Below are 72,089 nucleotides of genomic sequence, written 5' to 3'. Positions count from 1 at the left end.
CTGCCATTTCCCCCCATCAGGGGCCGCCGCCGCGCATGCGCACCATGCATGGGGCGCTGCCGCGCATGCGCATCGCACATGGGACGCCACCGCGCATGCGCGCTGTGCATTGGGGCGCCGCCGTGCACGCCCTCCGCGCATGGGGGGCCCCACGCATGGGCGACACGCCGCGCATGCGCGACGCATCCGTGTGACGGGGGGTCGCCGTCACACAAAGGTTGAGAACCGCTGGTCTAATAAACTATGATTTCTTTGTACATTGAAAGCTAGCTTTCTAACATAATATTAATCAATTACCTTAAACAATTCACCATACTGCTCCTTTATACAGACAGTCCTCCATTTACCACCACAACTAAGTTCAAAATTTCTATTGCCAAGAAAGAATTGTATTAAGTGAGTTTTGCCTCATTTTATGACCTTTCTTGCTAAGTGAAGAAGTGTGGTTCCTTTTAAGTGAATCAATGCAGTTGTTAAATAAATAACATGGTTGTTAAGTGAATCAGCTTCCCCATTGACTTTGTTTGTCAGAAGGTGACAAAAGGTGATCATATGACCCCAGGACACAAAAACTGTCATAAATATGGATCAGTTACCATGCATCTGAATTTTGATCATGTGACCATGCGGATGCTGCTACAGTCGTAATTTTTTTTAGTGCTGTTGTAATTTTGAATGGTCACTGAACAAATTGTTGTAAGTCAAGGACTTGCTGGTGTAGCTGAGGGAAATAACTTGTTCAGTTTTGAAAGGAAAAGAAATACTACATACAGTTCTTTTAATTTCTGCCTAAATATTTTAATTTCTACCTTTTTGACTATTACCATGAATGGAGAAATTATGTTTTAAGACAGTGGTTCTCAACCTTTTTAATGCCGCGACCCCCAACTGGTTGTAAGTTGAGGACTACTCAACCGGTTGTAAGTCAAGGACTACTCAACTGGTGCAGCACCATTTGCAGAATGGGACTTTTGGTGGGCTCAGCAGGGCAGAGACAGCCTGGACAATTCCTATTGGCTTTTGAAAGCCAATAGAATTAGAGTCTATTCAAGAGAGTCTATTCTATTGGCTTTCAAAAGCCAATAGAATAAAAGGGAGTAGCACAGCTAAGGAAAGGGGGGAAAAATGGCGGACTGCGTTGTTTGGCGACCCTCGTGAAATGGTCGTTCGACCCCAAATGGGGTCCTGACCCACAGGTTGAGAACCACTGTTTTAAGAGATGTTTGTGACACAAATAGAACACAGATCTAAGAAAGTGAGAAGAAACAAAAAATAGTGCTGAGACACTATCTTAGTTCTAATATACTGTATAACATTTTGAGAGATAAATATACAGTGCCAGAGAAGGGATCCAAGCCATTCAACTAGCCTTCAACTGACAATCAAATTTTACTGACCAACATTATCTCAATCTTGATAGGATACAATCTATGTTTCTGTCTGTGCATCCAGTTCCTGATACAATCCTATCATTTGTACAACAGTTCAACATTTCTGACCCAGTCTGGAGTAACAATAAAGGTCATGGAAAATTCAGAAGATTGGAGGAACATACTGAGGAGTTTAATCCATGATTGTTGGCTCCCAACTTTACAAGAAAGAGGAATCCTGAACTTAGGGTAAGAAAGATTTTTATAGAAGTTGAAAACTGCAAGATGAGAGATCATAAGGATCTGATTTGTTGGCAACTTTGGGGGAAGCTAAGCAGGTCTTTGTCAGTGTACATAGAGTTGATTTGTTAGTCAAAACTATATTTTTAGGAGGAATAGCAATGCCTTGTTAAGTCACTGGTACTTAATTATTCAAGTACACCCATGGAGCATGGATATAGCATTAATAGTGCATAGTTCTCAAGACCATGACTCCCTTGAGTTGAAAATGCTTGGAAATTTTAGAAACGTATCTAGTATTTGAAAATTTCAAGTTAAAATGGGGGGGGGGATGAGAAGAGAGGGAGAGAGAGAGCTACAGAACCCAGGATATGAGTAGGCAATTTTTTTTATAGCCAGTTACTTACTAGGGAATGAAGTAAAGAAAAAAAGTGACCATTAAACTATATTCATTTTCTCTAAGGATTAATTTAGTTTTATCTATTTAACTTGTACTCCTTAGATTGCAGAATGAATCAATATTTGTATTCTCTCTCTCTCGCTATCTTTGGTGGCAGTGATAATTTCCATTTTGAAATTCTAGCAAAAGATCAAAGAGCGAGAACAGCCAGGCCCTTCTCCATTCCCATGTTCATAAGCCAACTAGCATTGGCTACATTTTTTAAGGACTTCCAGTAATCAACATGGTGGTGAGCCTCTTTCACTTTGGAGTCTGTTGGATGATAAAAGGCTGCAGCAGAAAATAAAAAAGCCATCACTGCTGAGCATGAGGAAATGGGGACTGGGATGTTTTATTTTCCAGAGAAATTATTGGTTGGAAAGTCATGATGGATGGATTGTGGAGAATGAGAAAATAGAGAGAGTTACCTGTAAAAGACCAAAGTTGGTAACACATCTGAGTTGCAAGATGTGAAGAGAGCTTTCTGGAACTCTTGAAGCACATATCAACCTTGCTACAATATAAGCCCAGGAGGCACAGTTTTAGAGATGGGACTTGAATAACATTCCATGGTTCATATTCCAACTTATAGCAGAGAGAGAGAGAGAGAGAGAGAGAGAGAGAGAGAGAGAGAGAGAGAGAGAGAGAGAGAGAGAGAGAGAGAGAACAATTTATTTATTTCCCTACAACAACAGCAACCCTATGAGGAGGGATTTTTTTGAGAGGCAGTGATTATCCAATGACACTGGATAAGGTGAGACTTGAAATCACAGTCTCCCTGTGTCTAGCCTGGTGCCTTAGACCAGGCATGTCAAACTTGCGATGTCACGTAAAATCGCGTGATATATCACAACTTTTTCCCCATTGCCGGCAATGGGGTGAGTGCGGTTTTTGCGTGACACATCCGGCCCGTGGGCCAGCAATTTGACATGCCTGCCTTAGACCAAACTAGCTGTTCTGTTCATTTATCTTAAAATGTTGTTAAAATTGTACAGAACTAATGACTGGAGCTCAATCTTGTATTTTCAAAGTTTTCCCCTGATACAACATTAAAACTACAATTTGGAAGAACTTTCAGAGCTGTCTGGAGGAATAACCAAGGTTTCATATGGCCCTCGCGGCATCAGGCATTATATCTTAAGTTTAGGCATACATTAAAAACACTTTTGCTTGCCTTGACATTTGAGAGCCAATAGAAAGGCTGCCAAATTACAGCCATTATTACTTTCCATGTTTTATTGCTGCATTTATGATGTTTTATGAGTTTTTATTATTTTATTCAAATGTATTTTTAATTCTCTGTGCCACCTGCAGTTGCACTGCATGACAGGTGGTATATACATTTTTAAACTAAATGATGAATAAATAATAGGAAGTAGGAAAGAGAGCAACAGAAATAGGGGTTGAAGAAAGAAAGAGGTGAGTACTCTCAGTGAGGAAAACAGATGGCTGACAAGGGAGAAAAACAGAAAAGGGGTTCAGATTTTCTTGGATTTGTTCATTATTTATGCTTAGTGTTTAGCTAGCATGTTGCTCTTAGCTGTGGGACAAGGATTAATGCTTCCTTTGAAGTATTACCTCAGCTAACATTTCTAGGAGCAGAACCAATATAGGCTGGTTTCATCTTATTGTATTAATCTTTGCTTTACTATAATTGAATGGGAAAGAAGTAGCCACAGCAACACTTTAAACAAGCAGCTGTTTAACCATGTTCTGAACTGACGTATGTTGAATCTTACCAAAACTTAGACCATGATTGATGAAATAAGGGGGAAAAAACACTGATTTGGCAATTATAGAAATGTTGGCTTCCAAAGTTTTCTCAGGTTCAGGGAGAGAGCGAGCCTAGAGCATTCTGCAGTGAATACACATCATGATAAATTATGGTACAATGTTATATGCAGGATCATGGGGTCAGAACGACCTCCATAGCATTCCACAAGGAGGTCCTAAAGTATAATATTTAAAGAAGCAGAAAGAAAAAATAATGTTTTATGTATATGGGGAGCAATCATATTATTTCTATTTCTTATTGTGACTATATCCACATTCCAGAGTTAGGATCATGGTATCAAAGTAATATAACTTGTATCATGATGTAATATGATTTAGCTACATAATCCACATTATTTGTATTATCATTTTATGATGTATGCAATGGCCCTCCTTGTCTCCACATATGAGACTGAGTAAGTATAACCTTTAGATATAGGTTTTGCCTAGATTGTTCATTTTCTTTCTTTATTTAAAAGATTGCTATAGCTGTCCATCTTATAGCTGGCCAAAACACCCACACAGACACTCCTGGAGCCCCCATCCACAACATATCCCCACAGGTACAATAACTTTCTGTACTCTAGCTTATAAGCTCGTGGGAAAAGCCAGGTCTTCAAGTCTTTTTTGAAAGCTCAGAAGCTACAGGAGTGCTGCATCTTAGGGGCAGGGGTAAGGTTTTCTCAACTACTGAGAATTATGTTGCCTTGATCTCACCAACATTTAACAAAAAAGACACAGAGCCTATCCATCCTATCAGACTTAGTGGAACAAACAGATACCCTCAGTGAGAGGCAGTCCTATACTTGACTCTGTATCATTCAGAGCTTTAACATTGATAACCAACACCTTGAATTGCACCTGAGAATATACTGCAAATCAGAGCAACAATGGTGTGACATGGACAAACTGTGCAATCTGCTATATTGCACCAGGACCAATGGTAATTTTCAAATGATCTTCAAATGCAGCTTTGTGTAGGATGTATGGCATAGTCCATGTGACTAAGGCATAAATGACCAAGACGCAAGGCCCCCCCAGTCCATGAATGGGTGTGATTGGTATATAAAACATGTCTATGCAAAGGCTCACCTAGCCACAGCTGCCACTTGAGCAGGAGCCCTGAGTCCAAGAGGAGTCCCAAATCCACAAGGTCTCTCTGGGGAACTGCAACCTCAGCAAAAGTCAAGGGTAATACCTCATCACAACCAAGGAGACAAAAAACACAGAGCCATTATGTCTTGCTACAGTTGAATTGAACTCAATTCTTCCCTGTCCAAATACCCCCAGTTTCTCAATACTGGAACTGTGTCACCTCACCCATATTGTTGGAAAATCTCTCCCAGAAGTCTCATGCAAATTTTAAGAGAAGGCATGAAAGACCTGAGCCCTGATTCAAGGGCCTACTTTTTCCCCCCAACCAACAGCCAGTAGGAGAAAGGAGGAGAACCAGTGCAAAACTGTACTACTCATATCCAATCCTTGGATCTGATCCAAAAATACATCATAATTGATGGTATTAAATGCTTCCAAGAGATCAATGATAAGTGCATTCTCCCCATCCCAGGCTGTAGATTATGCACAAACACAACCAATACAGTCTCAGTACTGTAACACTTCCTGAACCTTGACTGAAAAGGATCTAAATAATCTGTTTCATCCAGGGCTCTAAAGCTGAGTACCAGCCACTGATACCTTACATAAAAGAGGGAGGTTGGACACCATGTGAAAATTGTCTAACATATTTTGATCCAAGGATAGACTTTTAAGAAAAGGGCATACAGTACCTCCTTCAATAAGCACCCCCTCCCTCAATAAGACATTAATCATATGCAACCTCCTGGAACTCCTTAACCAATTGATAGGGTCACAGGTCCTTAAAAGTAACCCTCTCAAACTCCTTCTATATAATAAAGCCCAGATGTGCCTCAATCGCTTCAAAAGGACTTGTCTAGCCAGTGTCCAACTACAAGCAATGTTGAGTGACTTTATCCAAGAGATACTGAAAATTGTCCTTACAGTGGTCAGCAAAAAACACTTCCAACATTTGCATATCCCCAATATACCAACAAATTCTAATAATGGTGAGCCCCAACCCAGCACCATTTTGAAAAAACATGAAGCTGGGATTTTTAATTGACAATCAGATATCCTTCAGTAAAAGACATGGTGGAATCTGTCTCTCCCTCTTTCATGCCTAGGGCAAATTGACTTTCCCTTGGGTTGTAAAACATTATTGAAATGGTAGAGCTATTTTAGAAGAAGGATTAGTACTTTTTTGAGCTCATGTGTGAACTTCCAAGAGTATTGGGTCAATGCTTTGTGATAATGAAATCTGCCTTAAAAATATACAAAAAAGTTTATCTGAAAGTAGTTAATATGACTTTACTATACATTCAATGGTTACTTCTTTTACTATTGTCAATATCTGATACAAGGTGAACATTTTTGATGGGGGAAGAGAATTGGAACAATACTAATATGTGTTACCTAAAGTATGTCAAAATAAATTTGCTATAATGATATCTGAGAATTGAAACCTATTGTCTAAAATATATTAAACATTTGTTTTTATATTACCCTTTTCTATTGAAACTGTTGCATTGAAAATGACATGTTTAAAGATCAATACTTCATGAAGGAAAATTGCATAAATACTTTTTGAAGGTCTGTTGTTGTTAACCAAAGCGTCACTATTGACCTATATATGCATTGTTAAGAGATCCCTTTATTTCTCTCTAGTAATCTGCTCAGGTTATTATTATTATTTTAAAGTTATACATTCTTTTTTTTTCCATTCCATTCCTGTGATATTGATTATAGTAAAAGATGCACTTCTTTTTTTTCTTTATTTCCTTCTTTCCCAGTGATCTCTTTATCCTTAGAAAACTATTATAAGCCACGTTCACTGCTGGGAGAACACTGTCAGCAGCCAGCTAGCACAAATAGCAATTCCTGCATGGATTCATTCACATGTCCAAATTCTTGCATTATTTTCTGTAACTCTCATTTAAAGGCATAAGCTTATTTATTTATTTATTTATAATAAGTAAGTATATAAATAAATAAATTTATGTGGCCACCCAATTCATTCACAGTAATTCCAAATAGGCTATAGCCTGTCAAACTTGCCACGTCATGTGACGTGTCGTGATGTATCACAACTTTTTTCATATTGCTGGAGCTGGGGTGGGCACGGCCTTTGCATGATGCAACTGGCCTGTGGGCCAGCAGTTTGACACCCCTGGGTTATAGAAATAAAACCCAAAATTAAAAAAAGCTCATTTATTATTGTACTGCATATATCTCCTTGTTGGTAGGAAGTAGGCAACAGGAAGTTGGCTGGCTAGAGAATTTTTGGATTAGAGATGCTAGCTTGCATCAAATAAATTGACCATATTTTAGAGTAAAACTAGCCTCTGATTGTGTTTGTGCATACTGCCCAAAATATGTGAAACCTGAATGCTTCTCTCCTTATTAACACCAGGGAATGCTGCATCATGCATTTGATTAAATCTGCTAATCTGGTCTACCACTTTTCTACCCTGCTAAAAAGCATTTTGTGAAACCCATGATGAATGGCAGATCTCTTCCTTAATCATTGTCTATAAAAGTCTGAGACTTGAAAGATTGAAAGAGTCAAATGTAAAGGGCATATATGAATTGAATGAATAAAGAAAAGTAAATAAATTGTGCATGTCTGAAACTAAAGACTGATCCATAACTTCCTGCTTGCCCCACAAGCAGAAGGACATGCCACCTATTGTTTCAAGAAGCAGACATGTGTCTTCACTCTGCCCCTTGCCCAGTGTTTCTCAACCTTGGCAACTTTAAGGCATGTGGAGTTGAAATCCGCATGTTTTAAACTTGTCAAGGTTGAGAAACACTGCCTTAGCCAGTGAGCCAAGCAAGTTGTCTGGCTCCATATCCAAACTTTCCTGAATCTCTGCCAGCATAAGCAGGGAAATCAGGTCATCCTGCTGCCCTTCATGACATCTCACACAAAGCCTCCATCTCAAGTAGGTGAAGATTGTTCTGCATGTACCATATGGCTTCCCTGCTCCTATCCCTACTCACAAGGCACCTGGTATCAGCAGATGCTTGGTAACTCAGCTGCTGGGCTGCTTTTCATGAAAGGCTGCTTTTTTAAAAAAAGTGAATTTCTTTGTGTATTTTTTAAACAAGAAGAGAAAAGTTGAGAAATTCTTTGTTTCTTTTTTCTTTGAATTGGGTGAAATTGATAGGAAGTCTGCCAAATTTCTCCTTCTAGACCAGCAACAGGAAGAACTCTCAAATTATCTCCTTAAAAGACATGGCCATAAGGAAAGAGAATATGGGAACTGTTCAGCTCAGAACAAAACATACGTTACAGAGACAACAGGAGGGTTATGCTCTTAAAATATGTAGAGTTACTCTAATGGAAAAAGATGCTTGGTGGAATGATGAAGTGAAGGAGAAAAAAGCAGTATGTCAGAATTATTTCTGCAAAGCAAGAGAGAGAGAGAGAGAGAGAGAGAGAGAGAGAGAGAGAGAGAGAGAGAGAGAGAGAGAGATAAGTGCATTAGTTCACATAAAGCTGCTCCTTGGCTATACCTGATGCTAAATTTGGAAATCCAACTTCTTCATGGAGGAAGATGTAAGCTATATTCCAGAGAAGAACCAATGTACTATTTTTCAGAAAGGTGATGCCAGGAAGAAGCAGAGAGCCAACACAGATTTTCCTTCTTCAGATTTCTGAACTTGATCATCTTTCATCTTTCTTGGGTTCATCATTTGTAGCAAAAATGAGAGATGTCAGACAAACCTAGCTTTCATGTGCTACAATCCATTTGATTGTTATTATAATAATTATTAAAATGTATCACTCAATTCCCACACCTCTGGGCAGCTCACAAGTATAACCATTAAAAAATACAGAGAAATAAAAGAATAAAAGTTGGCAAAGATGAGAAGAACTGGACAGGAACAAAAAACAAACAAACACAGACACTCCAAGAAACAAATAAACCCACACACTCCCATCAAAAACATGGGTTAAGAACCAGGTCTTCAAGCCTCTTTGAAACTGCAGCAGAGCGGAAGCCAGCCAGATCTTGGTAAGGACCTCATTTCAAAAGGCAGGTGCTGCTACAGGGTCCTGATAGATGACATTATTTCATTTTTTTTTACAAATTTTATTTATAATACAATTAAAAACAAGCAAACATTGGATTTGATGTGACATTCCAGTTTATACATTCTTATCAGATTATTCCACTTTTTACAATCAATTCTTCATCTTTACATATACATCTAAGTTTTATATACAATACTTGTTCTAAAATAACATATATTTCTATCTTAACATTCGTCTTTAATCCCGACTGTCCTCTTCAAATTCCTCCAGCAGTAAAATTTATCCCAGGTTTCATAATAAACTGATTCACATTTATCTTTTAATATCATTGTGAGCCTGTCCATTTCCGCACATGCTAATATTTTATGTATTAACTCTTCCTCTGTGGGAATTTCCTTGCTCTTCCATTTTTGCGCTAAAGCAAGCCTAGCTGCAGTCAGGATGTGTAGCAGCAGGTAGATTGTTCCCTTGTCGTATTTTTCTGTTGTTATTCCCAACAAGAAGAGTTCAGGTTTTAACTCTAAATCCAGTGTTAATATATCCCTCAACCAGTTTCAGATGACATTATTTCATTGAAGCAACCTGACATGTGCCAATTCTGTCAGACTGAATTGAAAGAAAGGCTGTCCGTCAAGTCACCAGGTCCTATGCCCTTAAAGTTAGTGATCAGTACCTTGAATTGCATACAGAAGCAAATTAGCAACAGTGAATTGCACACCATGAATTCTCACACCACTGCACTTTGGACCAGTTGAAGCTTCCAAGTGGACTTCAAAGGTAGCCCCAGGTAGAGAATCTCACAGTAGTCAAACTGTGGGGTGATCAGGTGTTAGTGACTGTCTAGGGGAGGATATAACTGGCATACCAGCTGAAGCTTTGAAAAGACCTTCCTGGCCACAACTGCCACCTGCACATCCAGCAGGAGTCCAGAAACACCTCAGATTGTGCCTCATTCTTCAATAGGGAAGAGTTCACCTGGGATGTAGTCAAAGGACTGAGCATTAAATCAGTACTGCTGATGGGAAATTTTACTATTCTAGTATTCCCAATCAGTCTGTGTCCTAGAACATGATGAAATGAAACTCAGGTTGATAGTCATTCTCAGAAGACATCATAGTTGATGAAGACAATAGCTGTTCAGTAACAATATCAATGCTTTGATAGGCTATAGTAAAAACTATAAGGCAAAAAAAGTGAGGCTTTAAGGCAGAAATCACCTCAGTTGTTTTGCAGAATGTCCTCACAGGAAGGCATAGCTGCACTCCCTCTCTTTCCTCCTTTGAAATTAATGAAATTTCACTAGTACTCCAATGTAGCTTTCCGTTAATTTTAATTGATCTGGCATAGGAGAACTGTCTGATAAATTATACATGATATATAGTACATTTGGACCCAGGAGCAACTATCAGTTTGAATAAACTTCTTCATAATATTTGCCAACTATCTGCATGGTTATCTAGCCAGTTCATTCTATCATTATATTATACTTACCATGAACTGAAAGAAATGTGCAAAAACATGCTGTCACATTATGCTAATGAAGTGTGAGTTGGAAGCTGTAATATGGCTATATCATGCTGCAACCTGCCTTGATGCAGGATCATAACATAACTGTTTATGAAAGAAAGAGTAAAAACCTTGTCTCCCAATGTCAAATTACATTGCAGATAAATACCAAGTTAACTATTTAGAGAGAAGGAAGTAGGTCAATTCCTCTGCAAAGCTAAATATGCACTTATTAAAAAATATAATTCATTAGAGTCCCAAACTAGTTTAAGATATTAATAGTTGCTACCTCCACTGCCGTGTGCAAAAACAAAAAATGTTCAATCAATCAGTGAATTTCAACTTCTCGCGGAAAAATAAATCTTGCAAAGTTGGAATTGATTGATTGAACTTTTTAGTCCCACCCAGTCTGCCGTTACCACCACAGCCATGCCCATCCAATGGGCCATGCCCAGCCAATGGGCCACACCCACCCAGCACCCAACGATGCATAAGTGGGTTTTGGGTTACAGTTTGGGCACTCGGTCTCTAAAAGGTTTGTCATCACTGGCATATGTCATCTGCCAAATACAGATAGAATGTCTAAATGTGGTATCCTGAATATTCCCACCTAGAATTTGGAACTTATAATTTGGTCTATGATTCAGAAAAAAAATGGTTCCCAAGTAAAATAAAAGAGGAGCTTAATTTAATTTATGAGCCCTGGTGGAGCCCTGGTGAATGCAGTACTGCAGGCTAACTCTGCCGACTGCCAGCAGTTCAGTTCTCACCGGCTCAAGGTTGACTCAGCCTTCCATCCTTCCAAGGTTGGTAAAATGAGGAGCCAGATTATTGGGGGCAACATGCTGACTCTGTAAACCACTTAGAGAGGGCCAAAAAGAATTATGAAGCAGTATATAAGTTTAAGTGCTATTGCTATTGCTAAAACCTCCCTGGCAATTTATTTATTCCAAGAAGTATCCAATAAATAAGTGATCAATATGATAGGCTGCCACTTGCCACACTGAACCTCTGATATTCCTTAGTCTAGGGAATTGGAGAGTTCTTAGGCTTTCCAAAAAAAATGCCTTCTTTTATCCTAATCCACAGAAAATCAGAAAGGAAGATGCTTTGTATCTTCTTGCCAAAGCCCAGGAATATTGAATTTAATAAACCTTGTATGATTGTATCAGCCCTATGATTCTATAAATTCTAACATCTCGGGACTAGTTATATAGCTGTGTAACTTGTATGTGGAGAGGTGTTTAATGGGAAATTCATTAAAGTCAATGAAACCAAATTTCTAGATATAGAAAGGAGTTTATTGGGGAAAGGCCAATATAGAAAACCAAGCAAAGGCAACAATTACACAGAATTTCATATAAAATGCATCCAGCCTTGCTAAACTAGGTAATTCTTGGTGATGATTAAATGCCAAGTTGTTGCTGATTTCTAGTGACTATATGAATAATTTTTCTCCTTAATGATCTGTCCTAATCTGGTCTTTCAGATCTTCCAAAGATACACTCATTGCTACTGTAATTAAATTTATCAAGGCAACTGCTGGTCATCCTCTTCTCTGGATTCCAATTTACCTTTGAAATCTGTAGGAGAGAATAGGTGCAAAATCAAAGCTCCTTTTTAGATTCAGATTTGGACATCACACAGTATCTGCTGTAAACCATGCTTATGTTCTGCTCTGCTATTTTCATCACCTTCTTCTTCTATCTAGATATTATTTGGACATATTTTCTTGGAAGGTGAGGCTCATGTTTATTCTGGTCCTCTTTCTCAAGAAAATCTGGTCTATTTTTCTCTTTATTTTCTTCAAATCTAACAAGATTCTTGTTAGTCTGTGTCCAATCTATTGCAGTTCTTCAGTACTTTCAATCCTCCTGTCTTACACCTTTTAATTCTTGCAAATACTTTTTCCCAATAGAAATGATAGAGATGATAGAGGTAGAGATATAGAGACAGAGACTGAGATAATATAGGGATAGAGATGATAGAGATTAAGAGAAAGAGAGAGAGAGAGAGAGAGAGAGAGAGAGAGATGATACCAGTGGTGGGATTCAAATATGTGAACAACCAGTTCTCCAGCATGATTGGATGGAGAATCCACGGATGGGTTGTCTTAATCTATCTGCTCCAATTAGACTAAGTCTGAAATTTAGTACCGCCCCCTCTGTGCCAACTGCACCCCAGTTTTAGACTTAGTCTCTTTGCTCTAAGACGCGTTTTTTCTTCGCTCCTGGAGCAGAAGACTGTGTATTCCTATTTTATTTCATCCCAACCTGTAGCCTAGCAGGCTGACAGGCTGACAAAACCTCCCTTTGGGGGGGGGAAACTTTCCCTTTCTCCCTTTGAGAGCCTTTCAGCTTCACAATCAGCTTGAAAATTGGATTCCCAGAAGCAAGAGAAATCTCCTACCAGGGGCCGTTCCTCTGCATCAGAGGCTCCATTCTTCTAACCAGAGCCTGGAGGCCTTAGAGGCAGGGGTAAGCTTGCTAATTGACTGGGGGGCTCCGCAAGGGACGACGAGGCTCATCAGGCCTGGAGGGAGCCTTTTCTAGGTCCCTCGGCCTCAGCAGACCGCCCCAGCAGCAGGAGAAAGTTTTTGGCACCGATCCAATTTTCAGAGCCTGGAAGCCTTACTAGGCCTCGGCCTGCCTCAGCCTCTCTCAGCTCACCTAATTGTAATCCATTCGCTGCGTTAGGAGCCCAAGCGATTCCTCGGAACGAGGGCTCATTGCAGCTTAGGCCACAGGCCTCAAGGCCTTCTTCTTCTAATGGCCTTTTTTTTGGGAATCCATTCTCTGTGTTAGGAGCCCAAGCGATTCCTCGGAACGAGGGCTCATCGCAGCTTAGGCCTCAGGCCTCAAGGCCTTCTTCTAACTGCCATTTTTTTGGCGCGAACTCTGCGGCCACCATTTTGAATTGACTCACGGCGGCCATTTTGTGTGTGACTGAGGCCCAGACTGCCTGGAGTTTCTCCTGAAGGCAGTGTTCATCACCGGTGACAGAGGCTTCGAGACTACAGCGTTGAACCGGGGAGGGCCTGTTCGCTCCCAAGGGACGCGGTGCCCATTAATTCCCCGCCCACCCCCCTCAAGGGCTGAATCATCTCTGCAGGCTCCCTTGGTGAGTTACAGCACCGGGGGGGGGCGTTTTGCCAAGGTTGAGCCCAGAGCAACTCATCATGGCAGAGAAAATCAGCGAGCCGGCCAAGAGGAAACGCCAAACAGAGGCAAGTGGAAAGAACACCACCAAGCGAGCCCGGCCAAGCAGGGAGCCACAGAGGGAGGAGTCCCAAAGACTGAGAGCGGCCTCCCCAGATCTGACAGGCACGATGGGAAGGTCCATTTTTGAACCCCTTTCCTCACATTGTGCCTCAGCCCCAGGGGCCTGGTCTTCCCCCAGGGGAATTCCCCAATTAGATTTAACCACAAGAGTGGACCCAGGGAGGGGCACAACCAACCAGGACACCCCAGGACCCCAGGCCACGTTCACCCCCACTGCAGCAGGGCTTCGCCCTCCTGAGAACCAGGCCTTGAACCCGGACCTCCTTCAGTCCACGATAGCCCAGGCTGTGGCTCAGTTTATGGCCTCCAACACCCCACAGCCACCCCCCCAGGCCACGTATCATCCACAATCTCCAGATTTGATGGAGGATCCGTCATCGGATTTGGAATCTACAGGGGCTGAACAATCTGGCCTGATTTTGTTTGAGGACGAGGGCATCACTCCTTCTGACCCCACCCCTCCTGTCGGTCTCTTTGACCATTCATTCTTTAATTCCCTGCTACTCAGGGCCTGCACTACTGCAAACCTCCCCCAAGAACAGGAGACCCCACCTACAACGTCCAAGGGTCCCCACGCCATATACACGGAGCCCTCAGTCTCGAAGAACAATATTCCCTGCCCTCCCCTTTTTCTGAATATAGTTTAAGAACAATGGGAGAACTTAGGATCCTTCTTAAGCCCCGGTGCAGTAGAGGGAACATTATTCAATGTTGCCCATTCTCTGGCCTCCCTATTGGAGATTCCTGAGATTGATGAGCCTTGAACTCATTGTTTCCCAATGCTAACATCCCTGGGGACATAAATGAGGCACTTAGGGCGGAGGATAAAAAGATTGGCTCCGCATTGCGTAGTTCCCATCTGGCATCAGCCTGGGCAACAAAGGCGGCAACGTCCATGGCCTTCTTCGCCAGGGCTTCAGCCCTTGGGTTACGTGAGCTCCAGGACAGGATCCCTCCGGACCAGCTCAGAGCTCACCAAAATCTGGGTAAGTTAGTGGCTACATCCCAGTACCTAGCCGACGCTTCTCTGCACATGGCTAGATACACTGCCAGACCATCGCTGCAGACATCTCAGCACGAAGGCTCCTTTGGCCCAGGAATTGGCGAGCAGACACCAAGACCAAGTGGCGTCTGGCCTCTAAACCTTACACAGGTGGACATCTCTTTGGTAAGGCACTAGAACCATACTTAACTGAAGGTAAGGACAAACGTAAAACTCTGGTTAACTCATGTCACAGAGCAGTTACAGGAGGCTGCCTTTCGACCAGCTCCATCCTGGGACTGGGCCCAGGCATCCCTCTATTCCTTTCAGAGACAAGAACGACAGCAGGATCGTTCAGCATGCAGAAGCAGACCACAGATCCAGGCCAAGCGGCCCCTTCAAGGCTGAGGGGCCGTTCCTCTAAACGAGGCAAGTGATCTCACAGTCTCACTTCCCATAGGAAGCCAGCTGGCCCCTTATTCCAGCACTTGGGCAGTCACCACTACAGATGCCGGCTGGCCCCTTATTCCAGCACTTGGACAGCCATCACTACAGATGCATGGGTGTTAGACACTGTCAACGCAAGGTTTGAGACTAGAATTTTGTTCTCAACCACCTGACAAATTCCGCTCTTGCCCTATCCCAACGAGCAGGTCCAGGGCTGACTTTATGTCAGAGGCCATAGCTCATTTATTACAAATACGAGCAATTGAACCAGTACACAAGACCAAGAAGGACGAAGGTTTTACTCAAACCTCTTCGTCATCCCTAAGACTTGGGGGGCTGGAGGGCAATCTTAGACTTGAAAGATCTAAACCTTACTTGAGGTATAAGAAGTTTAAGATGCAACCACTTCAATCAATCCTGGCCAGCATCAGGCAAGGTGACTTTCTTACCTCAATAGACCTAACTGAGACATGTTTCCTAACCACCGCAAATTCCTCAGATTCAGCTATGCCCACTACCAGTACAGAACCCTACCATTTGGCCTCTCATCGACACCGAGGGTATTTACAAGGTACTGGCAGTGCTCGCAGCCCACCTTAGACAAATTCCAATCAGAATTCAATGCTATTTAGATGACATACTAATTCAGTCATCATCATTCCGAAACGCTCAGTCAGACCTCGCCCTAGTCATCAAGGTCTTTCGGGAGCACGGGTTTTCTGTTAATTTCCAGAAAAGTCATACAACAACCCGGCTCCTCCATTTGGGCACTGTTATAGACATGGACAATTGTACGGTCTACCTATTTCAGGACCGAAGGAACTCTATTCAGACTCTTGTATGTCGAATCCAAAGGGCCAGAGTAGTCACATTGGCCTCCCTATCACAGCTACTGGGGAAGACGGTGTCCTGAGTGCAAATTGTGCCATGGGCACGCCTCCATGCCAGAGAATTACATGGCTTCTCCTTCCATTTCAGAGACTTGAACTCCCTTCAATGGTGGGACTCCCCGGCGCTGTCACGGGGAGCAGTATTAGAACCAGACAGGATTACCATTACCACAGATGCAAGCCTGTTTCGGTGGGGGGCACACCTCCACACGCACTGGGCTCAAGGTCGGTGGTCCAAACAGGACCTAAAGAACAATATAAACTGGCTGGAACTCAGAGCCATACATATGGCCCTAAAGGGATTCACCGATATAGTACAGGGCCAACATGTCCTGATTTTAACCGACAACATTACAGCCAAGGCCCACGTCAACAGACAAGGGGGGACAAGGTCCAGGCCTCTCATGCAGGAGGCCAAATTGCTGGGGTCCTGGGCGGAACTGAATCTTGCCTCCATCAGGGCGGAGCACATATCCGGAGTGACCAACCAGCAGGCGGACTCACTGACTGAGCAACCATGGACCATTCCGAATGGCAGCTGGATCCGAAGGTGTTCAGAGAGATCGTGGACAGGTTTGGTTCCCCAACCTTAGACCTTTTGCCTCCCCCACCAACTCACAACTTCCCAGATTCCTTTCCGGGTTCCCACCTCCATCAGCGGAGGGAACAGATGCGCTCCGCAGTCCCTGGCCCAGCGAACTGCTCTATGCCTTCCCTCCTCTGCCGTTTCTTCCTGCCACGATCAGGAAGATCCTTCGCGAACGAGCAGAGGTCCTCCTGGTTGCGCCGCATTGGCCAAGACGCTCTTGGTCGCCGACCTGATGGAGCTCTCCGCATTATCTCCATGGAGGATCCCAGCAAATCGCATCTCCCACATTCAGGGGGAACTACGCCATCCAGACCCTCAATGACTCCAGTTAACCATCTGGCACTTGAGAGGCAGGCCTTAGGCTGAGACTCATAGCTATGATTCAGCAATCCAGGTGACCCTCGACGAATAGAATATACGATGCCACATGGAGAGACTCCTGTAATTGGTGTTCAGTTCGAAAAATTGACCTTTTGGCAGTTTCAATGCCAGTTATCTTGGAGTTCCTGAGGGATGGTCTAGACAAAGGGCTTTCCACAAGCACCATCCGCAGGCAGGTAGCAGCACTTGCCACAGTTATTTCCTGTGGCAATGAATCCTTAACACATTACCCTATGATACGCTCCTTCCTAAAAGGAGCTAACAACGTCAGACCATCAACTGTACATAGATACCCCTCGTGGGATCTTCATCAGGTTTATAGGCTCTTGTTTCGCACCCTTTGAACTATTGACACTGGTTTGTTTAAACAGTTATCGATGAAGGTGGAATTTCTTGTTGCTGTAACTTCAGCGAGAAGGATATCTGAACTGGCTACTCTTCAGTGAGGAAGGACCTGTGTACGTTCCATAAGGACAGGGTAACCCTTAGGCTAGGCCCCTCCTTCGTGCCTAAGGTCAAGTCCTTGTATCCTAGATCTCAGGAAATAGTTTTGCCGGACTTCTGTCCTAACCCATCTAATGACATAGAGGTTCAGTGGAACAAATTGGATGTGCGCAGGGCTTATATTGTTATATACAGAGAACCTCATCTTTCCACAGAACAGAGGCTCTGTTTGTGTCCTATCACCCTTCATCACTAGGTCAGAAGGTTTCTTCAACCACAATACGCAGGTGGATTAGAGTTTGTATTTCTGTGGCATACCAGTCTCAGTCACTGCGAGATCCCAGGCATATCACGGCCCACTCCACCGGGGTGCAGCTACTACAGTTGCCTGGTCTACTCAGGCCTCCGTAGAGGGAATTTGTAGAGCAGCAACATGGGCATCGCCCTCTTCCTTTGTCTGTCACTACAAGAGGGATGTATATGCATCTTCTACAGCTTCATTTGGCCGCAAGGTTCTAGAACACGCATTAACGTTGGATGGGACCCAGGCCCAATCTAATTCCCCACCCTAGGGACACAGGGCTTTGGTATGTCCCATCCGTGGGTTCTCCATCCAATCATGCTGGAGAAAGGGGCGTTGTCTTACCTGAACGCCTTTTCTCAGCATGATGATGGAGAATCCACTCCCTCCCATTAGGTCAGTTGGCCTGGTTCCCATATTGTTCAGACGCGTCGGACTAAAGTCTGAGTATCGCCTTAGCCTAAAACTGGGGTGCAGTTGGCACAGAGGGGGCGGTACTAAATTTCAGACTTAGTCTAATTGGAGCAGATAGATTAAGACAACCCATCCGTGGATTCTCCATCATCATGCTGAGAAAAGGTGTTCAGGTAAGACAACGCCCCTTTCTCTGTGTGAATGCTGCTTCCGGAAGTCCGTTCTGGGCATGGGCAACAAAAAATTAGCTGCCAAACTGGTGCAAACTGGCTGAATCCCCACTGGATGATACTGAGACTAGAGATAGATGATGATAGATTATTGATAGATGATAGAGATACAGATAGATGCACACAATATTCACAATGACACACATACTTCACAATTCAACCTGTGAAATCATTCTCCCAAAAGGCTAATGTTGGTAATGAGATGCCATGTCAGTTTAGAAAAAACAAGTAATCAGAGTGGTAGACTTTTCTATTATTAGTCTTTATTTCTAACAGTTTTTGAAAGTTGTTATTTTTAGAGTGAAGGGAATGTTTTCCGCACTTCTCCATGGTCTCTTTGCTAAGCATTTTGGATGGCACTGTGATATTCTTTCCTCAGTCCAGCTACCTCTGCTTTAAAATGCAAACGGATATTTCAAAAATAAATTGGATAAAAATCCCCCTTAAAGTAGCCAGGGCATTTAAAGTCCTCTAAAGGGTCTATAATTCCTGCTATTTTCATCCTATTCCTCTAAAAAATTAAACAGCTGCAGTCACTTTGCAGTTTTTTTCTTCTAGCCTATGCTATTTAATTTTTTTATCAAATCTAATATTTTTTGAATCCTGCCAACTTCAAAGTGCATTTAGCTGATTCAAAAATTCCCAGTGGCTGGGTTATTTAGTACTTGCTGTTTCTACTGGTATACCTTTGGTTAAACCTTATTGTATTGTAGATCAACTATTCATTTTTTTAACAAAAAAGGAGCAGGTTTATTCTATATTAGTCAGATAGCATGTTCCGCAAGATGCAAAATTTGCAATTAGTATTGCCATCCAAACATATTTAGAAAACCTCTTGTTTGGGAGTGCCACAATTTAGGTGGGAATGTTTTGAAACTGGAATTAGACTTTCACACCAGAGCAAAGCACTTCTCTTTATCCAGAGATACATTACTTTTCTTGTATTAATTTTCTAGCCAGCAGAAACCTGTCTGTCTGGTGGAAATTGCATTTTCATGCCCAGGTATGTCAAGAGGTCCACTAAAATATCCTTTGTGACCTTGATGCAGATTTAATCTGTCACGGTGCACACATTTTAGCTACAGTCCTGTCTTTTTGCCGTCTGGTCTTATAAAAAGTCAAGCAGATATCTTTTCATTTACTTGCAACATATGGTGTGACCTTGGCAATGGTTTAATCTATCTTGGCAGATGCAAGTTAGAGAAACAAGGAATAGAGACAGATCTGTTAGTTTCTGCTATTGATCAATGTCTTGAGTGAAAGCTCATTATGAACAGAAGGAATGTTTCAGACCTCGATCCTCCTAGAGAGGTGCTGAAAGGAAGACCAGGAAACAGAGGTGCTTTTTTTGACTTGAGGAGACAACAGAAAAAAAAAGTCTGAATGGTTCTTCAGTCTAATGTCCCAAAAACAAATATTAGGCATGAACAGCAAGAACTACTCAACTTACGCCCTCTTTTTCACCAACATCAATGCCATCCAAATGAAATATGAAAATACAGGTATTCCTCAACTTATGACCACAATGGAGCCCAAAATTTCTGTTGTTAAGTGAGACATTTGTTAAGTGAGTTTTGCCCCATTTTATGACCTTTCTTGGCATAGCTGTTAAGTGAATAACTGCAGTTGATAAGTTAGCAATCTGGTTGTTAAATGAATCTGGCTTTCCCATTGACTTTGCTGGCCAGAAGGTTGCAAAAGGTGATCACGTGACCTTGGGACACAGTAACGGTCATAAATGTGAACCCGTTGCCAAGCATCTGAATTTTGATCACAGGATTGTGGGATGCTGCAAAGGTCGTAACTGTGAAAAACGGTCATAAATCACATTTTTCAGGGCCATTTTAACTCTGAATGGTCACTAAACCAATTGTTGAGAATTGCCTGCACATTCTTTCAATTAAAGTATTTAAAGTATAAATCAATATGGTCCATTAATATTTTATAGAGACTTACGTTTGATACATACGATGTGCCTTAAAGTCTCATTAAAGTACAGTGCTATGGATGTTAGAAAACAGGCACTGATAGTTATTGTACAAGGTATATAATTATATTTATCCAGCCACAAATCTGGTTGTATATGTTACTGAACTTTGGTTTCATTCGTGATAGATTATTGAATACATTGAATCAATGCAATGTACAAATGCAAAAACCAGCTAAAGCACTTTCTGGTGTGGTGTGAATTCAGCAAAAAAATAGTTCTCCACCAGCCCTGAAAACTATATCTTCAGTCTGCAGGGGAAACTATTTATGCAGAATATACAATCCTGTAACACTCTTTGGGCTTTTCTGCATTACATCATTAAGTCATTTGATTCCTATGAGTAAATAAATTTGAAATCAAACTGGCTTAAGAAATGCCTTTCTAGCTGTCATCTCCTTCCTCTGCTTTGGCCGTCTGTCGGGATCAGGCTTATCACAGCTCATGATTGGTGAATTCCTATTTGTTTACCGCTTCTAGCCATGAAGCAGCAGCAACCATGGGGGTCATATTGATTTAAGTCATTGTGATGTAAGCCTTCCATTTTTCCATCATTACTATGATATTGCACACACATTTTCAAAAGGATATAGCTTTTTATTTGACATTTGGGGGAAGGTTTGGTGTTTTGTTTTTGTTTTTTAAAGTGGATTTCACTCAGCATAGAAAAGACATGTTACATGTCTAGTAGGCATGTTACACAGTTTCAAAAGGGTTAGTCTGGGCTTCAGAAACTCTGGGGGGGGAGAGAGAAGAGGACATCTAAGAAACGATCTGAAAATTGTCACAAACACAAAATGAAAATCACATCACCTTACTAAGATGGCAGATTTTCTTAATCCTCCTCTCATGATTGATTTGAAGTCTCCATCAGTGGCCATGGCAGAACTGTGAGAGAAGCTGACCTGGCCCTTTGAATAGCCATGCCATTTTTTAAAAAAATCTATGACTTTTCCCAGACAAAAGAGGAATAATAAATAAAATTAGTTTTTAAAAAAACCCTATCCAGCTCTCCAAAGAACGAGAAATCTCAGAGCAAAGCTCTCAGGACAGGTATCAGGCATTGAAGTGAACAGTCGTGTACTATCTGAACAACTGATATATCTTATTAAATGTCAGCTTTATTAAAGGTCAGTGGCTGAATTGATTTTGGAAAAGTTTTAACATAACAAACTCTGTCAAGCAATTCCTTGTTGGATCGGAGAATAAAAACCATTTTAATATCGCTTGGGCAAGCCAGGGATAGAATTCACAGATGTTTTATACTGCATGAATATATTTATAAGATTATGCCCACATTTGCAAGGGCAAGAAAAATGGGAAAAGTTGAAGTCATGTTGAAAACCGTTTTTCAAAATGGCCTTGCATTCAGCAGATACTTTGTGATATTGCTGAGGGAGAAAGCTAGTAGCTATAGGGTGTCTTTTTTCTGTTTGCCATAATTTATTCTAAGTGTCCATCTTCCTTTAGATGACATATACAGTGTTAAAATAATATTTCATTTTTTTTTTGAGGTGGCATGCCTTAGAAGCCCAAAGGGTGGTATCTCATTTAATAGTGTTCAGGAGTCAAGAGTTCTATTTGTTGATTATTTTTTTAAAGGGGTATGTGTGATCCTTGTGCCTTTGTGAGATCCTGATGGAAAACAGTTGTTGCAAAGATTCTGAAGTATATTTTGCCTGTTACTTAGACAAAACCCATGGAAATATAGTGACAGTTTCACTAACATCATGGAAGAAAATTAGCCACTGCTTAAGCTTCAAAGTCATGCTATGAGCTTGTTAGGCTGAACTTCCTTCTTGTGGTTCTTTAATTTGATCTCAGTTCAGACTTAATAATACAGGCAGTCCTCATTTACCAATGGTAATTTGGACTGGGAATTCTATTATTATTGACGCGGTCGTAAAGCACAACATCACATGATCATGCTGACTTATGATTGCAATTCTGGCACTTTACCTACCTTCAGATAATGTGTATTATGGTATCACACTGCAAACTCCACTCTTGTACTTAAAGCACAATTTCACACGCAAGCATATAAGGAGCAATGCTTGCATTACAAAATCAGTGCATACACGGTATATATTTTGCCATTTGCCTCCTCTCCACTCTTACCTTCCAGTGATGATCAACCCACAAACTGTACATTCATTAGTACTATGGTCTGCATTTAGCCTTCCAAAATCTGAAAATGCTGTTCTGTTTAAATTCTAGTCCCATTCAGGTACTCATCACCCAGGCTCAATATGCAAGCGTTATGGGAAAAAAGCCAATGTCCTTTCATTTTTGAGATGGTTTTATGCAGAACCATCTCATTTGTAGATATAAAAAAGGCCATGTATGGATATTGTATTTTAGGATAATATGAAGGTTACAATTTAAACATCCCTTCTATAGTTGCTACAGAACTGTTTTATATCTAGATGGTTTACTAAATGATCAGTTGGCAATGAAAGGCTAGAGCAGTTTTACCCAATGGTGCCCTTTAAATATGTTGAAGCACAACAGTTGCAATACCCAACCTTCATGCACCTTTTCCCAATCTGGTGTCCTCCAAATAGAGAAATACTGAATTAATAATGGATTCTAATATGCCTCTTCTTTTAACTGGTGGCCTGCAATGATATATATTTCCAGATTTAATAAATTTAGTATAGGGATGCTAGTTCCCCAGATATTAATAATACATATGATTCATCTCAGAAGGAAAGTGGAAGCATGTGCCCTTCATTTACCATGCCACCTTTACAGTGCTGCTCCCTTCCTTATTCTGAGTGTAATTGCTGGACTTGGAACAGGGGTTTGGGTACTGCTCCACTTGTTTTATATAAGCAAAAGATTTAAAATAGGGAACTCTGGAGCTACTTAAAATAAGAAGCGTCATTTGGTTGCCAGTCTTCTTTTTGTTTAGATCAGTGTTTCTCAACCTTGACAATTTTAAGGCATGTGGACTTCAACTCCCAGAATTCCACAGCCAGCAATGCTGGCTGTGGAATTCTGGGAGTTGAAGTCCACATGCCTTAAAATTGTCAAGGTTGAGAAACACTGGTTTAGATGGACCCACAGTTATCTCAGCTGGAATCCAGGTCAATCTCTCCCTGTCTCAGAGGAAAGCCACTTGTGCATGTTTTGGTGATGGAAAGGAAGCAGTTATTATGCCCACTTCGTAGAGCTTTAATAATTTCACAGTTCCAGTAGGATTACTTGGAGACAATGGTGGTATTCAGCCGGTTTGCACCACTTCGGCAGAACCGGTTGCTTATTTTTTGTTGCACAGGCCCAGAACGGACTTCTGGAAGTGGCATCCACACAGAGAACCGGTTGTCCACCTATTTGAATTCCACCACTGCTTGGAGATAAATGTCTCCCAGCACTGATGGTGTTGCTCATTGCAGGTGTGGCTACTCCAAAGGTGGGACATCATTCTCCTGAGATAAACAACAAAAAGAAATGGCACTGGATCTGCCAACAAAAACACTCCCTATTGGCTTCTAATGGGAAAGATTGTAGGGTTCATTGCATATTCAAAGTCAGTTTGGCCTAGTGTTTAAGACATCAAGTTAGAAACCAGGAGGTGTATAAACTCTTTGCATGAAAGCCAACTGGGTGACTTTGGACCAATCACTGCCTCTCAGTCAAACTCAGCTGACTTGTGGGGAAAATAGGAGGAGAAAGGAGCATTGTGTGTGTTTGGATTATTTATAAAAATAATAAAGATAGGATAGAAATAAATAATGAAAATATTTTGTTTATCATTTATCTGAGATATAAATATGGGAGATACTGATTCAAATTTTTTTTTTAGGCTGTTTGGTAGAATACAGTCCATAATTTTCAGGGAAGAGGCCTTTCTCATGCTGTGAATTGATTCAGGAAAATATTCTCTCTCTCTCTCTCTCTCTCTCTCTCTCTCTCTCTCTCTCTCTCTCTCTCTCTCTCTCCTCCCTCCCTCCCTCCCTTTTTCCTTCTCCTTCTCCCTCTCCCTCTCCCTCTCCCTCTCTTATACATAATCCTAAATCAATTCAAAACAATATAAAGGCTGTGCAAGTTAAAAATTATATGCAGATTCACATCTGTACATACATCAGCAAACATGCCTACATATATCTATGCATATACACAGACAAAGAGGAACACCTCTTTTTCATTTAGGAACAAAAATTCCTTTACTAAATTATACTAAAGGTCAGCTTTAAAATTAAAGCTATAATTTTATTGGAGTGCTCCTCTTCAGTGGATCTAACTATGATTCTTTACTGCAGTTATGTTATTGGATTTCTTAAATCACACTTGAGTAGTTTCCAGAAACACATATAAGAAATTATCAAATGCCAACAACGACTCAAACAATAATACAAGAGATATTGAAGAACTGTAGATAGCAAGTTATTTTCCACAAAATTATTTTAAACAGAAGAATCTATAAGAAAAACCTATGAAAATAAAGATACTTTTTTCTCAATGCTATATTCTAATTTTGTACAGTTTGACCCCTCACATTCCAGGCAATTAACAACTATTAAGTCAATAGAGAAAAACATTTTAAAAAATGTATAGGAAACATTATACATCAGTTTCAATGTTAGCCCTGAGTTTTAGCATTCCATGAGGAGGTGGGGATGGATATCTATATATTTATTTTCTATTAATTCATTGATTTTACTTGCACTTTCTGATATGTACAGCATAAAATTATAAATACCTTAAGCATGTTTGGACTATTTTCTTATATATAATTCTTTACTTAGCACCGAATCAAGCTTCCAACATGCACTCTGTGGTTGTGGGAAAAGACAGGTCTTCAATGTGTTTTAGAAAGCTAGGAATGTAGAGATGCTGAACATCAGGAGGATATTGCCAGAGAAAAGGCAGGATTTCTAGCTCCCATAATGTGGCAATGTTTAAGGGAGAGGACTAGAAGTATGCAAAGCCTATTTAACCTGATAGGACAGGTAGGACATCTTTAGGAAAAGTTACTGTTTTCTTGAAAGATTGTGCATAATCTGTACTTGTACATTTGGTTTTTCCTGCCTAAGTGTAAAACCTTGCTTTTCTCTACATTAAATTTCATTTTGCTGAATAGGACCCATTGTTCAAATCTGTCAAGATCCTTTTGGATCCTGAACTTGTCTTCTGGGATGTTGGCTATTCCTGTCAGCTTAGTGTTATCTGCAAATGTGATGAGTTCCCCTTCTATTCCCTCATCTAAGTCATTTATGAAGATATTGAAAAGTAATGGGTTTAAGACAGAACCTTGTGGTACCCCACTGCTTACTTTCCTCCATGTAGATGGAGTACTGTTAAGGAATTCTCATTGAATCTGGATTGTCAGCCAGTTACAAGTCCATCTGATGGTGATGCTGTCTATCCCATATTTTTCTAGCTTACCAAAAAATAGATTGTTGTCTACTTTACATTGCATAGCTAAACCTAGGGCACTCAAAACTGTGCACTCCACTGATTCTAAACTAATTGAAGGTTCTAGGTGTTTTTTTTGTTTATTGTACTGTTTCAAAGGGGAAGCAGATATTGGTGTTGCAAATTTATTTTATTTTATTTATGAGACTTATATACCGCTTTAAGTGCAAGCACTCTCTAAGCGGTGTACACCAGTAAGCAATGTATATATATATTTACATTGCCCCCAACAATCTGGGTCCTCGTTTTACCTACCCCGGAAGGATGGAAGGCTGAGTCAACCTTGAGCCAGTGAGATTTGAACCGCTGACCCGCTGAACACAGTCAGCTAAAGTGGCCTGCAGTACTGCACTCTAACTGCTGCGCCACCTCACCTCATAAAAGCACTGTGCATAGATAAAAGTAAGTAGGTTGTTGCTTCAACCTACTTCAATTTGGTTTAGTTTTAGTTGCCCTTCTCTCCATTACTTTGTAGTGTCCTGACACCTGTGGTTCCTAATCTGTCATTGTTCTGTGGAAGGAATTTGTGTAGGATATGTCACAGAAATTTAACTGAGATTTGGGCAGCTGAGAAGGATGCAGAGACTGAGAGAGGATTGTTCAAAACCACTGTTGCCTCATGGTTAAGCTAGTGCAGGATGCTGCATCCCATCAAGGAGAATTTTACAGACATTTTCAGGATCCTCTCTCAACTTGCAGTGTGATCAGGCTACACAGAGAAGAATCTGTCTTCCATGTACTTTGTCTCAAGATCTCTGAAAGTGGGGCATTTCAGTTCAGTTCAGATGTTCCTGGGCATCTGGCATAGCATTAATTCATAAGAGTTAAACCCTGGTAAGACTGTGCTGATCTTAGAGATCTTTTGCATGCAAGGGACCTGCCCAGATTTGTATTCTCTGCAAACAAAAAAGGAAACCAGGATTTCTTGCAGGAAGGATATCAGGAAGCTATTATGACTCAGCTCAGCTCCTTCCCTGCTTAGCTTCAGCCATGTATCCTCCCACTCTCTCACTCACTCTCTCATCGCCTCAGGCAGCTCCTGCTGATTGACTGATGGCACCCCAGCAGCCTTCAGGCAACTATCAATCTTGTATTTAAATCTATGTGCATTCAACAGTGGCAGTCATTTAGCTGAAAATTGTGTTTTGGAGTCCTTTGGGAAACAATGAAGCATTACTCTTCCCTGCCAAGCTAATGATCTATCTGGCAGCTGAGAACTGGATCTTTTACCAGGGCATGAATTGTATCTTAAATGAAGGCATGAACAAAAATTTAGTATTTCCCCATCACTAAATGGGTATGTGTCATGCAAATGCCAGCAGAGAAGGGCAAAGTAGTCCTGGATGGCAGATGGATATGCTGAAATTTGCAGGTAAATTGAGTTTTGGAAAAGTTTCAAGCCCCAGGTTTCCATTGCTCTTTTCTAAAATGGATCCAATAGGGACAAAATCAATCTCTGAAGAAAATAAAATCTGCTATGTGCAATGTTGTTTATTTAGCTACCTCTTTTTTTCTTGTAAAATAATTATAGAATTATGTGCACTTTAAACCAAATAAAATTACATCAGAACACAGGACATAAAACAGGATAGACAAGAGCACAGAGGACAGCACCTCATGTTCAGCCCAAACTCGAATGCATTAACAAGCCTTCAAGGCATCATTATGGGTTCTGAAGGCTGTAAAGAGGAGGAGGGGCCAAGCTCACAAAAACATTTCACAAAGAGCAGGGCACAGCAGAAACCTCTGTATTCACCTACATGGGATCAAAGGTGAAAAAATGATAATGGCAATGGAGGCATCACAAGAAAGAAAGAACAAATGAAAAGGGTAAGAAAAGAGGATAACAGAATTTGATATTTAGTTGAAAGGAATAGCAGTGAGACTATTCAACAGCGATGTGCATTTTTTAAAAAAGGAACCCACGAGTGCTGCAGAATGATTGAAAAATATTACAGGTACCAAAATAACATAAGCAACCGTATCAGCAGTGGTCTCTCCAACATCTCCAGCTATCAACTAAGCCAAAAACATGAAAAAAAAATAGAAGGACCGTCTTAGTTATTTTGAGAATCGGGTAGAAAAACAGATGCTTTTTGGCAGGAAAAGAAAGGTTTCGGGGAATTGGAAGGCAGATATCAACTCGTCACCCCTTTTGAGTGATGAAACCTAGCAGTGCTTTGTCTTTCACATACTGAGTGTGTAACATCCATCATCCTATGACTGGCAATCTCTTAATACATAAATGCCGTACAAATAACAATAATAGTGCCAACAACTGCAGGACAGCTGGAAAAAAAACTGTAGAAAAATCACCATCGATTGTAAAAGGCACCTTTACTGTGAACAGTTTACATCCTTCAACATTTAACACCATCAAATATCATCTGCCTATTCCAGATCCTTGGGAAGCACTCCAAAGTTGGATAAAAATGCCAAATCCAGTCTACACATCCGGCTGATTATGCGGTGGACCAAATTAACAATAATTAGAATCTGAAAAAACCCCAAAATGATTAGACTATATGTAAATGCATTAAAATATTGAGTTTCTTTAGAAAAAGATGAAATGCATAAGAATTGTTGCAGAAATATATTTGCTGTGTTTATTTTTTCAAAAGGGCACAGATTTTCAACATTTTGAAAAGGTGTAAATATTAAGATAAATATAGAATAACTTTAACAAAATGGAAGAAAAATGACACCTTCTTTGCCCTTCATTTTTCTTTTCTTTTCTTTTTTTAGTGCTATCTCACAACTAAACAAACATTACATTCAGAATTGTCAGAAATGAAATAAATGCATCTTTGGGTCTACCTGGATTGGAATGGGAGAATCAGGCAGAGGTATTAGACTGATAAAAATGGTGCCTCAATACAAGTCCCACCCTTGATCCTATGACGTGATATTGCATGCACATATGAAAAGAGTGGATAAATAGCAAATTCCAGCAGACCCAGCTGTGTCCTTCACTTGAAAATATGGAACAAGGTCTGATATTGCACTGAGAAACCAGTTTGGGAAAATAAAGAGGAATATTTCATAGGTATCAGATACACGAATTCTAAGACTCCTCATTTCTTAACATTTCCCTGAGGATCACACAATTTTCTCCAGTGAAAAGACAAGAAATTAAAGATTTCTTTAATCACCATAATGAGCCAGCAGGATTTGAAAAGGGGTGACACTGGTCACCAAATCTCTTCCCAATTAACATTGGATTAATCTGACATTATGACTCTGAAGTTCTTCCTTCCATCCTGCCCAAAGTAATCCAGATAAATATAACTAGAAGAACAAATGTTGAATCAAATCATATTTCCTTGGTAATTACTGAAGAAATAGGAATAACAATTTCTGAGAAATAATTTTAATAATAACTGCAGTCTGGAGAGCAATCTATGTTTTATGAGTCTTTACATAGAATTACTGTTTTGGCAACCAGGCAAAGTAGTTTTAATATAAAGGATACAGTTCATGCTGTCTGATAAGTAGTATCTGAAGCTTCTTTTCAGTGTGTCTAGCCAAATGTCAACATCCAATCATTTTCTAATGATGGTGCCACATTGTTGAATGAAAGTTTTTGTCCTGGTTCATTCAAGCCAGGGATAAATAAACAACATGGTGACTGCTTTAGAAAGAAGGTTGCAGTTTATTGAAGAGCCAGCCGAAAGATGGTTCTGGCAGGAAAGAGGAGAGAAAAGAAGGGCTGAGCACATGTGGGTAGTAGGTTTTTATACCCTCTCTAGCCTTTTGTTTGAAGTGGTTTCCTGTTCCTGTTTCAGGCTTTGTATTTCCTGTGTCACGTATTCTGACCTGAGCCTGGGTGTGCCCTTTGGCCTTTGTGAGTTAATCCTACCATGTCCTGTCTCAGGTGGGGTATGCAGATTTTAGGTCTTTATCTTCCTAAGCTTCTAGCTCCAACTTTCCTGATGGTTTACATCTGCATTTGTACAGAGCTGGCTTCTGCTTGGGGGAGGGAGACTTGGGGCTATCAAGGAAAACTGGGCATGCTTTTCTGTCTGTTTAAGATCCTTGGAAGAAATATATTTTTCTGCCCTTTTAATATTTCCTTCTCTGGGAGGCTGACTTCCCACAATGCAAACTCTTTTTGGGGCATCACAATTAAGTACCAAGTCTTTCTTTCTTTCTCTCTCCCTCCCTCCCTCCCTTCCCCTCCTCCTCCTCCTCCTCCTCCTCCTCCCTGTTTTTGTGCAAATTTTATATATAACATTTTTATCAGATGAAATGGAAGTTACTGTACTGTATTATACAAAAAGTGCCAATAATTGTTTTAGCACCTATTCCTTAACTATTCAATTTGACACCCTATTTTAATGCTTGTCTTCATAAATTAATTTTCTGCAGCTTAATTCACATCTATGTAATTAGTACTAAAAGTATTTTTGTTCTTCCTTTTTCTTCACAATTTGGTGAGATTTTCATGAGAGTTCAAAATACCAAATATTGTATTCCTTTGTTCAATAGTAACCTTTTAAAAAAGTGAACAATAAATCCTTTTAGGTGGTAGATTTCAGTAACATGAGTTTCAACAAGAGTAAATAAAAGTCTAATATATGATGTCTTCAGTAAAAATCTGAAGTAGTTTTACCCATGATTTCCCTCACATTATTTTTTTATCTTTTAAGTTAGGCTAACTTTTTTTATTGCAGGCATTATTACAAAATAATAATGTCCTGCAGAACCAGCTCTTTTGAAAATCTATCTTCCAGAAAGTTGAATGTTCCTGGCTTCTGTCTATGGAGATTCTCAGTCATCCAGGTCATAGTTATCCCAAGGTGCTTTTTCACTAGGCAACTGGACTTTCTTGGTTTTTTTTTTTTAAATGTTTCACTTCTCATCCAAGAGCTGAAGAAGCTTCTTGGATGACAAGTGAAACATCTTCAAAGAAAAACAAGAAAATCCAATTGCCTTGTGAATCTTTGGATTCCTGACTTCTGCTTGTTTTATTTTGTAGAAAGTCAGCATGCACCCTCCTAGAGAAGAAAATATTTGGGGGGATATTAAAAAGGCAGAATATTATATTTCCCCTGAAGGAGAAAAGGAGGAAAAAAATCTTAGGCAGAAACAGTCCCCAGTCTCCCTGCCTCAAGCAGAAGCTCAGGAGGTCAACTAGAAATGCAGATTTGGGGCACACCATTCATAAGCAAAATGCCTTCAGCCTCCACAATGATGGCATTAAGAATTTACATTCCCCCACACCCAAAATCTAAGGATAGTATAGGACATGACCTTTAGGACATAATAGGATCAATACTACACCCTCTTCAGACTAGCAAAAGACACAAAAGTCCACCTCATTGCACAATCCAGAATCATTTCCACTTCAAAATCTCAGAGCCCCATAAAGATCTATCCACTCTCCACTCTATTTGGTCAGCTGTCCCAGAACTGCATGCTGTTGCAGGTTCTGCTCATCAATAAACTAGAACCTTCTTTCTAAGCAGCCTCCATTTTTATTTCCAGTGTCTTAGCCTCCATTTTATTTACTCCCAGCTTGGAACTGGACCTGATGATTTTTCTTTCAAGAATTTAAAGAACACCAGATGTCTACTACTGAGTTTCTATTCTTTCAACAGGAGCCAGTTTGGTGTAATAGTTAAACCCCTGGGCTGGAAATTGGGAGACTATGAGTTCTAGTCCTGCCTTAGGCACAAAGCCATCTAGGTGAGTTGGACCTTGGGCCATTCAGCCCTAGAAGGAGGCAATAGCAAACCCCACTGCCAGTATTTTGCCAAGGAAAAGTGCAAGGACTAATTCAGGCAGTCACCAGAAATTAACAATGATCTGAAAGCAACAAGGAAACATTATTTCAATGCTTTAAAAAACATTATGCTGAACTGCTAACAGGCCTCTATTATCCTAGTGATGCCCATTCATTATTGTATTCATGAATGGGCATCACTAGGAAAGAAAGCAAATGACTGGAGGCAATCTCACACTTTGTTGGGAAGTGTGTTTAGTTACTCAGAAAAGGGACAAAGTAAGCTGAGATCACAAGGAGCAAGATTCATCTCAATGGACAAGAGTGATAGAAGGGGATAATCACCAACCAGTAAATGCATACCTTGCGCCTGGGTATAATCCATAAAATGAAAGCCATTTTGTGAATAGACGTCCATTTCCAAGGTCATCCATTTTGTGGAAACCTCTGTTACATCTACTGAAAATTCCAGGATATCATTTGGAAAAATACCATCATCTTGTATCTTAAAAAGAAATAAACATTTTTATATGGACAGTTTTTTTTCAATAGCTTTATCTAACAGAACTTAATGCTAAAATATTGTTATTTTCTAACTCATTTAGAAACCATTAGAAACCATGCTGATTACTGTTAATCCTATTTCTTAAAATGTATAAATATATTACAAGACTACAAGTTAAAGAACTTCTACAAAATCAGTGAAGTGATTAGTTATTTTTAAAACAAAAAAAACACAGATTCTTTCATTTTCAACCAATTTATTTTAATTGACTAACTCTGAACAATATCTTGTTTATTTCTAGAAATTTGTCTACTTTCTTCTGAATTGTCACAGAATAATTGCTTTATTGGTCTGAATGTTTTCCTGGAGCAAATTCAGCCCTGTTGCTTTTACCTTCTTTTTTCTAGAAAAGAAGAATAGAAGTTAATTTATATCCCACCTCTAATACTCAAACAGTTCTCCCAGCATTCTCAAATTGTGACAAAACCTTTTGTAAATGTTAAAAAAATATGTATGAATCCATAATGTCAAATTTCTCTTGCCAGACACAAGAAATGGAAGTGATGTGACTCAAGTTTTCAGTCTGATAAATTTATTGCAAGAAATAATGAAATTAATCAGTGATTATGTATAGCAAATGCAAGCTCTATTTATAATGAAATTGAGGTTCAAATTCTTATATCCTATTCTCCTACCCACTTGGTGCCATAGGTAAAAACTGTCTCTCTAGTGGAAGAGTTTTTACAGTACCTGCCCGTTATGGTAACCATCTAGTCTGGTTTCAAGGCAAACTGTGTGCTTCCAACTTTGCCACAGTTAGTTGCATACAGACAAAACATTTCACCTGAAAATATTGTATGTTAATTTTAGATTTAGAATAGTATACAAGAAGCAATTTGGTCTTCCTATATATTCCTATATTGGTATTCCTATTGGGTTAGTTACTCTATCTTAGCCCTATCCACCTCACAAAATTGTTGTTTTGGGGAAAATAGGAAGGGAAATGTGTTTTTTTTTATTTGTAAAAATAATGAAGGTGGGATATAAACAAACCAACAAAGTATGGAAAAGCATAGGTGAATTATGAAGAGAAAATGCTGGTGTCACAAATCTGCCACAATTTGCAACTTTACTTTTGCTCAACATGGTATAGCACAACCAGGAGAAACAAGGGTAATTTTATTAGATAATGTTCAAATAAATGGTTCATTAACTAAAATATTACATTTAATATTCACATAGCTAAAGGATTTATTCTGAGAATTAAGAAATCTTTCTGCAAAGAGAATTTGCACTAGGGATTTTATAAGTGCAGAAAAACAGAAACTAGGAATCATAAAACCATAAATGCATGTTGTTGCAAAGTCGTAACACTATTTAGAAAGAAAAAGCAGCAGATTACTGAACTAAACTAGGATGACCAGAATATTTTTGTTTAAACAGAATTCAAAGAAATCAATTTGTTTTTATGAAAGAAAATGTATTTCTTGTAGATCAGGCACTAAGTAGGAAAAGGACTTGGGAATGTGTTTAAATAAGTTAAATTGATAATATTTTCTTATTTCAGGAAATATAAATTATTAAATAAAAGTAAAGAAAATCTTTGGAAATCAAATATGAGTTTTATAGGTGGTTAACAAACTGTAATTATTATCCTAGAAGTATTTGCATTTTTGCAATTTGATATAAGCAGATAGTTGCAAATGTGCTTTAAGAAGGTTGCTTAATTTTGGTTTTGCAAATTCTTAAATTGAAGTTGATTTATAAATTCCATATTTTGATTTGCTTTTGTCAGAGAATGAGACAGATATAGTAATATCCACTACATTCTGAGAATTCACGTTTGGATGCCTTAAAAGAGGAAAGATATACAGATAAAACATTCGCTTTCTCTAGTGAAAGATGTTCAAAGCTAAGCTGTTGATAAATGGGAGATAAAAAATCATTGGCTTTCTAAAACTTCTTAACTATAAAAATAATTCACCAGTGGAAAAAAGTTTCTTAGCAAGTTGGTAGCATATGATCCATCAGGTGCCTTATTCCTCTCATTCAGCTAGCAAGATTTTATAGCTCCTAAAGATTTGATAAGTGTACTGTCTCTGACATATGAAAGAGAATCCTTACAGATCCAGCACTGATCACTCTTCTTGTCTAATGTTGATCCATTCACTGCAATGATCCTTCACTCATTAGACACTCGATTTTCTATCTCATATTTTCGCACTCTTTTCTAAAATGGAGATCGTATGAGATTAGGTCAACAGATTTTTCAACCATTGCCTTGACTATATTGGTACATTGCTTAGTAGAGAAACTGTAAAAAGATATTACATATTTTACTTTGAAAATGCAATAGATATAGCGACCATTTTCCAGTTCACAGCCAGAATCATATACTGGCATTTGTGGCTAAATGTTTTGGATGTGCAAAGTTTATTCAGTTACTAGGATCCATTAAAAAGGAAAGAGTTTTAAACCTAATAAAAGCACTGTGGAATTCAGCCAGGTGCACAGAGTCTGGTAGGATGTAACAGACCAGCTATTTTTAAATAAGCAGTGTGCAGATGAAAGAGATGTTAACATGGGTGGGCAAGAATGAAGTACAGAGGCTTAAGGTAAACAAATTGCCTCTTAAAATCCTCCAGATATACTCCAGATATACTGAGGAGCTGAGATGTTTTAAATGTGGCATGGTATCATAACCTTCTACAAGACTTAAGTGGCCAGTTTCCCTTTTGAAATGTCCCATAAATCTAAAAAAAAAATTCTCTAATCAGTTAAGCCCCACTCATTTTAGGAATAAAAATCACCATAAAAGAGTGACAGGATTACTTGATTGGCTGAGAAATCATACTTCTGCACCAAATAAATATTTGGGGGCATTTCTGTGGTCTTCTAAGAAAGGATGTCTAAGAATCAAACAAACTTACAATACTGATTTCTGCCTTTGGTCTCTGTAAACAGCTCATCAGAATTCCAATGACAGAGATGCTTGAAAATGCATTTGACATAAGCTATTGATCCCAGATTATTGGAGAAATGGCTATGTGGAAAGCAACAATAAAGATATAGAGGACATGCAAATCATGTAGTAAGTAGGGAATACGCAACTTTTAAAAGATTCATGACAATAAATTGTGTGTGTGTGTGTATGTGTGTGTGTGAAATGGCATTGCCTGCAGCACATCATAGAGGGAAAGGAGGACAGTGGAGATTGCATTTGAGGGTGTGGAAAAATCCTGATATCTTTGAACATCTTATCTGATGCTACAGTTAAGAAATTTATATAATTCTGCCAATCACCTTATCATTTGTGCTGGGCTATGAGAACTTTGACAGGACCCAATACAAATCTCTCTGCTGAAGTTAATGTTGTTGCCTTTATTCCTAATGTGACATTTTGCTGTCATGGTTTGTTCTTGCTCAGGAAGGCCCTTAGTGGCAGATAATATGACCTTTATTGGGCATGCCTGAAAGAGGTAGCAATTGGTGTAAAACTCACACAATAGACAAAGCAATGTCCATCCATTAAGAAGACAAATGAAGTAAATTATTTTCCTTGCCATTGTACTGTATGAGACTGCTGCAAAGGGAAATGAGTCTGGTTGTAAAAATGTATAATAAAAAAGACAAAATATGCTTGCATTAGGAAAACAAACCTAGCAAAACATGTACTAATACTTTTTTCCTGAGAAAAATGGCTTTCCAGAAAGCCCATGACGGCAGCAGTGGTACATCTTTCTCTCTTTTCACAAAATATACTCATACATTAAGAACTGATGTGATTACTTGGTAAATCTAATATGCTTCCCTTCCTTTCTCTTTGATGCTTCTTTGCTCCTATAATGTGTCTTAAATGTGCACTAAAACTATAATGAAAAACATACATTTATTCAGTGTGGCAACTCCTGCATATTCCATGAAGGCGTAATCCTATACAGTGTAATTTTAGAGCATTTCTTAGGCCTGCTTTTTCTTATCTGTCACATGTTTAGGGTATCAGGAAAATAATTTTGTATTTTAACATAATGCTCTTTTCCCCCAACACTAGGAAAAAAATGGGAAAAACTGTTAGTACCAGCATTTTTTTCCTAGTCCTTGTGTTTTTCTAGTTGTGAAGATAGGAATCCAATAAACTTGGATTTCTGTAGTAACTTATTCTAAGATGAGGCCAAAATGTATGATTTGTCATTTATGATTGGTTTACAAATTGTACATTATTTTCTCCTTTTTCTCTTACTTTCAGTTTTAGATATATTGTAGCACGTTTCGTCTATGTATTTCTTTCCCAAATTTCCCAAATTCACTTTTATTTAGAGCCAAATGACACTGTGTGCTATCACCACTACTGTTGAGAACGCTGACATTTTCTCCACAAATATGGAGAAAAGGTCTATATTAATCTACACCCTTGCTTTGCCTGGCTGTACAAAGCCATTTCTTCATCTACCAGTTGTCCTGTTTGTAAGTTTGTTCTGTCCATTTCTTTCTGTGAAAAGAGTAGAATGAACATCCTCAGGGCTGCTGGTGTTTGTCCTTGTCCTAGCTGCTGACCTCTCCCCTTAAAGCCCACACATTTGGTGTGATAATTGAAAAGCAAAACTCACAGGCACTCATCTTTCTGCAAAAAGAAAGACCAGGAGCTCTGGAATCCTGTGCTTATCTAGGTCCCTAGGTTACTCTGTGCTGTCAAGAGGAAGGGAAAGAGGCAGAGTGCATCTGAAATATTGTGCAGAATGAAATGCATTTTGAAAATAGCAGCACATTAAAAAAAACACTTTGATAGAAAGCAAAGCATTTGAAAAAGAACCCTTTGATGGAACATAATCTGAGTTGTGTGCTATAGAGCGAGTAGGGCAAGAGAATGATCATCTAGTCCAAACAATTCTTTGACCTGTAACAATTTCCATCAGAGCTGTGGTGATTGTGAGGCTTTTATAGAGTGCAGCTCATATGCCAATCACCTTTTAGAGCAAGGGTAAGCATTGCTTTGTCTGAGGGCACTCCCTGTCCCTCAGCACTTAATTTCTTTCTGAAAGTTAAAGACGAAGCGGTAGCAGAAAAAGAAAGTCTCCAACTCCTGCATCAGTTTCATTCTTGGGGCTATCTATCTATCTATCTAACTATCTATCTATCCATCCATCCATCCATCCATCTATCTATCTATCTACCTATCTTTCTTTCTTTCTTTCTTTCTTTCTATCTTAGGAAATAATTAGGCTACACACACACACACACACACACACACACACACACATACATATTCAGAGAGAGAGAGAGAGAGAGAGAGAGAGAGAGAGAGAGAGAGAGAGAGAGAGAGAGAGATACAAAGCCACTCTCCAATTTCTGTATTCTGAATCTGACTTGAGCAACACCAGTCAAGAAACTATCCAGATTTAGTCCCATAAGCAGCAGTGGTGGCACATTTTTTTTCATGTGTCAATGTCAACTGTCAAAGCTCAACACACTAAAGCAAGGGTGTCAAACTGCCGGCCCACGGGCCGGATGCATCATGCCAAAACCGTGTTCACCCCATTGCCGGTAATGAGGAAAAAGTCACAATACGTCACAACATGTCAAGTGATGTCGCAAGTTTGACACCTTTCCATTAAATCAACATACGAGCTGATTGAAGTCTTAGAAATCAGCAATGCAGTCACAGGATTCAAACCTTCTGGGACTTAGATTTGGGAACCTAGATAAGAATAATAATTGAAAACCATACAACTTGAAGTGGTCTTGGTTCGTCTCAAATCCAAAATAGAATTATTGCCTTTATTTATCACATGGCAATACTTCTGTTCAGAACCCTTAGATGATGCCTGTTTCTCATCCCACCATGTCCAAATCAGTCAAAGTTTGACATTATATTTGAGAACAATCTGAATAAAATATGGATTTTGAAGGCATTATTTGACACATTAATCTGAACGTGCTTTTTAAAGCATACCTTTGTTGTTGTTGTTAATTGCGAAGTTGTGTCCGACCCATCGCGACCCCATGGACAACATTCCTCCAGGTCTTCCTGTCCTCTACCATCTTCTGGAGTCCATTTAAGTTCTCACCTACTGCTTCAGTGACTCCATCCAGCCATCTCATTCTCTGTCGTCCCCTTCTTCTATTTCCCTCAATCTTTCCCAGCATTAGGCCCTTTTCCAGTGAGTCCTTCCTTCTCATTAGGTGGCCAAAGTATTTGAGTTCAACTTCAGGATCTGGCCTTCTAAAGAGCAGTCAGGGTTGATCTCTTCTAGGACTGACCGGTTTGAACGCCTTGCAGTCCAAGGGACTCGCAGGAGTCTTCTCCAGCACCATAGTTCAAAGGCCTCAATTCTTTTGCGCTCAGCCTTTCTTCTGGTCCAACTTTCACAGCCATACATTGCAACTGGGAAAACCATGGCCTGGACTATACGCACTTTTGTTGGCAGGGTGATGTCTCTGCTTTTTAGAAAGCATACCTATTAGATATCAAAAGGGAACCTCTTGTAAAATTGGGTGGATGTGATAATGTTATGAAATCAGATTACAAATCTAACAGAATACCTTTTTGTTTAAGATAACTTAGCAACTAGAAGAAATTGGAAACATTAGGTAAGGTTCAGAAAAATCTAACAAATATAAAAGCAATAACTTATATGCACAAAAAAGAGGTCAAATAAGTTCCCTGTGACTTGAGGCTATAATCAAAATGTCATCAGAATGACTCTTGTATTTTCTACCTCCTAGGAAATTAACTCTGTTCATGTTGCATTCTAAGATTAATTTGACTTCTTCTATCAAAAAGTCTGGCATTTGGTTAATGTCAGATATCACCTCCATTGCGATATGATATTTCTCCCTGGGGACTCACTTACTAATGACTTAACCAGAGCAGCAATTGAAATGAAATATCTAAATTGGCTTCACACACACACACTCAGAGAGAGGGGGAGAGAGAGAGGGAGAGGGAGGGAGGGAGGGAGGGAGGGAGGGAGAGAGAGAGAGAGAGAGAGATCAGCATTCAGTAAATTGCAATTGTAGAAGAAATATTCATATCTTTCTTTTAATAGCATTCTAAATCAGTTTCATGCCAGTAGCAACTGGAGAACAGTAAGAATTAGTGCTATCATCAAAAGGTGTCAATTGGTTTAATTTCTGGCTGATGTAGTTCTAGCCACTTTGAAGGGAACCAAACTCCAACATCAAAATATCCATTCAGAGAGACAGAAGCACTTGGCCACATAGTTTAGTTCAGTGAGATCCTATTCATTTTTAAGAATCCAAATTACAAGAATCATATTGTCTTAGCTTTTGCCCATAAGGTTGCTGCTTCGCAGAGGGATTCATTTCTAAAGTCTATAAAAGAATGCACAAAGTTATCTATAACTTTAAGTACTATTATTGGAAGACTGAGCCTTATAGAATAACCTGTTATTGAAAACATCTCCTCAGCCAATTTTTCTCAGTTGTTTTCAGCAGGAGCAGTACCATCATCATCATCATCACCACCACCACCATCATTGTCATTGTCCTCATAGGATAATGATGATGGTGGTGATGGTGTGGATTACGGTGATAATAATGATGTGCATAATACAGTTGGTTAATGTTAAGAAAATGTGTAACACATCACTACTAAAATTCTTACTCTGAATATGCAAACCATGGGAACACAGGTGTCTGTTTGTAGCCAAAACGATCCCAAAAGGATGAAATGTGTTGCAATGCCACAATGCAAGCTCTGCCCTTGGCATTTACATTGTGACTGCAGTTATTTCCCTGACCACAAATCAAGCCATTTAAGAGAAAACCTCTATACAGCCAATCAAAACCAGTCTAAATATATTCAAAAGCGGAAGTCTTTCAACCTTAGGAAAAGGTACTGTTACTTAAAACAAGGGATCTTCTGGTTATAGCACCTGCACTTTATTCAATTTTTCCCACAATAAGGCTTGCAACATATTAAATTCCATGCAATAATAGCAGTAGGTTCATGAGCCCAGTATTCCAAAGCTACTACTGAATTCACCTATTCTGTAATTATCTATTAATTATCCCATTATTACACAACACCTTGAAGTCAAATCAATAAAAGTTTCCAGAGAGTAATAAGAAGGGCTCCTGACAACAGGCAGATAAATTAATGTGGGCCATCTTTGGCTTGAACCTTCAGAAAGCACCTCTTTCTTCACCCCCATCGCAACACTGCCTCCAAGCCCTTAAATGTTATCCTATTGTGAGCATTATAACAGTTCTGATGGCAATCTAATCTGTCCTCAGATTAAAATCCCTATCTTTTTTGTCAGATAAATGGCCATAGGTAAAGCAATTTTTAGATGTATGCTCCAGTTTGAATGGCAGCTTAAATTAATGGAAGAACTGCAAGAAGAAGCAGCTGACTTCTTGACGATTGCATGGTATATCTTTGTTACTGTTCTAACATGAAACCTTTTCCTTCCAATTTCTGATTTATCCCCCTATTTTTGCATTTTTCTTCACATTAGCTTATTCCAAAGTAATATTATCAGAATTTTATTTCTTTTCTCCTCCTCTATGAACATGCAGTAGGAAACATTTTTTTTATTGGAAGAATGGAGAATTCAATTTCAGTTGTTACCTTGGGGAGACAGAATCAGTGAGATGCAGTAATCCAAGTATTCCAAATATTTTCAATCTAATAGGTGCATTTGATATTTTGAAAATTAATTGTGGGTAGTTTTCTAAAGAAGCATACCTGAAAGTAGGGGTGCTGGTAGAAGCTGGTGCTGTGTAGCACACTGGCTTTTCCATACCTTTATCAATGTACTGTATATGGAATAATATATTACCGTATATGCCGCCGTATTAGGCAACCCGGCGTATAAAACGACCCCCGTCTTTATAGCCGGGCCGCATTCCTAGAACGTCGTCTTATACGCCGGAAACTACCAGTATTTCCGGCGTATAAGACGACCCCCATCTTTGGCGCCGATTTCAGCGCTCGCGGAAGTCGTCTTATACGCCGGCATTTACGGTATATAGAATAATATACAACATTTATGGAAATACTAAATGCCACGTTAGAGATTCCAGAATTAGATTTTATACTAAGTGCATGTCTTCTGCTGAAATTGGCAGAAACATAGCTCATCTTCTATTACAGGGGTGGGCAACTATGGCCTCTTTACAACTTGTGACTGGCTCAGTAATTCTGGGAGTTGAAATCCACATAATTGCCCACCCCTTTTCTATTACATCTGTTGGAACTTTCGCACATCCTGAAATTACTGATATCCACATTTCTCTTACTGTAAAATGTGTGGCAACACCAGTGGAAATATGGAATCTTGGAAATAAGTAGCTCTCATCTGTGAATAATGTGTGTGTGTGTGTGTGTGTGTGTGTGTGTGTGTGTGTGTGTGTGTGTAGAAAAGATTTATTGGAGAAGTTAAAAAAGAATGTAATCTTGACAAAAGTGGAAATTGAATATTACATGCCCACAGTAAGAAGAATACATGCAAGAATAAAATCTGATTAATGTCTTCCCTTCCCAAATAAAAATCTGTGGTAAAAGCTAGACGAGAGTTTGGTTCAGTGGTTAAGGCACAAGTCTAGAAACTGGTAGATTGCAAGTTTTAATTCTGCCTTATACACAAAACCGGTTGGGTGACCTGGAGCTAGTCACTCTCTCTCAGCCCTAAGAAGGAGGCAATGGCAAACCACATCTGAAATCTTGCTACAAAAGCTGTATAGACTTAGTGCTGACTTAAAGGCTTTAATTTATTTTCCTTTCTTTTCCCTTCTTTTCTTTTCTTTTTTTTCTTATTGAACCAAATTAGTGTAGTGCTTAGGGCAGTGATGGCGAAACTTTTAGAGACCGAGTGCCCAAAAACCTTCCCCGCCCCCACCTTGCACCCCTGTGCCACCCCCTGCCATGCTCCGTCCCCTGCTCTGCCCACCTACAGGGCCACCCACTGCCTCCACAGCCACCAATTGCCCAGGTGGCCCAGCAGTGCCATGACAGCTACACCCTCTACCCGCGCCCCGCAGCATCAACTGTGTGTGACAGGGTGCAAGGGCGGAATTTCAGTGAAATGCAATTCAGTATTTATTCTGACCTGATTTATTTTGGAGGAATACCCATCAAAGGCTCATTCTGAAGCCCTCGGGCTTCAAACAAGTTTAAACATTCATCTTATGGTCTATCTGTCATCTGTCTGTCTGTCTGTCTAGCTATCTACTGTCCATTCATTTAACTAATTGGGTTGTTAAAGCAATCATTACTGAAACCATATTTAAATGTTCACATTCTTTTTTTGAGTAAAGATTTTATTGATTTTTTTTCTATCAACATATGTTAATTTTTCCAATCAACAAGTTGTCTGGAGTTTGCTATGCTAATACATGTTCAATTCCTAATCCTTCATTCTTTCCTCTAGCCAAGAATAAAATAGGTTCCAAATTTGATAGTAGTCTGTATCTTGTAAAGATGGAAAAATCTGCAGCTGTCAATATTAGGAAGAATTGCTACAGTAAAAAGGAATGTGTTGCCGAAGATTTTATTTCTATTTCAAACGATTCCGATAAAACTTGAGAGAAAATTCTTTCAAGATTTAAATTCATTGGTTTTAAACTTTATTTGGCAGGGGGGAAAAGCTAGATTTAAGATGAAAACATTACAAGATGCTAAGGAAAATTGAGGTTTTGGGCTGCCGGAATGGACGTTGTATTACCAAGCATCTGTGTTAACATGGGTGAAAGAGTGGATAACACTTAGAAATAAAAGGTTACTATATTTAGAGGGACATGATTTACAATTGGGGTGGTACGCTTTCTTATGGTATGGGAAAAACAGAGTCCATAAGTACTTTCAAAATCATTTTATAAGAAATGCCTTGTCAACAGTATGGAAAAAAATTAAAGCTAAAATATATTTAAAAATTCCAGGGTGGTTATCAATGATGGAGGCATTTATACATCCGAACTTGGTAGACTTTGAAAAAATATGGACATATAAAGATATTCTAGATATTGATGGGAAATTAAAATCTAAACAAGAACTGGAAAATCAGGGAATTAACTTGTCCTGGTGGGCACATTTACAGATACAAAGTAGATATGAAAAAGATGTAAAAATGTATGGATTTTATAAGGATCAAACTGTGTTTGATAAGATTTTGTTAACTTGAGATGAGAAATTAATCAAGAAAATGTATAACTTTTTGTTAATTTTGGATATGGAAAGTGAAAAGTGAAAGAAACAATGACAAGATGGGCAAAAATTTTTGGCTATAATATAGAATTAGAAAAATGGCAAATGTTATGCGAGAGAAACTACAAATTAACAATGTCAACCTCATACAAAGAAAATCTGTATAAAATGTTTTATAGATGGCATCTGCCACCTGCAAGATTAGCAAAAATGTTTAAAAATATGTCAGATAGATATTGGAAATGTAAACATAACATAGGCACGTATTATCACATTTGGTGGACAGGTGGTAAGGCAAAGGCCTATTGGAGAAAGATACATATGTGGTTAGAAAAAATATTGGGTAAACAAGTTGATTTTAAACCTGAACTTTTTTTACTAGGTATTATGCCTGAAAAGACTAATAAGCAGAAATTATATTTAATCTTACACATTACTACAGTAGCGAGAATAATTTTTGCACAATACTGGAAGAATGAAGGTCTGCCATTAGAAGAAGAAATAATCAGGAAATATAAATGTTCACATTCTTCCCCCATATGATTAGAAGCCCAGTTGGATAAAGGGGATAGTACATCACCCACCATGTCAACTATCCTTCAATTGCCAGAGTAATTTCTGTCAAAAAGAGCTTTCTGTTTCTAACTACATTTCCCAGGATTTAAAAGCCCGATTTTCCAGGCTTCTAAATCATGTGGAGAATTGCAAACTCAGTTCTTTCACAAGAACTTTACAGGATCCATTGTATCTGAGAAAAATGCAATGAAGCTGAAGAAAAATAAATAAAATCCATAAACTCATCCTAGTTTTGCTGCCATGATCACAAAGGAAGTGGGAGAGATTCTGAAGCAACTAGAGTTTGCTCAGGATTATTACTGATAATCAGTCATTTGCTTTTTCAATATCAGCTTCAGTTTCTTCATATTCAGTTCTTTCCCATAAAGTTGTTGCTAATGATAGACCTCTCATAAAATGTCTGATTTTTTTTTATTTCCTCCATCACAGAGCTTTAGAATAATAAGTACAAGAAGTTATATTTTAACCTATGCTACATCCTTTCTTTTTTCTTTCAAAAATACATCTAGGCTTATTTTCCTTTTATCCATTAATGCCCTTCATTAGATTCAAAAGCTATTTTGTGAAATAGCTGAAGGCAACATGAAACTTTAAAGAAACTGTGGAGAGAAAATAGAAAAAAATGGGAATACATTCTCCCAGCTTAGAAACAGGTTGATTTGTTAGGCAAAGAACTTCTGCTTCAATTAATAATACAGGTCATCCCATGCAGTATGCTGACAATCAGACTTTGGAAACTCACTAAAGATCTAATGTTTGAAATATATTACCGGTACACAGGATCAGATTAATTGCTATAAGTTTTTTAGAGTAAAAAGATGGAAAATGGACTGTCTTTATAATATACTGTAAATATAAAAATTCAGAGTGGGGAATTTTTGGTGGAAATACAACAGTTAAAAATCTTTTAAAAGATTTTTTTTTTTCCCTTCAGAAGCTCAAATGGATTTTTTTGTAGGAGGCTTTTCCATCAGAAGCCTGGATTCTCACTCATTTTTCTTTGAAAGCTGCACTTCTTCTAGTCCTTGGCTGCTTGGAACTGATAGTAATCATCCCTTAACCATGCAATAGGATTTCATTGGCTTAGACTGCAATTCTACACAAATTAAATCCAGTTAAATCCAACTGAGCCAATGGGATTTACTTGAGAAAGATGTGCATGACAAGAATATACAACCTTGTTTCAGTTTGTTTGGTCTGGTCATCCATTGCTAGAATCCCAATGCCATCAGGTAGATAGAGTCAGGAGAAAGGAATGAGTGGCTTTATCTACTTATTGGTACATCGCACCATATCAACAAAGAAAAGCACAATGTACTGATACACACTCAGGATAATAAAGAAAGAAGGGGAGAAGGAAGGTGGGGGAAAGTATGGAACATGACACTATAAGAGCTGTGATGGCACAGTGGTTAGAATGCAGTATTGCAGGCTAACTGCCACTGCCAGGAGTTTGATCCTGACTGGCTCAAGGTTGATTCAATTTTCCATCCTTTCGAGGTCAGTAAAATGAGGACCCATTGTTGGGGGCAATGTACTGACTTGGTAAACCACTTAGAGAGGGCTGCAAAGCACAAGGAAGCTGTATACTGTATTAGTCTAAGTGCTGTTTCCAGTGCTATTGCTATAAACTGAATAACTCCAACGAATGTGAACATATTGCTTGAAAGTCTTCTATCCTACTCTTTTGTCAAAAAAAGAAAAAGAAAAGCAAAACAAAATAGCTAATTCAAATCCTATGAAACAACAGATGTCAACACTCTATTGGCATAGATCAATAATTACAAAGGTTATCTGAACAATTTGCAGTAGGGGCAGATATTTTTCCTCCCAATGTTATATAATAATGTATTTATCCAAACCTCTCTGGTTGAAAAACCTATTTGTGATCTCTTAACAGATTCCAACTTTTATGGATAGCCCAAAAGAACATATGCATAGTTGTATAGACAGCATTCAATCCAAGTATATTTAAAAAATGGCTGATGCCAGGATGAAAACTTAATCAAATTAACATTAAAAGTAAAATTTAATTAAATCTATTTAATTATATACAATTAATAAGATTGCTCCCTGTGAATTTTTTTGCATCACATTAATATTTATAAATCAGCTCATATGTGTTTTTAATGAGATAATAATGAAGCCATTATTATCTTATATAAAGGATGGTCTATCTTAGTAAACAGCCACAACATACTAACCATAGGCTGAATTGGATAACCATTTTTCAATCCAAGCTAGACCTTAAAAAAGACTTTACTGAAAAGAAAAAGTTCTGTGAACTACCAGAGATATCAAATAATCCTCAAGCCTTAAATAACTTACAGGCCTTTGAAAATGCAAAGGAGATTTGAGATTGGAGGGCTTGGACTGGTTTGAGCTGTGAAAATTATTTTAGGAGAGTTTGAAAGTTGCTTGGTTCATTTGTCACTCTTGGGTGAGAGATGGGAGGGCAGGGGCTTTTAGCACTATTTGGAGGGAGAGGTCATGTATCCACTAGGTGAGGGAAGGAGGGAGGGAGGGAGGGAGGGAAGGATTTCCAATGCACTCTGTCATTTTCCCACAAGGAAATTCAATAGGGAAGCTGGCAGAAAGTCATAAGTCACTCCTATTCCCACTACATTTTTTTTTCCCCACTCGTGGGCAAACTGTTTCTCTTTTTAGGAAAGGAAATATATCTCTGAAGCAATGACCCAAAGTGTAAGAATCAATGGGTTCAAATAAGATCAGGAAGATTTAGGTACAAGTCCACCCTCACCCCTGGAAGCTTGCTAGAGGCTGTTGCTTCACTTCATGTGTTCTTCTTTACAACACTGTCTACTGAAATATCAGATAGGTCAGGAATCTAGTGGTCGCTGAAGAAATGCTTGAAGGCACAATGGTGCCTCTAGACAAGGGCTTATTATGCAATTAGTTATAATTATAGTACACATACTGCATATCATAACTATTCATAACAATAATGCAGCAACAATTCTCATAAGTTGTTAAAACTTTCAACTAGGTTGTTGTTGCATCTAGGAATCTATATTTATTTATAGGCTACTCCAATCAGGACTAACTTTTATCCTTACAAACCACTAGTATCTCACTTGTATGAGCTAAAAGCAGTTATTCATGTAACAGTCTGTATGGAAAAGTTACAGAAATCCCATCAGAACAGATGATATTTTCCTGTAGAATCTGTAGCCAGGCTCTGTGACCCTTGAGTGATGTTGGTATATAGTATCACAGCTGCGTTTAGAATACTTATTTCAGAAAGACTTGTAATCCCTAAGACATAATACAACATACAGTTACAATGAAATGGTATGTATTATCCCCAAAGTAAATGCCTGGACTCGTGTCTTCAATTTCTATAATGCTTTCTCACATTTATTTTCCTTACAGAAAATCAGAAGTTTTAGAAACAGGATAGAGCAGATTTAAAATCCCATTGGAGATTACATAATACATTAAACATATATACTCAAAGAAGGCAATTTACTGACTATAACTGCGGGTTGCAAAATCATTTTGTATTTCTATACAAAATTATTTGTAATTCTAGAGCTCAATACATCCCAACTGTGGCTTGTCAGAATTTTAAAGGGCAAAAGCTGTAGACTGGCACAATATAGTGAGAATACTAGTCTCTAGCCTGTTAATAAGTGCAGAGATTAAGCAAAAGAAATATTTTTAGTAGGATGCGCTGTTTCATAGAAAGATAATAGGAGTCATCTCACCAAGAAACTGATATCTGACACACTGGAATTACTTTGGAGGTGTGAAGGCACATCAAATGAATTAGAATCAACATTTATATAATTGCAAAAGACAACATACAACAGTATCTGATAAAAATCTCTATTTCCTAACTGCTTGTGATCTCTGATATTGTAGTACATATAAGAGGTGCAACTGGAAATGGTTGCAGCAAAAGCCTTGAATCTCTCACCTCTAGGCAAATCTTCATGTACAGTCTGAAATGAAAGATCCACGACTACATATCAAAAATCTGGCATGACTTCTATTCCTGTTCTAAATGGATATTCTTTCTCTCTCTCTTGTAGTATGGACTCTATGGATCTAACTTGGCATGAAGGCCAAGATCGAAAAAATTCCTAAAGTCAGCAGATGTTTTCACGCAAAGACTTTCAGGACATTGCTGAAATCAGTAACTCCCAAGTTTACTTTGTTCAAGTGCATCAAGATTCCCTTCTTGTTTGTGAAGTCAATAACTGTGTCCTGGCATTCCTTAAGCCACCTGCTAAAGAATTCCAAGATACAGGTAGACCTTGACTAGCAATTACAATTGGGACTAGAATTTCCATCGCTAAATGATGTGCTCATAAAATGGGTTGTCACATGACTGCATTGCTTAGTGATGGAAATCCTGGCCATTGTTACACCAGTTGTTAGCCAAGAAGCCACCCTAATAAGGTAAGGGATTGCCTCATCTTCAACTGCTCCCATCCATCTAATTCCCATCCCATTTCTCCCCTTATGGCTACCCTAACCCTAACCCCTGATTTATGGGGCTGCAAGAAGCCCCTGAGCTGCAGTGCATTATGAACCCACAGCCACCCCTGGAGGCCTCAGCTAATTCAACCTTGCACAAAGAGGCTTCTTGGCACACCACAGCTTTGGAGCTACAAGATGCCCTAAGCCCTAATGCAGCACAACATCCAGCCCCAGCCTGGCCCAGTAGCACTGTTCACAAGGGATCTTTGGTGCACTGTAGCTCTGGGGCTGCAAGAAGCCTCTGAGCTGCAATGCAAAGCCTAGCCCAAGACCAATATGACCCAGCCACAGCCATCCCAGCTGCAGCTACCCCGGCCACATCCTATACTCTGAAGCCCCTGCCACTCTGTATTCCATCAACCCAGACAACTTTTGCTGCCTTCTTAACCCCACTGCTGATATGGTAGGCCCACCCTGGGCCTTCATAAGGCAGCTGCTGGCCCACATGAAGCCACCTTCTCCAGGTCTTTCAAGGAAGCCACTGTGTATGACTTAGGGAAGAAAGCCTTGGCCCACATGAAGCCACCTTCTCCGCAACAAGGGGCCAGGATGGGCATCGACTCAGGAAGAAAGCCTTGTTCAGCCAGCAGCAACAAGGGGCCAGGATGGGCATCGTTGGTCAGCAGTGGAAGCAAGAAGACAATAAAGGTTAAATAGAGCAGCAGGGTCTATAAAGTGCAGGAGGTCAAAAGGGTAGAGATTGGGGGGAAATAGGCAAGTGATGGAGTAGAAATGCCTGGTGGTCATAAGTGCAAGCAGGATGTCAAGTCTTTGGATTTTGATCACAGGACTGCAGGAAGGCTGCAGAAGTGGTCACAAGTCCCTTTGTTCAGCACCATAACTTTGAACAGTTCCTCAATGAATGATTGTAAATTGAGGACTACCAGTAGAACACAAGGTTGTTGCATTCCTTATTGAGGATAAAATCTTATTTCTGGCCTTTCCAGCTGATAAAGTCATTGTCTTAAGTGCAGTGGGGGTCAAATGCAGTTGCAAGAAAATGGAATCAGTCTCCGTGGTACAGAAAAGCAATCTACATCACTAAAATCAAAACTCTGAGTGCCAAAAGAGGAGCATTTGTTTGGCAGCTGCATCAAAGCTTTTAAGGGGAAAAAAAAACAATTACATAATGGAACAGGAACTCAGCTGAAAGAAATACACTAAATGAAGTGAAGAGCACAACTGGTCTGCATCTGAGAGAAAAGGTATTGATGCTGTCTGTAGCAAAATGATTGACCCTCAAGTTGAGTTCTTGAATCAATATTTCGTTGATTTGGACCAAATTGGTACTGATTTGTTGTTCATTATGAAGCAGTTTGCCATTTTTTCTACTGTTAATACAAAGATACTCAGGAACAAGGAGAGAAATGAAATTCTTCTTTCAGCTTTAGTTTTATTTGGCAAATGTTAATTTATCCAGAAAATAGTACTAAAGCATATTATTAAATAAATATTGTCTTCCTCAAGACCATTGGTATCCATACTCACTCTGGAAACTTCAATTTTACTCTTGTATAAAAATATAAACTTCACTTGAGTCACTCACTCTAGTGAGCCTTCACTTAATATTAAAGATACTCCGCATGTACTCAAGTACAGTGCATGTCTTGAAATCTCAGAGCTGCCCAATAAAAATAAAGTTTGTTTGCTAGCTAACAATAAAACATAGCGTCACAGCATGAGAAGGTTAAAAATGTATCATAACGTACAAAAAGTGAGTTGCACCAGAATAGTGCAATGCTGCTTTCTGCAGACATGTGTGCCTGGAAGGAAGTAATTAACTAATGCTGTGGGATGCATTCCCCCCATCTACCACAGTGGATCACTTGGTGTCCTCCTTTCCATCTCTTTTTTGCAGTTGTTATGTATAGGAAAAGATTAAAGCTGGAACAGCCAAAAGATACCAGTACTAACTACACACAACAGTGCTTCCAGCTCAGGAACTGTCTATGCCAGGAGTCTTCAAATTTGGCCCTTTTATGACTTGTGGACTTCAACTCCCAGAATTCCTCAGCCAACATGCCTGGCTGAGGAATTCTGGGAGTTGAAGTCCACAAGTCATAAAAGGGCCAAGTTTGAAGACCCCTGGTCTATGCCTTTCAACAGAGATACAGTAGTTTTATATACAATGCAAACTCGTACCTGTTGTTCATGTCTTCTCTCCCTGCTTTTGTTTGCCTTTTGTCCTATCTCACAGTCTGTGTTATTATTAACTTTAGTTAGTAAATGTAGTCACAAATATTTAGAAAAAGAAATGAATCTCAGCCTGCTGAAGTTTAAATATTACACCATAAAGGGATTCATGATCTAATTGCTTGATATTTCAAAACATCTCTTTCCAAACCACAGTCCTAATTATTGTGAGATTGTGCTTAAGATTTGTGATCAAGCGGTCCTGTTATAGAATGCCATTTATTTATTTACACAGCATCATGACAAAAAAAAAGTAATCTTTTGTTTCTGATATATGTATAGGCCATCTTAGCATACTATGATGACATAAATCCAGGCAAGTATTGCTGAATGAGACAAATGGAATGAGAATCAGTAAGGCATAGTTACTTACTCTCATAAAAATACAGACTAGGAAGTTTATTTAATGAATTCAAAACTATGTGTTATGCTGAAGGTATTGCCAGCTGCCTTTCATACATGGAAACAGAGGGGTTGGCATCTCATTAAGCTTGCCAGATGTTGCATTTCATCCCACAATGGAACTCAGCAGGCCAGATAGCCCCCTTAGGGTTTGACTCTTACAGCCTCTTCCAAAACAGTATATTTCTGTAATCATCTTCCTGGCAATGTCTGATGATGAGCTGAATCAAGGGTTATTGGTCTTCAGCTATCCCAGGCTGAGACATTTATTTAAAGAATGACAAAGTTGTGACCTCATTGCCGTAATCTCAGGGGAAATTGGTAAACAAGTAGAAGAAAACAAGCATGGGAGGTCTCATTTTTTGGAAGGCCTCAACAGCAATATCTCTAGGAGGGGTGAAAAATATCAAAATGGTAGCTACAATTATATAATTGAACGTCTATCTTTTTATTATAAGTGTCATGCACAGGACTCCTATAAAACAGGCAGGATTCTAATAAAGTGATCAGTGATGCTATCTCACCTTTTTAAAAAATCCTCCATCCCAATGTCTCTAAGGCCTCAATTTTACAGGGTAGTGTATGGTACACTTCTGGACAGTAATAAGTGGAAGATAGCTGAAAATGTAAATTAACTGAAAGCTTTAGCAATGAAAACCATGGAATTAAGATCAAATATAAAAAGATCAAAATAATGACAACAGGTACAGAAATCAGCCCTCGAATTGACAGTGATGACACTGATGTGGTAGGTAGTGTTGAGTCCTTGACGAAAAGCAGACACGAGAAGCAGTTGTAGTTCTCAGTTTTCTTTATTCTGTGTTCAGCTCACAAGTAGATGGCTTCAGCAGCTCCCAAAACCTCCCAGCTTCTTATATAGACATTTCCCGGGTAAATGCAATACTTTTCCCGCGCCAGCACCCGCGCATGCGCACGGCGCTGGCGACAGCCTGTCTGGTCCCGGGGAGCTTTGCACCTGCCCGGGACTGCCTGCAAATGCCCTGAGCCGTTTGCAAGGCTCGGGACATAACACCCCTTTCCCCCGGGCTAAAACTACTACCAACATATAATCATTTATTTTATGCAGTGTTCTGCTTCTCAGTGCTCCTATTGTTACCTGGCTTTTGTTTAGCCAACAATGTTATGTAATCTTCTAAGTATTTAGGAGATTTCCTTGCTCTCTGTGACCTTCTCAGCTCTGGGTTTCTGACAGGTGTTCCCTGACTGAGGGGTGACAAAAGCCTGTTCCCCTTATCATGCCTTGGTGCCTTCCAAGGACTTTGCCCCAATGCCTGGCCTGCTTGCTTGCCCACTGGGCTCGTCAGGCCAGGGCTTCTGTCACTTTGTGACTTGGTTGACCTGCCTAGCTGTAAGCCCTCGGGCCCCTTGAAGTGATAGCCACTGCTGGGCGTCTCTATAGAACCTCCTAGGTCCGTCCGAGACCTATCAGGAGGCTGTCCAATCCCTAAGCCCCGTTCTGTGTCCGGGCTCGTGTGGGTCTCTGTACCTTCCCAAAACTCAGTTACTCCCTGATTTGGGCTAGAGGTGTTGCGGTCGGGACTTGGTTCCTCGACCACCTCCCTGTAAGTTTGACCCCCTGTAGGATTAGGGGTAAGGTCAGGCCAACTCTGGGGATTGTGTGCCAGCTCTCTTGCGGGGAATGATTTGTTGGGATGCTCCCGGGTATCCTCCGTGACTGGAGTGTTGTGTGATGTGTGTGGAAAGTGAGTATGCCCCCGGGGCGACTCCCTGGCTGGAGTAGGCGTGAGTGCCTGTTGTGTGGGTAAGCTCCATGAATTCCTTTTCGGAGCACTTGCGGAAGCTTGAAATGGGCCGTCAGTGGCTCCATCAGTGGAGATGGGCAGCAACTCGTGCCCTTCCCTTTGCTCCAAAGGGTCCCCCTCCCCCCCTGGAAAAGACCCAGGAGTCTCATCTGAAAGGTCCCGCCTAGGGCGGAGTTGGTCGATGTGCCGACGCAGGACACGACCGTTGTCCAGGGCTACCTCGTAGGAGAGAGGACCTGTGACCCTGGAAATAGAAGCGGGGACCCATGTATGACCAGGCCCGTAATTGCGAGCCCAAACCGGGGCACCCACAAGTAGTTGTCTAGGTGCCCTAGGATGTGAGGTAGATGAAGGCAGTCTGTCCGGATGCAACCGGTCAAGTTTAGTAGTAAGTTGACGCCCCCAACGAAGTTCAGCTGGGCTTCTCCCTGTAGAAGTGGACGGTGTGGTGCGATAAGAAAGGAGAAAGTCAGCCAACCTGTGATGCCAGTCCCCGTAGGTGAGTCTTTTCAATGCGTCTTTCGTGATGCGCACCATACGTTCAGCCATACCGTTGGTGGACGGGTGGAAGGGTGCAGACGTGGCATGACGAATCATGTTAGCCTGTAAGAAAGCTTGGAATTCGGAGGAAGTGAATTGAGGGCCGTTGTCAGACACAATGACATCTGGAAGCCCGTGTGCAGCAAAAATCCCCCTCAGTACCTGAATAGTCTTTGCAGTGGTGGTGGATGAGACAGGTACAACCTCAAGCCATTTTGAATGGCTGTCAACAAGGACCAAGAAGAACTGGCCCTGAAAGGGCCCAGCGTAGTCAATGTGCACCCTAGACCATGGGGACTGTGTTTCCTCCCATCTATGCACGGGAGCTTGGGGCATCTCTGGGCGAGATCGTTGGCACAGGTGGCATGCATGCACCTTAGCCTCAATATCTTTATCTAAACCAGGCCACCACAAGTGGCTGCGCGCAAGAGCCTTCATACGAACAATGCCAGGATGACCCTCGTGGAGGGATTCTAAGACCCTAGTCCTCATTGAGGTGGGAATGACAACTCTGTTTCCCCAAAGCAGACAACCCTGAGAAAGGGACAGCTCGTTCCTTTTGGACCAGAAACTCTGAAACTCAGGACTAGGGCAGTGCTCAGGCCAACCAGACAAAACCCAGGAACGGACACGTGAAAGTGTGTGATCTGTACCTGTTTCAGCGGCAACATCCCTGGCACTAAGAGGGAGCTCGGGCAAGGCTTGGATTGATAGAATGTTGACAGCTGGCGCAGGGTCAGCTTCTACTACTGGCAGAGGCAATCTACTGAGGCCATCAGCATGGCCCACTTCTTTCCCAGGCTTGTGGAGTAAAGAAAAATCATATGCAGACAAAAAAATAGACCACCTAAGCATTCTGGGGGAAATGATTTGGGGAGTCTGCTTACGTGTGGTAAACAGTCCCAGCAGAGGCTTATGGTCAGTGAAGACCGTGAAATGCTTGCCATATAGAAAATCGTGGAATTTTTTAATTCCAGCAACAACAGCCAGAGCCTCCCTGTCTATTGAGCATAGTTGCGCTCAGCAGAAGACAATGTTCTGGAGTAATATGCAACAGGAACCTGAGTTCCATCAGACCTGAGGTGGCTCAGGACAGCTCCTACCCCGTAAGGAGACGCATCACAAGCGATGCACACAGGAAGGGACTCGTTGAAATGTGCAAGTACACTGTTAGAAGTGAGCAAGGCCTTGACTTTGTTAAAACAAGCCTCATGTGTTTGTGACCAGTGCCACACTGCTTGCTTGTCTAGTAGCCTGTGAAGAGGCGCAGCCACACTGGCTTTATGTGGAAGGAAGGAATTGTAGAAATTCAGGAGGCCCAGGAAGGCCTGAAGTTCGGCCTTAGACTTTGGCCTAGGTGCTTCTAAAATAGCAGTTAGTTTGGATTCAGCAGGGTGAATCCCAGCAGCAGCAATTTTGAACCCCAGAAATTCAGTAGAAGGCACCCCAATTTTGCATTTGTCTCTTTTGAGCTTGAGGCCTGTTTTCCTGAATCTTAACAGAACAGCCCTTAGCCTTTCAGCTAGAATGTGTGTGGAGTCTCCTGCAATCAAGACATCATCAAAGTAGGGGAAAACCCCTGGTATACCCCGTAGTGTGTTTTCCATTACGCTTTGGAAAATCCCAGGAGCGACATTCACTCCAAACTGGAGCCTTTTTACCTTAAAGGCTCCCCTGTGGGTCACAATGGTCTGAGCTATGGCAGCATCATCATCAACAGGCAGCTGTTGATATGCTTGAGCTAGGTCAAGCTTTGCAAAAACGCGCCCCCCCCCCTTGTGGGAGGCCAGAATATGACTGACCACAGGAACAGGATAGGCATGTTGCTGCAATGCCTTATTAAGAGTGCATTTGTAATCAGCACAAATGCAAATGTCCCCATTGGCCTTTAGAGGCGTGACAATGGGGGTCTCCCAAGGACTGGAATCAACAGGTTCTAGAATTCCCTGTTGGATCAGTTTGTCTAACTCAGTGTCAATTTTACTCTTTAAAGCAAAAGGGACCCTTCTTGCTTTAATTCTAATGGGAGTGACAGTGGGGTCTAGCTTTAAGGACACAGGAGGTCCTTTGAATGTGCCCAGCTGGGGGCTGAAAACATCTGCAAATTCTTTGCAGACTTCCTGTAGGTCGAGTGTTTGTAAGCTGTTGAGTCCTGTGACGTGTATCCCCAGGGCCTCAAACCAATCGAGTCCTATGAGACTCGTTCATTCACCCCCTACTACTAATAAGTCTAGTGGACCTTCAAAATTCTTGTATTGCACGTTAAGTGTGGCCTCCCCCTTAACACACACTCTTGAATTTTGAAAATCTGTTAACACAATGTCAGAAGGCATTAACTTGGCCTGAGTTCCACTACCGGAACAAATCTTCCTAAATGTATGCAAGGAGATGATTGAAAGGGCAGACCCTGTGTCTAGTTCCATAGTTAATGGAACCCCTTGTAGCTTCACCTTGAGTGACAGCTTTTTCTTAATGGGCTTGTATGTGCCTGTCCTAAGGATGCTTCTTCGCGAAGCGCAAAACCCTACCCTATTCTGGCTGGGGACCCTGGTACCTTTCAGGCGCAGTTCTTCCTGAGGTTGTACCTTTCGTCGGCCCAGACACACAGCTGCAATGTGTCCTTGTTTGCCGCATGCCCGGCAGGTAGCGGAGCGGAACTTGCAGTCGGGTCTCCTGTGGCGACCTCCACAGCCGATGCACTTGAGTGGAGCTGAAGAGCTTCCCTTCTGATTTCCTTCCTTCGTGGGGTGGAGACGGTCAACTTCCTTGTCCGGATCCTCCTCGGAGTTTCTTTGGACGTCTTCCTGGTGCACGGATGCAACTTCTGGACTGTTCCTGATCGGCCGCATGTTTTTGACGGCACCGCCTGCTGCTTCTTCTGCGGTGACCTCTCTTAAGGCATCTTGGAAGGACAGTTCTTCTTTGGCGAAAAGCCTCTGTTGTAGATCTCGATGCCTTAAGCCGCACACGAATCGGTCCCTCAGTCGTTCTTCGAGGTCCTTGAACTCACAGTGCTTGGCGGCCTTCCTCAATGCGGCGATGTATTCTTTGGCCGACTCTCCGGATCGTTGATCCCTCTGCTCGAAGATGTGGCGCCATGCGATGACGGACATCTTGGTCTGGAAGTGCTCCTTCAATAGCTTCTTTAGATCTGCGTAGCTGACAGACTCTAATGGGACAGGTGCTGCAAGGTTCTCTGCGATTTCGAAGGCGTCTTGACCGCAGACACAAAGCAGGGTGGCAGCCTTCAAGCTATCTTCCCTCACTTGGTTCACCTTGAGGTAATTTTCCACCCTGGCTCCGTAGGACTCCCACCGCTCTGGATGTGAGACGTCGAACTCCGAAAGCCTTCCAACCTTTGCCATCTTCAGGAGACGGGTCTATCAGCCAGCCTACCCCTGAATGCACACTGGATTGGCGAGTAGCTGCTGAGTCAACGCCGTTCCGCCGCTCAGGACTCACTTGGGTAAGCTTACACTTCTTCCTTTCCAGGTGATGTAAGGCAATCCCACCTTCGTCGCCAGTGTTGAGTCCTTGACGAAAAGCAGACACGAGAAGCAGTTGTAGTTCTCAGTTTTCTTTATTCTGTGTTCAGCTCACAAGTAGATGGCTTCAGCAGCTCCCAAAACCTCCCAGCTTCTTATATAGACATTTCCCGGGTAAATGCGATACTTTTCCCCGCCAGCACCCGCGCATGCGCACGGCGCTGGCGACAGCCTGTCTGGTCCCGGGCAGCTTTGCACCTGCCCGGGACTGCCTGCAAACGCCCCGAGCCGTTTGCAAGGCTCGGGACATAACAGGTAGCTTCTGCCTTTTAGATTCAATTAGCAAAGGAGCCAACAGTCAAGAAATATACCACAGACTAGCACTTGGTAGAGGACCCATGAAGGTCTTGGGAAAATTATTCAGATGCCATGACATGTTTATGCCCACAAAGATCAGAATTGTCCAGGCAACAGTTCTCCTTGTGATACTTTATGGAAGTGAAGTTGGACTTTGATGAAACAGGATAAAAAATTTATTGATGCTTTTGAACTTTAGTGTTGGGGAAGACTCTTGAGAATACCACTGATAATTAAGCAAAATATGGATTATGAAACAAATGAATCCAGTATTTTCACCTGAGTTGCAAATAACCAGACACAAATTATTATGTTTAGGATACAGTATGTGACAATCTTACTCTCTTTAGAATTCCATATACTGGGGTGGAAGGAAAATGAAGAGGACAACCCAATAATTAGAAGAACAATGGGTATATCATTGGGACATATTAATAACCAAATTAGGGACATGTCATGGATAAAGTCTTTCTATGCAGTTGCTAGGAGTTACCATTGGCTTGATGGCTCACCTCAAGATATATATAACCTGAATGTATACTGCTTTTATCAGTGGCTAGTGAAATATCTCCAAAAAATCTAGAATAGTCTGAAAAGAAATTCTCATCTATGCTGTATCATCATTCTCCAGTATCTTTTTAACTTTGAAGAGAAATTGATTTAAGCCAGCTAGTTTAATCCATTTTGCTACCAAGGGAAACAGCCAAAGAGAAAAAGGAGTAAATTATAAAGTAATTTACCACAACGGATTTGGGGATGAAATTCCCTCTTCACTACTCCTTCACACTTCCTTGAAAGGTCTGCAACTCACTTTATGAAAGTATCATTTATATCTGCTTGTACTTGTGCCATGCTTGATTACAAGTCTGAGTCTCAGAGATACTAATATTATATGCCCCTCTTGTTTCTAGTGCAAGGACAATAATGAGTATTTCTCCTATTTGAACAAATATTCTGTTATGGGAGAACAAAAGACATTGCTGATATGCCCGACCTATCTTTCTTTTTTGAATATTTAAAACTGAGCACACGTTACTTCTTTCAAGAATTATGCTGTCATTTTTTTAAAAATAATAATTTATGCAGGTTTTTTTTACAAACATTTAAAAATGACTACTATAAACTGATAACCAATATAATGAAGGTGAAGACATTATGAAGTACAGGTTGAGCCATTAGTCTAACTATTAGTAAAGTATAAATTAAAAACTTTTTCATGGATAAAAGATCCCTCCTAAGTTTGTAGTAAGGTTAATGCTACTTCACTACTGACTGTGTTCCTCAAGATTAAAGTAGCTAAGATACTTCTCCTATGTATATATTTTGATATGCTGGATGGTTCTCTAGTTTTGTGTTAATACATTATAGCCTATGATGATTGATCAGGAAAGCAATTGGTGGACTTTGTTATCTATGACATAACTAGCAGGGTTTTGTACCTATTATGTAGTACTAACTAGGACTGATTTAAGATTATAATTGTCCTTATAGAACTCTGAAAGACAAATTGAAAGTTCAGATTGCTGACATCTAATTTAATAAAATGGGTTACTAATATATTCATTTTACTTCTCCACAGGGCAGATTTTTATTTTTATTCTGTGCTATGAAAAAATGAGCAACAACCCATCTCTCTCAAATCTTGATTATGTGGCAGAGACATGACTTTTAAAGAATGATTGAAAGCTAAATAAAATATTACAGGACATCCTAAGCTAGAGTGCTTCCAATAACCAAAATGGGATGTTGTCTTATATTGAATAAGTTGAGATATGAACTTTTCTCCAAAAAGTTTACAAGATGGCTAATAATAAAAAGTAAAGTAAAATACAAAGCAAACTCCAATTTGATTTTAAAAATACAAAATATAATTTTAAGAAAATGCTGTAAAGACAAACAACAAGCCCCCATCTCGGGAGCCAAACCTACCAAGACACACAGAAAAAAAGCAACATATTATCTGGCAAACAATAACATAAAGGGAATTTTCCTGACTTCTCTAGGCAGTGGGTTTTAAGCCCTGTAAACACCAAGAAGACAATATTTTATCTGTCCGAGTAAGGTGCCCTCTGCCAATCTTGCACTAAGATCTTTTCCAGGTCTGCTAAATACTAACCTTAGCTTTTCACCACCTGGTACTTTCAAAATGTTCTGGATTCCCCAAGTTCCCAATCTTCTTAGTCACTGTCCATGCCACTTTTCAATTTTAGGAGCTGTAGTCATAACACATTTTCAAAATCAGATATGGAAATTTGCCTTTAATGCTCTGACAGCACTGAATTGTAAATGGGATTTTACTTAAGCCAGAATATGAATCACCTAATCAAAGGCTCATCTGCAAATAAATGGTCTTCTTAAAATACTATCCATCAATACATAGCTTGCAATTATACTGGTGTAATATTTACTCTCTCCCCCCACTGATGCTAGAAACACAATGCACATGGGGCTGTTCCCAACTGCAGTATACAAGATACTGTATATTAAGAACAAACATTGTTGGATTCCATCAGCTTTGTTTCCATCCACTTCCAGCAAACAATGCCAACTAGTTGGAAAATAAGTACCAATACCTAACATTACCTTCTTAGCATTAGAAGGGGATGTGGAAGACAGAAGTCCTACATGGTTAAACCAGTTGGTTTAGCTACCTGTCAATACTGGCTCTGATTTTTGCCCTTTATGCAAGATTGTTCAAAGTGAGCCATTCTATTAATTGACAACCTGGTTCTTTTTGGAAACAGGTTTAGTGCTATTCCAAAAGAACATTAAACCTACATTCATTAGCAGCCTAAACAATTCCTATCAACCCAGTTATGCTATAAAGCTGCAGTAGAACATCTGGTATCTTTCATGATTCATTTTACTGTCCTATTATCAGCAGTAGCTCTGTTATCAGGTAATCTGGGCTGTCAAGCCAGAGATTGGTTTAGATGACTGGGCTACAACAAAAATGTCTGGTTTCAAAGTTCTGCCTAAAGCAAAATGGCCCAAGGACCAGGGGTGATGAGGCACACCAACACAACCTTAAAATGCCCAATTGATGCTGGGTTGATCCTACTCCTTAAGAACTATGGTGCTATATTGCCAATGAAGCATAACAGACTGCCTTGATGGCAGAACTGCTACAGCGTGTTGCTTGCTTAAAGGGAACAAAAAAAATTAACACAAGAAGACCAAAAGATTACTTTTTAATATGTATCAGATTTGAACCAAATATAAAGGAAGACAATACAATGAGGACAGGGCAGAGATTTTTCTTTTCTTTTTATGACTCTTCAATCCCTTTATTCAGGGTAGAGTCAGGGCGATTGTATGGAGCTGAGCATTTATTGGCTGGATGTCCTTCCTGACACCTATGTGGAGTTCACAGCAGATATTTTCTCTTTCCGCCCTGATAGAGAAACATCTACCTCTGCCTAGGATTGAATTCTCAACCTTCTGATTGGGAGACGAGCACCTTCACCACTAGGCCACCACACTGTTCCCAGGCAGAGAAAAGAAAAAAGAAAAAATACCAGTTGTATATTTGTTCTGTGGTTAGAAGCAAATAGGGAAAGATTTGAAGTAACAGGTTGCTAAGTATATTATCAGATAAAATATTAAGAGTATGATTAAAAATAAGAGAAGTAGTAATGCAGTTTTTATTATTCTATAGCCCATGAGCAAAGGGGAGAAAGGATATTCATATTTAATGAGAAAATAATATTCTTAAGAGTTGTCATATGAGAAAGAGGCAATAAATGGCAAATTGAATTTACAAATAACAGGAGAATCATTTGCATCTTTAAATCCATTGTCTGTTTCTGCCTCTTCAGGACATTTGGATGGCTTTCTTTCTTACTTGTACATAAAAAATGGAGCAATTAAGTACATTTCTGAACATCTAACACTCAGAAGGAACTGCCCAGCTCCATAATTAGCATATGGAGAAGTGAAAGCAGTCAGAGGGCTGTTGACAAGGTCTAATTCAAATATCTACCCAGGACAAGAACCTCAGTGGCAAAATCTTTTCTCAAGGGGACCAATTAGAAAGTAAAATATGTAGCGTGGTCTCAGTATATTTACAGACTCTGCACTCTCTCTGTCTCTATTAATCTAAAATATGCTTTCCCTATTTTCTTTTTTTTTGCTGTCCTTCTTCCTTTTGTCTTATTATAACTTACTAATTAGAGCAGTTATTTGTATCAACTGATTAGCTGCATCATTCAACCAAAAAAAAAAAAAACCTATCAGAGGCAGGAGTAAGAAGATTGTAAATAAGTGGTGCATCTGAGTTAGAACCCAGATACCACACTGGCTGAATTCACCTGCACAATAATTTCAAGCCAAGCAAGCCACATTGGTTGGGTTGACACATTTGGCTAAGCTATAAGCCAGAGTGGACCAACTACAATGACAGGGTTTACAAACCATGCCATTATCTTCATGTTGTCTGTTGTGGTGTACCTAAATCATTTGGCAGTATATAAAGAACCTGAAAGTGAAGATACCATGTTATTGCTTACCATAGTATGAATCTAGCCTTTGTCTCAGTTCAAAAATTTCTTTAGACTTAATCATAAATCCTTAGAATTGTTAGAATTCTCTAAGGCTTTGTGGAGCCACATGTTGAGACTCTAGAAAGAGTACAGAGAAGAGCAACAAAGATGATTAGAGGAGTGGAAGCTAAAACATGTAAGGAACGGTTGCTGGAATTGGTTATGTCTAGTTTAATGAAGAGAAGGACAAGGGGGGACATCATAGCAGTGTTTCAATATCTCAGGGGCTGCCACAAAGAAGAGGGAGTCAAGCTATTTTCCAAAGCACCTGAAGGCAGGACAAGAAGCAATGGATGGAAACTAACCAAAGAGAGAAGCAACCTAGAAATAAGGAGAAACTTCCTGACAGTTAGAACAATTAATCAGTGGAACAACCTGCCTCCAGAAGGTGTGAATGCTCCAACACTGGAAGTTTTTAAGATGAGATTAGACAGCTATTTGTCTGAAATGGTATAGGGTTTCCTGCTTGAGCAGGGGGTTAGACTAGATGACCTCCAAGGTCCCTTCCAACTTTATTATTATTATTATGGATCATCGCACAGTCAGCCAGATGTTCAGACTGGATTTGGCATTTTGTCTACCTACCGAGTCCTTACCCAGGACCTGGGATAGGCAGATATGGATGTTTGATGGTATTACAGATATCGTCGCAGGATGGAAGCAGTTCCTAGTAAGGCCACCTTTTGCAATTGACTAATAGCGAATTTGTCAGTGCCTATGGTGTTCAAGTGATGCTCCAGTTGTTTTGGGATTGCACCCAAGGAGCCTATTACTATTGGTACTACCCTTGCTTGCTTTTGCCACAGTCTTTCTATTTCTATTTGTAGGTCTATTGTTGTTGTTGTTGTTGTTGTTGTTGTTATTATTATTATTATTATTATTATTATTATTATTATTATTATTACATTCACTTCTATGTGGGGATCTGAAGCTTACTGCCCAGGACACCTCAGTGCAGGAAACCACAATTGATTTGCATCCTTTTGACCTCATTGTGCAATCTATTTTTTCACCTTAAAACTGAAACTCTGGTGTCCCTGACAAAGTTACATATAATTTAACCTGAAGACAAACATTTATTGCTCTTTGAAGAGAAATAAAAGTGTAAAGAATTAAATATGTAAAGGGATCCCTGTCAGAATAATTTTCTACAACATTCCCTCTCATGGTAAGAGATTTCTCAGAGAGCATTCCAACATCATTCATAAGTACCAAAATTATACCACAGGCTTTGTTGCCATAAATCAGAAGTGCCCAACTTCCATCAATACAAGAGCTATATTGCATGTTGATTGCTGATCGCCACACTGCAGAAGTGAGAAAGGGAACTCTTTAAAAAAAACTTATTTCTTTATATTTATTATTGTTACTTTTAATTTAATTTGATGTGTTGTGTGGGAATAGGATAGTAACATTAAAAAAAACTGCAACTTTTTTTTCCTTCTGCAATAAATGATGCTATGACCCTGAGATTGTTTCACAGTCTCCTCTACTAATGAAACAAAACCAAACACATCAAAACATTTTTTGTTATTTTTTTCTTGTCCATTCCAGACAGAAGTTATTTCTTCCATTTGTTCCAGAGGCAGACAAGAGAGGCTACATTTTCCTTCCATTAGCAGAGGAGGCAATGAAACTGAGACTCAATGTCATAGCAACTTCTTCAAAAGGAAAATAATAATAACGATAACAACAATATCAACAACAACAACTTTTCAGCAGGTTCGTAACGTTGTGAGCAGAAGTTAGGAAAAGTCACAAGGAGAAAAGCCTGAGGAGAACAATTTGTTGTAACAATCCTGGAAGGACTGAAGAGAGGTAGTGCTTGAAACAGCAGAAAAGTCAAATAGAAAGCCAGAGAGACAGACAGATAGGCAGGGAGGCACAGGAGACAGCAGCCAGGAACATGGAAAGACGAGAAAGAGAGAGGATAGGAGATGGAGGAAGAAAAGTAGAATTTGAGTTGAAAACTTTTATTTGTTTATCTATTTGTCAACGCTGCTAATATTGTATATTCTTGCTTTGACAAAGTATGCAGAACTGTCTGGTATTTTTAGAGTTAATGCAGAGCAGAGGAGGGAGGAGGGAAAAGCCCACAAAAGGGAGAGGAAGGGAACCTTTGCCCCTCACACTAATTGGAGAACGTAAATCATGACAGCAAAATAGGGAGTGGAAATGCTAGCAAAAATAACTGCTCTGTGGGTGGGAATTTCAGATCTTAGCATTGCCTTTCTTCATGCCTATGCCGACATTTTGTCACATAAATAAAGAGACTTTTTAGGATAAAATGCCTGGAAGTTCTTTGAGGTGTTTCATTAGTCAGAACCATGACACTATTTATTAAATGTATATGCTACCCATCTCTCCGATAGAGCAACTCTGGGCAGCTTAAATGTGGTAAAGACAAGCAGGAAATGCAGAAGTAGCTGGGCAAACACAAGTGGAGGTGAAAACTGAGGACAACCGAGAAGCATTAGACTATCTGCTTCAGACTATTTGCTGCCCAAGGGAGGGAGGACTGAATGTCCAGGGCAGTGTTTCCCAAACTTGACAATTTTAAGGCATGTGGACTTCAACTCCCAGAATTCCACAGCCAGCATTGCTGGCTATGGAATTCTGGGAGTTGAAGTCCACATGCCTTAAAATTATCAAGTTTGGGAAACACTGGTCCAGGTTATAGGAGGAGCCATATCTCCCCAATGGGAAAAGCCTGCCCCACTCACGCCAGAAGAAGAGGCCTGCTACGTATCCCATCTGCTAAGGAATTGAAGCAGGCAAGGTCAAAGAAAGGAGACTTTTCTGCTGTGGCTCCATCTCTAAGGAACATTCTACCATTGGAAGTGAGAATTGCCCCTCTCCCTTTTGGCCTTTTAGAAAGATGTTAAAACCTGGCTTTTGTGATTGGCCTGGGGCTCTAAGGGGGGTACTCACCTCTGGAGGTGGTTAACAGGATAAGAAGATCTCATCCCTGTCCAATCCCTCTCTTAGTCTCTTAGTTGCAGTTTTTGGTACAATTCTTAATAATACGCTAATCTGTGCTGTTTTAATTTTACTTGTTTTAAAAGTAAAACAAGTATGAACCAGCAGTATGCTGCAGCTGCCAAAAAAGCCAACACAGTGCTAGGCTGCATTAACAGAGGGATAGAATCAAGATCACATGAAGTGTTAATACCACTTTACAATGCCTTGGTAAGACCACACTTGGAATAATGCATTAAGTTTTGGTCACCACAATGTAAAAAAGATGCTGAGACTCTAGAAAGAGCACAGAGAAGAGCAACAAAGATGATTAGGGGACTGGAGGCTAAAACATATAAGGAACAGTTGCTGGAATTGATTATGTCTAGTTTAATGAAGAGAAGGACAAGGGGGGACATAATAGCAGTGTTCCAATATCTCAGGGGCTGCCACAAAGAAGAGAGAGTCAAGCTATTCTCCAAAGTGCCTGAGGACAGGACAAGAAGCAACGGATGTAAACTAATCAAGGTGAGAAGCAACCTAGAACTAAGGAGAAACTTCCTGACAGTTAGAACAATTAACCAATGGAACAACCTGCCTCCAGAAGCAGTAAATGCTCCAACACTGGAAGTTTTTAAGAATAGACTGGACAGCCATTTGTCTGAAATGGTATAGGTTTTCTTGCCTAAGCAGGGGGTTGGAATAGATTTGGCATTTTGTCTACCTATCGAGTCCTTACCCAGGACCTGGGATAGGCAGATGTGGATGTTTGATGGTATTACAGGTATCATCGCAGGATGGAAGCAATTCCTAGTAAGGCCGCCATTTGCAATTGACTAATAGCGAATTTGTCAATGCCAATGGTGTTCAAGTGGTGCTCCAGTTGTTTTGGGATTGCACCCAAGGAGCCTATGACTATTGGTACTACCCTTGCTTGCTTTGCCACAGTCTTTCTATTTCTATTTGTAGGTCTTTGTATTTTGTTATCTTCTCCAGTTCTTTCTCGTCTATTCTGCTGTCTCCAGGCACTGTCACGTCCACTATCCAGACTTTTTTGTCTTTCTTATTGACAATTGTTAAGTCTGGGGTGTTATGTTGCAGGTGCTTGTCTGTTTGAATTCTGAAGTCCCAGAGCAGTTTAATTTTATCATTTTCTATGACTTCTTCTATTTTATGATCCCACCAGTTTTTGCTTACAGGCAAATGATATTTTTTGCAGATCTTCAATGCACCATTGTTGCTACTTTGTCATACCGCTGCTTGTAGTCAGTCTGTGCAAACTTCTTGCAACAGCTTACCAGGTGGTCCACTGTTTCTTCAGCTTCTTTGCATAGGCGGCACTTAATGTCTGTTGCTGTCTTCTCAATTTTGACTGTATATGCATTTGTCCTTAAGGCTTGGTCTTGTGCAGCCAGAATTAGTCCCTCGGTCTCTTTCTTCAATTTTCCTGCTCTTAGCCATTGCCAGGTCTTGTTATTATCTGCTTTCCCAGCTATTTTTTTAATGTATTGGCCATGTAGTGCTTTGTCTTCCCATGCCTCTGTTCTGTTCTTCATTTGGTCTTTCTTGTAGGCCAGTTTGGTCTCTCCAGTAGTCAGTAAGCCTTCCTGATATATTAATTTCAGTGCATCTTCATCATTGTTCTTCAGATATTCTTCCAAAGCCATTTTTTCTTCTTCAACCATCTGATGTACTTGTAGCATTCCACACCCACCTATTTTTATTATTATTATTATTATTATTATTACTACTACTACTACTACTACTACTACTACTACTACTACTACTTGTAAGCTGCACAAAGTCACCTTTTAGAGAAAATGGGCAGCATAAAGATTTAATCAATCAATCAATCAATTAATTAATTATGATCTAAGATGCCCTTATGCCTCCTACTTCCCTCAGTTTTCTGAATTTTATAACACCTAATTCAAAGATTGTGGACACTGTATTGAGTTATTGATTGATTATATGTCATCAAATCATTTTCAATTCCTAGTGCCCACACAGATGGAATCTTCTCTATAACAATCTATCCCTATTTTTTTTTCAAGTCTCTCAGTGGTTCACTCAGTGCCACCCTTATTGGGTTCATCCATTTTTCTGCTGTTCTTCTTCTTCTATTTCCTTTAAACTTTCCCAGCATTACAGCCTTCTCCTTGGAGCTGGGTAACATGCCCAAAGTAGGATAATTTGAGCTTGGTCATTTATGCCTTGAGTGAAAATTCTGCATTGATTTGTTTAATGATCCATTAGTTTATTTTCTTGACTGTTCACAGTATTCCAGGATACGTCTCCAACACCAAAGGAAAAAGGTGTCAATAATCTTCCTATCCTGCTTCTTTAAAGCCCAACTTTCAAGCATCAAGCATCAAAGGGAATACCATAGTTTGCATGATTCTGATCTTTGTACAGTAGGTAGGACTGTGTATAACAGTTTAAAAACACATCCAACAACTGTCTCAGTACAAACACCTCTAAGGTATTGCGTTGCTTGTATTTCATTCAGGTTGGAACTTGAAACTGATGATGTTGGAAGGGAGAAGAATATCAATGGAAAGGACAGCACATAGTCCTGGTCACGTATAAGAGAAAGGGAGAGAGATGCAAGGTAACTGAATGCCAAACAGACTCTGGGAACTCAAAGGTGAAACTCAACTGTTACCGAGCAGATTCCTAAATCCAGAGGAGAGGAAAATGCTAGAAAGACACTCAGAGTGATGTTGCCTTAATTACATTAGGTTAGGGATAAGCTGATCTAAAAAATTCTTCTGGTCAGCTTTTAAGATGCTGTTATATGATTTTACTACTAATAAAGACCTTTTCAGAAACCCACAGGATTCACACACACCCCAAGTTTGCATGCCACAAAGGACTGTTTAATATCAGGCAAAATTCAGAACAACCCAAATGTCCTAAGTTTTTGGTTCTATCAAACTGTAGCCCATCTGGACCAGCCTGGCAGAACTTACAAGACAGAATGTTTATATTTCTGGTATGAAACAAAGCACATGTTTCAGTTTAAATACATGCCTACTACTGACCTTGCCCAATTTTTGTCATGGCCTCATTCACTTTTTGGAATGTACTATACATCTTTCCTTAGTCACTACCCACACTCTCAGATTCAGATATAGCATATCCAGCTGGCCTGCCCTGGTCCTTTTTTTGTCCCTGGTAATTTTCCCAGCACTTTTTGTTTCTTTCTTTCTTTTTTCCTTTTTTTTTTTTTTTTGCAAACAAACTTTATTTTTAATAAAGCTACATAATATCATTTTCCTTTATACAGTACATATTCAGTAGACTGTGTCATTTTTATATACTTTGGATCAATATTCTATACAATATATACACTATGTACATTCGATATCTAACCCACAATAGCCTTATGTATATTTCCAATTTTTGTTTCTATTGTCTATCCAAATATACCATTTTTCCCAAACCGCGTAAAATTCCGAATCATCTTTTTCTTTTAATTCTAAGTAAGTTTGTCCATTTCGGCACATTCATATATTTTCTGAATAATCAATCCCTCTGGTGGCATATTGCATTCCTTCCAATATTGCGCGAACGCAATTCTTGCCGCAGTTAAAATATATAAAATAATATATCTTATTTTCTTATCAAATTTCTTTTTAATTATTCCCAGGAGAAATGTTTCTGGGTTTAATTCGATTTGACATTTTGTTAAATCTTGTAGCCACCCTTGTATCTTGGTCCAATATTTTTTCGCTTCAGGGCACAACCACCAAGCATGAAAGAAGGTACCTTGACAGTTACATTTCCAACATTTTGGGCTTTGGTTCGGATACATTTTGGCCAATCTTGCAGGGGCTAGGTGCCAGTGGTATAGCATTTTATATTGATTTTCCTTATGTGCAGCGGATTTTGTTATTTTGTAGTTTTTATTCCAAATTCTTTCCCAATCTTCTAATTCTATATTGTGCCCTATGTTCTTTGCCCATGCAATCATCGGTTCTTTCACTATCTGCTCTGCTCTATCAAATTCTAATAAATAGTTATATATTTTGGATATTAATTTTTCCCTCAGGGCCTATCAATAATTTGTCTAATTGTTTTAGATCCATATCAATTCTGTATTCTTCCACATCTTTCTTATATCTAGATTGCAATTGTAAATATGGCCACCAATCAATAGTTATTCCCTGTTTTTTTAATAACTGACTGTTTTTGAGCTTCCCCTCTTTATCTAAAATTTCTGAGTATCTGGGCATTTTGCTTATATCCAACATGTTAGGGTGGATCATTGCCTCCATGGTAGATAGCCAGCAAGGAATTTTCCTATAGTGTTTTTTCCTTATATTCTCCCAGGTTCGTAACAGTGCATCTCTTATTTTATGTCTATAGAAATATGAGTGTATCCTATTTCCTTTATCCCACATGAAGGCATGCCACCCCTTCTGTAAATTGTGCCCTTCCAGTGTTCAGATTCTTCTTTTCTTTAAGTTAACCCAATCTCTTATCCAGACCAGAGTTGCTGCTTTGTAATAAATTTCCCATGCCGGGAGTCCAAAGCCACCTCTACTTCTGTTGTCTTGGAGAGAGAGTAATTTTATCCTCACCTTCTTTCCTAACCAAACATATTTTGTAATAATTTTATTAAGTTCTCCAAAAAATTTCTTATCTAATGATATCGGAATTGTCTGAAATAAGTATAATAATTTGGGTAGGATATTCATTTTAATAGTTGCGATCCTACCTAAAAGCGATAGTTGTAACCTCCCCCACTTTTCCAAATCCTTCTTTATTTGTTGGACTAATACCATATAATTATCCTCCTTTAAGGACAATCATCTTGCAGTCAACCATATCCCTAAATATTTTTTTTTACAATTTGTAAATCCATTTCCTTTTCTAGTTCTTTTTTCTGATTTGTTGTTAAGTTTTTAACTATCATTTTGGTTTTCCTTTTGTTAATTTTAAGTCCAGATATTTCCCCGTATTTTTCTATTTCTCATATTAGACTGGGACTGGATTCCAAAGGTTCTTCAATGAAAAATACCATATTGTCCGCGAAGGCCTGTGCTTTGTACTCTTCTCTTTTAATTTTTGTTCCCTTTATTTCTCGGTTTGCTCTAGTTCTATTTAAGAGTATTTCTAGTGTTAGGATAAAGAGATGTGGCGACAGTGGGCATCCCTGACGTACCCTCTTGGTTATTTGAAATGTGTTAGTGGTGTCCCCATTTACTATAACCCTAGCCTTCTGCTTCTTACTGTATATATTGCCGCTATCATATTTTCAAATTTACTTCACAATTTCATAAGTCTAATTTGCTTAATCATGAATTGCCAATTTATTATGGAATTGACAATTCCATAAGTCTAATTTGCCTAATCATGAATTGCCAATCAAAGGCCTTTTGAGCATCCAGAAAAACAAGGCCACTTGTTTCTCTGGGTGGGCTTCATAATACTCCAATATGTCTACTATTATTCTTGTATTATCTCTTATTTGTCTATTTGGAAGGAAGCCATTTTGATCTGGGTGTATTATCTCATTCAATACTCTTTTCAGCTTATCTGCTATTATATTCATAAATATTTTGTAGTCTGCATTTAAGAGGGGTACTGGTCTGTAATTACTGATTTGATTTTTATCTGTACCTTCTTTCGAGATTAAAGTGATATATGCCTCCCTCCACGATTCCTGTATTTTCGCTTCCTGTAGAGCTTTGTTACATATTTCCAACAATATTGGCTCTATAATCTCACCCAGTTTTTTTTATAAATTTTCCCTGGGAGACCGTCCGGTCCTGGTGTCTTGTTATTCTTAAGTCTTAAAACTGCTCCTCTCAATTCTTCTGGCATTATTTCTCTGTTTAGCATTGCCCTTTTTCCTTCATCTAGTGGTATAATCCCTTCTTCCAACAAATAATTGTCAATTTTATCCGTTGCTATTTCATGTTGTTCATAAAAGTTCACATAGTAATTTTGTACAATTTTCTTTTTTTCTTCTTTGTTATTTTGTAGGGTCCCCATCTCATCATATAATTGTTGGATAATCTGTCCTTCTTTTTCCTTCTTCAATTTGTAAGCCAACCATCTTCCAGTCCTATTGGCATGTTCAAAAAAAATGTTTAGAAAGTTTTAAATTTCTTGCTATCTCTGCTTGTTCTAGTATGTTTAATTTATGTCTGTCAAGTGTCAAAGTTTCTTTAGCTAATTCATCTCCTAGTTTTGTCTGAAGTTGCTTCTCCAATTTTCTAATTTCTTCCTTTAGAATATTATGCTGCTTCCATTTTTCCTTATTTTTCTTTGCCATATAAGCTATTGTTATTCCCCTTATATAAGCTTTCATAGTATCCCATAGATTTGTTAATGAAGTGTGTTTTTTTTTTAAAAGAATAATGTCAATTCCTTCGTTATCCTTTCAATATATTCCTTTTCTTTTAAGATTTGGGGGTTTAGTGTCCATCTTTTGAATTTCCATCTTTGACCTCTCCATTTTATCTCAAGGGGGTTATGGTCTGCCCACGTATTTGGGGAGATCTCAGTCTTTTCTATTTCTATAGCTAATTCCTTATTCATCCACAGCATATCAATTCTAGACCAAGATGCATGGGTCATATTATTTTTATCAATCTTTTGTGAACCCTCTGTCAACCGTTGGTTTAATGAATATCTATATAATTAGTTTTAAATGCTAAATTGTAAACAATATATCCAGATTTATAGGTGGTTAGATACAGATATAAATATAAATATATCCTCGAAATCTTCTAGTCACTCAGTTCAAAAGTTCTATTAAAGCGGCGGGTTCTCCCTCCAGTTTCTGGTTAGGGTGCTCGTCCATTCAGACCACTCTTGCCTTCATGGCGTGCCGTCGTCTGCTCTCACCGCTTCTCTTCTTCTCCTTTCTTTTCTTTTCCTATCACTCTTGCACACCCAATCTCTCTCCTTCTTCACTTTCTCCTTTCCTTCAGATGCTGACCAAAAAGTCTGTCTGTCTCACCACCACAGCACTAGCTCAAACTCTTTTATCCTTTCTCCTCTTCGCCTCTTTAGCAGTTGAAAATATTCTGCTGAATCACTGTTCCTCCTGCCGAGACGCCGCCCACTCTCCCAGCTGGAGATCTCTTTTAGCCAAACAATCAGGACTCAGTTTTCCAAGCAATCCTCGACCTTGAGGTTTTCAGACTGATCCCACTTCAAATGTCACAGTCTGCTATGAAAATCTTCTCTTCCCTGTGCTCTCTGGATCATCGCAGCCTCGGGTCTGCCATAATGCAATGACGGACACTTTCACATTGGTTTGACAGGGGTGTCCTTCTTTGCAGCAAGTGATTGCCTTTCACTACGCTGCACTCTGGACTTTCCCTCTAGTTTGCTGAGCCCTCCGGGCTCCTTGTGCCCCGAAAAGTCCCCAAAACGTGAAATAATCGGGTTCTGGGAAAAGGAGCTGTTCACCTTCCCCCACGCCGCTGAGATGATGCCACCAGAAGTCCAGAGTGACCTCAACTTTTTTTCAGCACTTTTCTTTTCCCATGTCCCCATTGGAAAGATGGCAGCTGGAGG

The sequence above is a fragment of the Crotalus tigris genome, unplaced genomic scaffold, assembly GCF_016545835.1.
Source record: "Crotalus tigris isolate CLP2741 ecotype Arizona unplaced genomic scaffold, ASM1654583v1 scf7180000018202.2534663867:1097284, whole genome shotgun sequence".
Taxonomy (NCBI): Eukaryota; Metazoa; Chordata; class Lepidosauria; order Squamata; family Viperidae; genus Crotalus; species Crotalus tigris.
The sequence above is the reverse complement of the archived record's forward strand: the minus strand, read 5'-3'. Positions refer to the sequence as shown.